Source organism: Hibiscus syriacus, unplaced genomic scaffold (assembly GCF_006381635.1).
Source record: "Hibiscus syriacus cultivar Baekdansim isolate YM2019G1 unplaced genomic scaffold, ASM638163v2 tig00010505_pilon, whole genome shotgun sequence".
Taxonomy (NCBI): Eukaryota; Viridiplantae; Streptophyta; class Magnoliopsida; order Malvales; family Malvaceae; genus Hibiscus; species Hibiscus syriacus.
The window spans coordinates 75,377-144,693 of NW_024062221.1; the positions used below are offsets into that span (position 1 = coordinate 75,377).

The window sequence follows — 69,317 nt, forward strand, 5'->3', positions numbered from 1 at the left end:
ATGGTTAATAAAAATGATCAGATTCGGAATGTTTAATGATGAGCTGAAAATATAATGCCTAACGTGTACAAAATAATCAACAGGACTTTGAATATGTGAATAGAGAAGAGAGAGAGAGAGGAGACATGACAATTTGGTTAGCCATTGGCTACGATTGGTAGCTTCTCTTTTGATGTGAAATGATGACATCTGGGTCAGTTGAGAGTGTGCACATTTGCTTAGATGTGAATTGACATTTGGAAGTTGTTTGATTTTTAACAACTATTAATAATAAAAGTATGTTTTTTTGGACTACTAATCATATTTTGCACAAACATTGTCAGAAGTTGGATTTGAACCCACGCCCTCTTCCGAAGACCAGAACTTGAGTCTGGGGCCTTGGACCACGCGGCCATCCTGACCTCTGTTATAGATTAAAAATCTAAGCATTATAATTATTAGGTTAAATTATGCATTTAGTACAACAATTTTAATCTATTTTAGTACCTAAACTTTCAATTTTTTCAAAATCATAAAAGTTTAATTTTTATTTCATTTTAACATCTCGTTTAAAATTTAACGTTAAGTACTAAAATTGATAATTTAAGTACTTAGTGTACTTTACCCTTATTATTAACTCAAAAACACTGAAAACAAGCAAAAACATTTACCACAGGAATCTTTAGTCAGAATTAGGGATGATAATCAACAAGCATGAGAGAAGATACAGAGAGACAACCAACTGCTTATGGTACATAGGAAGAAAACTTAGTACTAGTTTTTCTCGATCAAACTATGGTCCACGGTGGTGATGTTAGAATTAGGTTATAAAAGAACCATATTGCCTCTCATAAATTACATCCAAAAACCAATACGGACAATGCTTGCCACTTTACAAAATTTTCCAGGTTACTACAGAAATAGTTTGAAGAACAAAAGCTTTCAGCAATCTGTGCATTGTCCGCTGACTTGGTTCATTCTCAAACTTTAGCTATCAGTTTCTAATAACCCTAGAACAGCATCTCTAGGCAAGCTTTTAGAACCAGATATCCCATTGCTTACATTGTATCATCTGACGAGGTATCATCCTCTGAATCAGGCACAATAACTTCAAGGGCAGAGTTGACAACTGGCCTTTGCCTCAACCTATATTTTGTGCCAAAATTTCCACTTCTTACAGCAGGATGGATATCAACTACAGCCAATCTTTTACTCCGCCGTGATCCCATCGACATGTGTTTCTTATGGTTGTCATTGTTCAAATTTTCATTTTCATCTGCAGAACTTTCCAAGTTGCTACTATTGTTGTCATCACCGTCTGTTTCGCTACTATAATCATCATCATCCTCTTTCTCATTACCATTATCACCAGCTTTTTCTAGCTTGTCATCTTCGGTGTTACTACCCATGGAGTTTGCTTTCCCGTCTGAACTGTCCTTTGAGACAGAGCCCTCCACATCTGAACCTCCATTGGAGCCAAAAGTTTGTCTTGGAAGCTTCTGCCCCTGGCTTTGCTCCTCAATTGTCTTCCTTCTCCTGTATCGAGATTGAAGTCGCAACCAATAAATGGTTAAGTCATCCAAGAAAAAGAATTAGACCAAATCGGTTGTTTACTGTAACTGTAACCTCCCTTCTGAAGGATATTCCTAAAGGTCATTTCAGTTCAAGTAGAAACCACTCTTTGGTGTTAACCTCTTGTCTCAGAGCAAATTTTAAAACAAAAGGTTTTCTAGTAAATAATATTCATTGGGGGTTTTTATAGCAATTTCATTGAACCAGGACACAACAATACAAAAACAAGTATATATGAGGCAGCTATCACAAAAGCCAGAAAGGGGCAGCAGACATGCGCAGTAACCATCAGTTTAACAGTTCTCATAACGAAATAAATAAATAATTCAGTTTTATTTAGAGATCCTACTATTACTTAGAAACCCAAACAGAAAGACCTATGCATTTTTTACATGTAATAGAAGAATATATGATTAAATCAGTGAAAATAACTAAGAAGATGAAGATACACAACCAATGTAATTAGATTAAACAAGTCTTACTTTGTTATTTCTATAGCCTCGTCGATAGCACGATCATATTCATCTGCATGATTATAAACCCATCATAAGTTGATCTTTGTGCTTTTGATTAAAACAAATGTTACAGTTTACCTTAGACTAAAGCACAATAAAATAAGTACAATAGTAAGATTCAGCTACACCCAACTGACCAGCCTAAGCTTTACCCTATGTTTGATCAGAAGGAAAATGGAGGGGGAAGCTTGATCAGACAGAACTATTCTTCTTAGCAAAAGTTAGGCTTGCTACTTGGTTCCTAGCTAAGCACAAGGATATTTCTATTCCTAAGGATGCCTTAATTTCTGACCCTTCAATAGGGGATTCTTATTCATCCTACAATTTTCTGAAGTCTTCTATTATCCCTTGGTTACCTCCTCCCATGGGCTTCATAAAACTGAATGTGGATGCTGCCACTAGTGGTGATTGGAAGAGAAGTGGTCTTGGAGGTATTTTAAGGGATCATTCAGGTGCTATACTAGGATCTTTTCAGGACTCTGCGGGTTCAGGACCTCCAACATTGATGGAACTTAAAGCTATTCTAAGGGGTTTTTCTTACTTTGCATCTATCCAAGGGATGGTTAAAGATCGACTGATAGTTGAGAGTGATAGCAGGGTAGCAATAGACTGGATTAACAATGTTGATTCTTGTCCAGTCGTGTATGCTTCTATTGTTAGAGATATATTTGTTAAACTTAGATTTTTTGGGGGGGTTGTTAGATGGGTTGCAAGGACAGCAAATATGGATGCTGATGCTTTAGCTAAGGCTGATATAGGCTGAATTTTATGTTAAAAGCGTGGTTCGATTGGGTTTCTGAGTATTGTTCGGAAGGGGGTTGTTGCTCTTTGTAAGGGACATTTGTCTTATCTTTTGTTGGGGTGTAATTCTTATTTTCTTTAATGAAGTTTCTAAGGCACTCTTTTCCTCCTTCCGCTGATTAAAAAGCTTCCATAAAAGCTCCATTAATCAAGAAGGAGGTTTTTAATGAGGCCTTCAAATCTTATCAAAAAAAATGGAGGGGGAATGGAAAAGGTGGAAAAAAAGGAGAGGATGGAAAGATATATTTTCTTCGTCCTGTTGGGATTGTATGGCTGAAATATAGAAGGAAAAGAAAAGTAAGAAGTTGTAAACAAAATTGTTAAATTAAGTTGGAAAGTGTGTTTTCATCCCACAGTTGGAAGGATTGGATTTGGAGGGAAGGAAAGGTGCAAATCCACTCGGTTTCCTTCCCTCCTATTCCCACCCTACCAAATGAAGGAAAGAACCTTTATTTTTTCTTTTAAAAAGTAGAACGTAAATTATACTTAACTATAGCTAAACCCATTTAAAAAGATGGCCAAAAGGAAAATAACTCATGTAAGTTTCATCATTCCCAATCACCCAAAATATAAGTTTAGTTATTAACTTGACCTTTCTAGTGTGCATATCATAATTCAGTTAAGCTAATGATATAAATATATAGCAATTTACACATGTTTATAGCTAAAAGATTAAATTCATCAATAATATATGACAGATCATTGGATTGGAACAATTGCAGGAAACAAGTTTCCGTCATACCAAAAGTGTAACTGACAGGCCTACGACTGCGACATGTGCGAGTCATACCAGCACAAGAACTTCTAAAGCTACTCAGGAGCATCTCTTGCCTTTTCTTCCGGTTCAGTGCCCTTTCTTTCTTCTATATCACACAATATTGAACAGATTTACTAACAGATACACCAAATAAAACAGAAACACAAGAACAGTGTGATACACCAGATTTACTTGAGGATAAAAAAAGACCTCTCAAACTTACCTTTTCAAATTTCTCCACAACAGGAATGACATCATTATTGATAGTCTTGCCAATAGCAACTTCCGCTGCAATCTTGCTAGCCAATAGAGTACCCTGCCGTTTACAGCAAGAAAGGAAAACATTACATATCATTTTCATGTCGAAAGAACAAACAAATATTGTGAACTTACAACAACTCCACGGAATTCCTTGAAATCCAATGCAAGGGTTTCCCAGTGAGAACAGACAGCTGGCAAGGTTAAACGTGCTTTCCCCTTGGCTTTTGATTGAGGCTCCGTCTTTTTAACTTCCCTGTACAATCTATACCCAAAGATTGTACTTCCATCATACCTACAAACAAAAGAGAACTCATCAACAAGAATCATACAACTGATTTTACAGAATCCATAACACAGTCAAAAGTTACCAGTATGAAACATTCCCGTTCGCCCCTATCTTCTCTTTTCGGAAGCAAGAAGTTTCTTTGTTACTTTTCATAGCATCATTAATGTATGAAACTGCATCGTTTTGCTGTAGAATAATAGGACCCATAAAACAGAAGTTAAAAAAAATGTCATAGAATTACCACATCACATTCATCTCAAATTTTTCGTTTACTGAATTAAAAATTGGACTTGTGGGATGATATAAAGAAACCATTCCAAACATGGCATGGATGAACATAATGATGGATAGAGAGGCGATTACTAGTTCAATAAAAACAACAAGGAATTCAAAAGGATGATAAATTACATCTGCTCGAATTTCACAAAGTGCTTTTAAGAGAAGCAAGCGCCTTGTTGGATCAAGCTCTTTGTATTTAGATATCTCCTCTCTATAAAACAACAAATCAAGACAGCTCATTCAAGGCATGATCATCTACTATTGAGGATTAAGTGTGGAACTGTGGATTTAGCTATTAAAACAAACAGAAGATTATCATTAATACCCATTGCGAGCAGTGAACGGAATCTCTCCTTCAGCAACCTGCAGTAATGGGCAACAAAACGAACGAGCTTAAGAACTTATCAAGTCATGCTCATGCAGACTACTATAAAGTTGGCATATCTAGTAGAAAAGTTTTGCCTCACCCATGGCCACCACATTGTAAGTTTTTTGCAAAGTGCAGTCATCCATCCATCAGAGACCTTCATCAATTTACTCAAAGGGGGCGTCCCCTGCCATGTGCCAACAAACATTTTAATTTAATACATAGTAAAGAAAAAAGGAAACCTCAAACATGAAAACTTTTATATAGGAAAGAATCACAAATCATAGAGCAATAGCTTCACAATCCAACAAAGAGCAAATACATTACATAAGTAAAGGTGGTTTCTAATGCCAATAGTGTAAAATGTTTATTTACAGGGTCAACTCAATGCAACTATAAGCAATATCCATACTACGAAATGGAATTTTGGGAAAACCATAATAAAAGATTCAACAACGGCACTTATTAATAAAAGAAATTCCAAATGCTAAGAGGAATAACAGAACCATCAAAAGTCTGATATGAAGTGCAGCAATTGAAGCATTAGGCTTAATCAGCCCTAACTCGATCTCTTCCGCCGTTAACTTCAAATCACTCCCTATCACAGGCTCAAAAACCTGTCGAAACGGACGATCAATTACAAACACTAATCTCTGTTCTCTCACATCATGATCAACAGTTAAACGCTGTGTTCCGAAACAAAAAGAAAAAAATGGCTCTTACAATAAGGAAGTTGAGAACCGAGGCGAGTTCCCATCTACCACGTAGCTTGGCGACCTCCGACTCGATAGATGAATCGTCCAAAATGAAGACCGAGTCATTTCGGGACCCCTTGCCTTCCACCGGCACCTCTTCTCCGAGAGTGGGCTTTCCTCGACCAACGACCATATCTAGAGAGGGAACAAAGATGAAAGATTCACAGAATAAAACAAGAAAAGGGCCGTTCGAAAGAGCGTGTGAGGTTTGTCGAGGGTATTGAAAGAGAAGGGAGCGGGAGGGGAAAAGTAAGAATTTTTCCCGCCTAAATGAAATATTAATAACCTCTCAACAGTGAATCTGATGGCACGTTAGGAACTTTTAGGGTTAATTTTTATTGGGACTGTCAAATTTCAGGATTTTACCTTTGCATCATCTTTGGTTTGGCTGTCCCTTGTTCCATAGGATGGAGTAAGATAGTAGGCTGTCCCAACATCAGGTTGAGAGTAGTTTTCGTAGAAGACCTCCGAATTATGAAATGCCTTCCGTGACACTCGATCCCACGACTTCAAAGTTAAGAACCTTGTGCTCTACCAACTGAGCTGGATAGTCATTTGAATATATGATAATATTTTATTGAATATCTTGATTATTAAAAGTTATAAAATGATTATCGATTAGAGGAAGTTATTTTGTTAAGTCCTTCGACTATTAAAAGTTATAAAATGGTCACTTGACTATTCATTATGTTTCAAACTCGTCATTTTCCGTTAAAATTTTGACGGCAATATAAGTTATACGTTAATCTGCCGATTGAGATCTGATAAAATTTGATATCATAATTTCAAATGACTATCATATCTCAGTTAACATGTTAACGTCAAACTCAGACAATCGTTTGATTTTTAACGGAAATGATGAGTTTGAAACATAATAAATAGTTGAGTGACCATTTTATAAATTTTAATAATCTATGGGTTCCAAAGCAACTCCCTATAGTCTTATCCAATGAGCTCATAATTGTATTTTTTTTTGTTACAAAGAACAAAACTGCATTAGCAGTGAGAAGGTCTTCTCCCCTGGGAAGTTTGATCAGAAAGCAGGATACGTTGAGCTTCCATTAGTGGGTAATGGTTTAGTCATATGGCGGGTAATGGTTTAGTCATATGGTCGGCAAGTATATTGAACTCGCGGTGTCTGAAGTGTATCGAGATAGCCCACTGCTTGCACAAATAGAATATGATCCTTCTGATAAGCATATTAGACTCGCATTGTCTGAAGTGTATCGAGATAGCCCACTGCTTGCACAAATAAAATATAATCCTTCTGATAAGAATATTGGACTCAGGGTCGTGGCTAGGTGTTGATAAATGGGGCAAAGTAAACGAAAGAACACAAGAATTTTAACTAGGTTCGGCAATGTGCTTACGTCCTCGGTGCCTAGGCGGCGCTAGAAAATTTTATTCAATTCTCATAGGTTTAGGTTACATCTCTATTTATAATGGAAAACTCTGGTACATAATTACAAAATTATGAGTCATACCTTACAAATCTCCACCTTGGCGAATATCCTGCCCCTAGGAAACATTCAATGTGGGTTGGGTTACCTTACTTATTTAACAACTTGAAACATTCAACAAGTCCAAGCAATGCTTGAACTTGTCTGTCGTAACTGGCTTGGTGAACATATCAGTGGCATTCTCATCAGTGTGTACCTTCTGAAACAAAATCTCTCCAGATGCAACCAACTCTCTGATCTTGTGAAAACGTACATCAATGTGCTTAGTTCTAACACAATATACCTGATTATTAGCTAAGTGAATAGCACTTTGATTGTCGTAGAGCAGCTGAACTCCACCTTGCTGAACACCCAACTCCTTCATTAAACTAGTGAGCCATAAAGCTTCTTTTGCAGCTTCAGCCGCTGCCATGTACTCAGCTTCAGTTGTAGATAGTGCCACAACAGATTGAACAGTAGACTTCCAACAAATAGGTCCTCCACCAAGAGTAAAAGCATACCATGTCGTAGATCTTCTATTATCCAAGTCACCTGCATAGTCTGAATCCACATATCCTACAACCAAAGGATTATCTCGTTGACTACCAAAAACAATTCCATGTCCCACAGTACCCTTTAAGTATCGAAAGATCCACTTGACTGCTTCCCAATGTTGCTTACCAGGTTTAGACATGTACTTACAAACTTGACTAACAGCATGAGCTAAATCAGGACGAGTACATACCATTGCATACATCAAGCAGCCAACAGCATTAGAATACGGAACCTTTGCCATATCTTCAACTTCCTTATCTGTCTTAGGGCACTGTTCTGATGAGAGCTTAAAGTGGTTCGCCAATGGAGTGCTAACTGGTTTTGCGCTGCTCATCGCAAACCTTTCTAGCATTTTTTCAACATAACCTCGTTGAGATAGCCACAGTCTCCTTGAGTCTCTGTCCCTGCAAATTTTCATTCCAAGAATTTTCTTTGCAGCACCTAAATCTTTCATATCAAATTCCTGACTCAATAAAGTTTTCAAACCGATAACATCATCCATGTTCTTCGCAGCAATCAACATATCATCAACATACAGTAATAGAAAAATAAAAGAACCATCATCAAGGCTCTTAACATAGACACAACAATCATACTCACATCGGTTGTAGCCAATCTTGATCATATAGGAGTCAAACCGTTTATACCACTGTCTCGGAGACTGTTTCAACCCGTACAAAGATTTATTCAATCTGCAAACTAAATGCTCGTTTCCAGGTTGAGTGAAACCTTCAGGTTGCTGCATGTAGATCTGCTCCTCTAAATCACCATGCAAAAAAGCAGTTTTAACATCCATCTGCTCTAAATGCAAATCCCAACTGGCCACCAATGCAAGTACTGCTCGGATTAAAGTGTGCCTGACCACAGGAGAAAAAATTTCATCATAATCAACTCCTTTCTGTTGTGAAAAACCCTTTGCTACCAAACGAGCCTTGAACTTGAACTTCTCCCCCTCTTTTTCTGTTACTGCTGGTTTCTTCTTATACACCCATTTGCAACTAATCGACTTTTTACCACCAGGAAGGCGAACCAACTCCCATGTACGATTGTGATTCAAAGACTCCATCTCCTCAACCATGGCTGCCATCCACTTGTCGTTTTCCTGACTAGTAACAGTATCATGAAAATTAACCAGATCATCACTGCTAACAATAAGTGCAAAAGAGACCAAGTCTTTAAAACCCAATCTACTTGGAGGCTTTATATTCGTCCGTCTCACCCTATCTCTGGCGAGACTATAATCCTGCAAATCATCCGTAGTGGAACCACCAGAAGTCGGTTGAGAAGTTTCTAGTTTCTCAACTGGAAACTGCTCGAAATCCACCACTGTCGTGTCTTTCTTCTGTTGCAACATGGATTGTTCATCAAAAACAACATCTCTACTGATCATAATTTTCTTCGCAACTGGATCCTAGAACTTGAATCCTTTGACACCTTTCTTGTAACCCAGAAAAATGCACTCATTCGATTTTGCATCAAGTTTAGATCTCTCATCAGCAGGTACATGCACATAAGCAGGACAACCAAAAATCCGTAAGTTATCAAAACTAACATCATGACCAGTCCATACCTCTTCTGCAACTTTCCCAGCCAATGATGCCCTTGGCGATCTGTTGATAAGATAACACGCCATGTTAACAGCCTCGACCCAGAAGTGTTTGGGAAGCCCCACATTCAACCGCAAACATCTGGCTCTTTCATTCAACGACCTGTTCATCCGTTCTGCAACACCATTTTGTTATGGTGTCTTGCGCACTGTAAAATGTCTCTTAATCCCGTGCTCCTTACAGAAGTGTAAGAACTGTGAATTTGTGTACTCCGTACCATTGTCAGACCGTAAACACTTGATTTTTCGTCCTGTTTGGTTTTCTACCTCAGCTTTCCACAGCTTGAACTTCTCAAAAACTTCAGATTTCTGTTTCAAAAAATACACCCAAACTTTCCGTGAAAAATCATCAATAAAAGTAACATAATACCTAGATCCACCCAAAGACGATGTCTTGGAAGGCCCCCATACATCAAAATGCACATAATCAAGAATCCCTTGAGTTGTGTGCCTCGCAGTCTTGAAACGGACTTTAGTCTGTTTACCAAGAACACAATACTTGTAAAAATCGAGCTTACAGCTTTTGACACCATGCAACAGATTTCTTTTGTGTAATTATGTCATACCACGTTCACTAAGACGAGCAAGACGCATATGCCACAGTTTTTTAGTATCATCACAGGACTCAACAGAATGAACTCCACCTGCAACGGTACTCCCTAACAATCTATAAATATTTCCTGCAGTCATCTTTCCTTTCATCACAGTCAAAGCACCTTTAACAATCCGAATGGTTTCCCTATCCTCATCAGCCTTAGGGATAAAACCATTCTTGTGCAAAGTTCCCAAAGAAATCAAATTCTTCTTCAAATATGGGACATGTCGAACACCACTCAACGTCCGAACAGAGTCATTATACATCTTAATTCTGACATCACCAATACCAACAATATTGCAACATTGATCATCACTTGAATTAAAGAACCAAACCAATTTTATTCTTTGGTAGGCGAGGAAGAAAAAAAAACTCATCAGAGAAGAATAGCACTCATGAATATCTACCCTTCAGGGTGGTCTGAAGTCAATGTGGACGGGGCAGTGGGCTGTGACTGGAGGTGCAGTGGTATCGGTGGGCTGCTTAGGGATGCTGAAGGCAAGCAGATGGGGTCCTTCTCGGTTGCGTCTGGAACAGGTCCTCCGGTCCGTGCTAAGCTCAAAGCAATTCAAGCTGGGTTGAAGTTGTTTTTAGATTCGAATTGGAAAGATAAGGGCGTCTCATTTTGGAGAGTGATTCTTTGATTGCTGTGAATTGGATTAAAAATCCTGAAGCAAGCCCTGCTCTATTTGGTAATCTGGTTAAGGAAATAGCAAAGAGCGTGCTGGATTCTAATGTGTTGTTAAGTCATGTTCAGAGAAGTATAAATTGGGAAGCCGATGGTTTAGCTAAGGCGGGTATCGGGTAATGTAGGGTGTGTTTTTTGGTTTTGTTTGGTGTGTAGGTTGTCTTTTGAGGGGAGAGGTGTTGATTTATGGGAATGGTTGTAATCAAGGGTTTTTTTACCCAGGTTGTACTTTCTATTAATAAAATGTGGGCACTCTTTTCCTCCTTCTAATGTCCGTCAAGTTACTGTGTAGCTTGACGGTTATGAAGGGGTTTTTAACGAGACATTTTTCTTATAAAAAAAATCTACCCTGTGTGATCTACTATACCTTGAAACAAATGCGAAAGTAACAAATGAAAACTTGGGATATCCAAAATGATTACCTGTGACTACTGGTTAGCATGTCAATGAGACGGTCGGGGCTCTCCTTGTGTTTGTTAGCATACATATTAATAGCAGCCCTTAACACCTACAAAATACCAAAAATCACAGGATTACTCATACATGAAACAAAACCATTATTTTGGGGTGGGGAGGGTTCTAGTCATATTCATTTCAAAGAATTCCTTATTTTATTTTGTTGAGAAACTACCAAGCATAATGAAAAAGGTCACCATCGAGCTTAATTTGAATAAACTTGCTTCATTTAATGGATTGGATGGCATTTCAGGTTCAGCCAGACAAGTATTAGCTGGACTCAGAAGATGTTACAATGCTTATGACACTTCTACCTTTGAATTAATCAAGAATACAAATAAACAGAGCATGCATCAACCTTTGGCAAGTTTGTGTGATATTTTGAACTGCACAAGTACACAGTCAGTCCTTGTATTCCAAGGGACTGTATAGCAAGAAGATGCAAGTGGAACCCTTTCTGCACAGAAGTTCCAATTTAGAGCAGCAGCACAAGAGTCACAAGAGAAAGAGAGCTTATTGCTCGAGAGTCCAATTGAATGCATTTTGTGCCTTGCATATAACTTAACAAAGTATTATTGTATTCCACTAAAAAGTTCCTTTTGGTAAAGCACCTACCAGAATATAAAGTAAAAAGTGTTGGCCCTCTGGTACCAATATATTGACTATACCACAAAAAAAGAAAGTACGTTACCTGATCCCAATCATCATCATCAATTGTTCCTTTAATATTTCTGAAAAAATGGGTCAACTGGCTGCCCTTTTTTCTTTCAGCAAGCGATGCAGAAACAGCAGCATATATGTCAACAGCTGCATGGCACGGAAAATACTCCAAATGTGAAAAGCAACGCTGCATTAACTTTTTTTTTTTTTGAAAAGTAAATGGAAACTTAAAAAGAAATTGGCAAAAAGGAAACAAAGGTGCGGCCACCTGGAAGACTAAATTCATAAATAACTAGGAATGCCAGATCAAAGTTCCTCTCAACAAGAGTTTCTGCAGAGTTCCTCTCAACAAGAGTTTCTGCAGTCTCACACCTCCTCCTGAAAAGAAGCAAGCAAACAAACCAGTCAACATTGTCATTAATGTGCATTCCACTAACAAAGCCAAGCAAATATTTAAATATAACTAAACTAGCTAAAATTCCTTCAGCTAACAGCTTCAAGTAACATACAATGTTGATTTAAATATAACTAAACTAGCTCTACTTTCTCATTTCCAATAAATAAGAATTAACCGGTATCCTAATTAGATCAGGAGCCAACCATGGTTTCCTAGTTGTTGACAACAATGCCAACCAGTAGGAACATCAAAAAATCATTTTTGCTATTCTGATGCCTAAATATGAGTCAGATGATAATAACCTAAAGATTTCTTGATCATTTGGATTTCCAAAAAAGTGAATGTTTCCACTGTGGTCCATCTGAGTCATTCAACTTCCACCTACAAAGCCAAGCAAATATAAACAAAAGATGAGATTTACCCAATTATTCTAAGAAAATGTTAGCAGTAGTACACGAAAGAATGCTTAAGAAAATCTTTAATTCCACAGAAAAAAATAATGAAACTCTGTGTGGTGTCTACTTGGCCACACACTATTCTTTAATCGTATAAGAATAGATTTATTGACATCTAACCATCTTCAGCATATATAAAATGGTTCTAGTACATCTAGGAGTGGTCACTCCGAATGTATTGGCTTGGTTTAACTCCAGTTTAAGCAATACTTGTTTCTAAAAGTATGATTTCATCGCGGAATATACAACAAGAAAACGGAAGTTTTGTTTAATTAAATAGACAAGAATTTTATAAATGATTTTCTTCTTTACACCCTAACCTTCACCCTCCCCCACCCCCTGTCCCTTCCCCTTTTTCTAATCATGTTTTCTACCCTTTAAATCATCTCAATAGTAAACTAATCACCAATGGAATGACAGAAACAATGTTAAAGATCTATGGTAGCACTTAGCAGAGGAAGCATCCCTTTGATTGGTTAAGTTGGTATTTAACTTCGACCCCTTTTTAAGAAGTAATTGTCGTATGAGAAATTGGAAATTTCAGACTCATTTATCAATAAATGAACATACCGATACACAACCTCCTCGACTCCATAACCAAGGTGAAGAAAACGAATATGAGAAATTGCTACTTCAATATCTCCATCCTTCACATATTCCTTGATAGCTTCCAATGAGCTAACTGAACACTCTTTTGCATTATACATAGCACCACCTTATGTTCCTCATCGAATGAATCCACTCTCACCTTCTCCTCTCTTCGTACCATTATACCATTATAGCTAACTGAGGCAAGTTGATTCGTGCCTATTAAAAAATAATTGAATAATTAAAATAAAATCGTATAAATAATTAAATGTATTATTCTTCTCACCTTTAAAAGATTTAATAAAAAATAAAGATCAAAACGACCGTTGACCGTTATATAAACGTCGCAACCAATTTTGCCCCTTTCCAAATACAGTTCCATTTTTTGTCATCTTTGTGGTACTACGTGAGAACTAGAATTGACGCACAATTTTGAAAAAACCGTTAAAATGGACCCCACATTGCCTAATGTCTATAAATGGAAAAAATAAACGGGCGAAACAAAAATATTCCTTCCTTCCCTCCTGACCACTCTCTGCTTAATATTTCTCCCACCCGCCCACAGTCAAATCATAATCAAATTTCCTGTTATAATTTACGGAAGAAAGGCTTATGAATCTAATCAATTTACATTGATTTGATTTTTTTTTAAGTGGAACTGGAAATTTAGAAATGGAAACGAAGGCGGGATCAGGCGAGGGAGGAACCGAGTCGGAAGTTAGACTCGACAACAATTACAACCGTAGCGGCAGTAAACATAGGTATAGACGGAGCATGAGCTCCGGCGGCGAGGACGATAAGGGGCTTTTGATATATTCGGGGTGGGTGTACCATGTAGGAAACAATTCGATTGGCCATGAGTTTTGCCATCATCGATTTCTGTATATCAAAGGGAAATACGTTGAGATGCATAGAAGAGATCCTGAAGAGAACCCCGGCTCTGTACGTATCGTCATTTTTTTTCTTATTTGTTTTCAGCTTATCGAAGATTGTGATTATGTATATGCATGAAGATTTATTTTTATTCCTTTTTTCGGGATGGTGAAATTTTGATATATTACTTATTGACGGTCAAAATTAGTTTACGTTGTTGCAATTCTTAGAAAGATGGATTCATTGGAGTTTGGAGTTTGTAGGATCCTAGTTGAAGTTGTAAAATAGTATATAAGAGGATGGACCGAATGGATATGTAACTTTTAACAATGATTGATTGCAATTCTGACTGCAGTTTCTTATTGAATTTAACTTGCCGTTACATGGCTATCAAATTTGGCTTCTACAAGGCCTCTTACTCAACTGTGGCTATTAAATTCGCATAGGCCTCCTGTTAGACAAAGTTCAAATTCGATGTTGTTTTCTTTCTAACCTCATTCCAAATAAGATTCCTATTTATTAAACGGTAGTGTAAGAAATGCCTCAAATAAACTATTGTATATGGATGTTTTAAAACGTGTTCTTGCATTTTTACATTGATATCTCTTGCCAATGTGCATGGTTATGAAATATGTTTCCTCGTCCAGAAACCTATGAGGAAGGGTATCATTGGACCTTCACTAACCGTGGAGGAGACAGGGATTCGAAAAGTCGGTAATGAGGTAAACATGTGTTAATTATCATTTTATACATTCATAGTTATTATTCACATTTTCTTCAATACATTGTGACTTCCCCCTCCCCCCCCCCCCAAAAAAAACACACACACACGCACTTTCACTTTGTGGTGTTTGGTTGTCTAAACTGTTCATTTTATGATTAAAAAAACTGTTAGATTTAGTTGAACTGCTTAGTTTGCAGCTCAACCGGATATTCAAATGGTTGTATGATTAATCGATAATGAAGCTCGATCATGTGCTTGACAGTGTTCTTTTTCTGTTAATCATTTGTAGGAACTCTACACTATACAGTTATACAATCGATTGGATGAAACCAAAAAAGGAGAAGTAAGTTTGTTTCGCCAATCCAGTTGATAAGGATTGCTAGATACAGGTTTATTATGCTTGACATGACATTCTGTTGGTATGTATAATTCTTTGAGTTTGTTATACAAATGTTTGGGTCATATCATGCTTGTGTTGGTCCACTTTTTAACTTATCCCAACTGTTAATGTTGAAATATGTCAAGAGATATTAAATGCTATGGTGGACTTCAGTAACTACATGGAGGGTTTATTAGTACTTCCTTTGGGCTCTTTCCTAGTATGTGATATTGAAGGGGGAAGATGTGGCTATGTCAAGATAATACCTTATTTGTAGACGTGACCTAATATTTCTATGGGTATTAATTTAAAATTGTAACTGATTGACTTTATCTTTACCTTTTTGGCTGGATTTATTTTTATCTTTTATTGTTCAACTGAATCACCTAGAAAGCTTTTTGTGACTGATTAAAGCTGACTGTTCTTGTTCAACTTCAAACTATCACCGGGTGTGGAAATTAACCTTGCTTCCATAGGTGTCGTTGTTTCAGTAATCTAACCATAATTTTTTTTTGAATTAAAATCTTTCATGCCTTCAGTGAATCTATGACTCTCCAATGACATATACTCCATAGCATAAAGCAAATGTCAACTTTCCGTTTTTCTCATTAGACGATTAACTCTTTGAGACGCTTATCTTATCGATGGTCATAATGTCTTGTGCGTTAAAGTGGCTAATGGCTAACTTAGATTTTTTCTGCTTCAAGATTGCTTGTACCACGGCTGAAGAATCAAAAAAATGGATTGAGGCATTTGACTATGCCAAGAACCAGGTATAAAGAAGTCAGATAAAATGGTTTGATTAATATAATGTGGTTGTTTCTTTGAAGATTTGAACTTCTTTTACTCTTCATGATTTTTTCTTATTCGCTTGCTACTCATTTTGAAAGGCTGAATATGAGCTTTCAAGAGTAGGTGGTGCCAGAAACAAATTAAGCATGGAGGCTGAGTAAGCAATTCTCCTTGACTATCTTTATGTAGAGTCTTACTTGATTTCGCTAACTGAGTACTGATTTTTGACAAATTTATGTATAACCGGTCAAGGAGGAAGTTCCATTGATAGGTTGAGAAGAGAAATAAAACCAGTACAACCACACGATCCTTTAATGTAACTTGCGTAAAATATTTTGGTTTTGGTATATTGGCTGGCGATTTCATTTTCTTACATATTTTTATTTTGATTTGTAGCTGAACTAGAAGATATAGTAGGCTGGTGATTTCGTTTTCTTACATGTTTTTCTTTTGTTTTTATCGACGTTTCCTTTTTTTCGATTGAAATATATATTTTGCTCGTTTTATTCTGAAGTTTTGAATTGGAAAGCCATCGACTCGTAAGGAAGTATGCATCTGGATTAAAAAAGCTTATAAGAAGGGGCCATGGCCAAGGCCTAGGTGAGTTGCTATTTATCTTCATTATGGTTTTGGGCCTTTGGTGATTTCTTATTTTGAGGTTCTACAGGAGAAGTTTGGTTTATCAGTTCTTTGAAACTCTTAATATTCAAAGAACTCTTTTTCTCCGCTTTGTGGCATAATTACGTAAAGCATTTAAAATGCAGACTGCTTGAACCTTTTAGATATGGAGAATCATAGTAAGCGAATGCTTCATGTGTATTCCTAGTCGACTAGATAGCTCTCATAAAGTCAACTTTGTGACACGTTGAAAATATTGAGCATGCCTTTTGGAGAAGTTTGATAATTTAGAGTAAAAAAACCTGTTATTTTTTTTAGCAAAAAAACGTGTTAGGATATTTGAATTTAAATTTAGGAATGAACTTATATGAAGGGCCTTTTCTTTCCAAAATCATTTTCCTACTTGATTTTCTTTCTATTTATTTAATATAACGACTTTTATGTTTATAATAGTACATATTAATGATTTCTCAGCTTAATGTGATTAATTTATAGTGCATATAAGATTTACAATTTTCTTTTATTTCTGTTGTTCATAGGTGGTCCGGAGACGCTTACGCGGCAAAGCTCAACATTGGGTAATAGTGGATCATTTGGAGACTTTGAAGGGGAGTTTGGAGATGCAGTTGAAGCACACGAATGGAAATGCGTTCGTACGATCAACGGTATACATACAAATAACTTCGTAATGGTAGACTCAAACCTACCATTAAAGCAATTCCATTTTGTCAAAATTTCTGTAGCTTTATCATGCATCGGTTTCTAAGCATGTCGGAATAAGATTTGAAATTTTTCTCTCTTTAAGATATGTAAATCAAAGATTTCATTATTTATGAAGGTATGTTACGAGTCTCTCAATATGAATGGAATGGTCCTAATGGAAAAGGTTATATAACCATTGTTCACTTTGGTTTCAGGTGTTAGAATCCTGGAGGACGTGTCTGATGCAAAGGTATTTATGCCATTATACTTGTTTCTTTACTTCTTACTTTTTAAAATTTAGGGCCGACATCATGATAGAATTTCCCACGTAGTTATTGGAAATTTGGCCTGATCTCTTTCACTTTGTTGAAAAATATATGTACAGGAACACTTCTCATATAAAGGAACTTTAGACTACCCACATAGGAGTTTAAAACTTAGTCCAATTCCAAACATGCAGTTCACAGATAGAGTCCTGTGTCGCTGCAGCTTTCTTTCACCTTAAACTATTGCCATAGACAATTTTCCTCTAAATTACCAAACAATATCAAAGTTTTCAATTTCTCTTCATCATATGAATTACTCAAAGTCTTCCTTAAATGTTCTTTAAATTATCTGTAGAGTGGAAAAGCTTCTCTTGTGAAGGCTGTTGCTCTTGTAGATGCAAGTGTAGATACTGTTCTAGAAGTAATCTTAAACACGGACCGCCAAAAGAGATACCAGTAAGTTGTTCCACCTATGTTCAATGATTTCATATTTCCTATTAATGCAAGTTTGGTTTCTTTACTAACTATCTTCACAGGTGGGATATGCTGACAGGTGACTTGGAGCTGTTAGATTCTTATGATGGAAATTATGATGTTGTCTATGGAACATATGATCCTAAATATCTTACTCGGTAAGTTTTGTCAGAATGGATTACTTATAATCTTTGAGGAACCATTTTCCAACAACGTGTAGTGCCATATATTGTAAAAAATATCACGTGGATTTCATCATGCACTTCCAAAATTTGCACTTCATTTTAGTTTATCCTTGTAATTTATTTTTCTCATTAAAAGAATAATTAGAGGTTGATGCATCCTGATAATTTATTTTTCTCATTAAAAGGATAACTAAAAGTTGAACAATATTAGGTTCCTCAGTTAACCATCAGCTAGTTAAATTAGATTCTGTATTGTCTCTTTGGTCATTGGCTTACATTTACTTTTCATGTTACATGTTTGTAGATGGCATTCCAAGAAAGATTTTGTCTTCTCTAGACAATGGTTTCAAGGGCAGGATGGATCATATAGTAAGAGGATATGCAAATAACAATTTTAATTTATTTGTATGAAATCAAACATTTTTCTTGCCTCCATTTCACTCACATTTGATTTATATTTATTGGCAGCAATTTTGCAGTTTCCTGCTGTACATAAGAAGCGTCCTCCAAGAAATGGATATCAACGTACAACAATTAAACGTAAGAATCTAAATTGTTAGTATGAAAAAGTATTTATCGTCTGAACTCTGAAACATTTATAATCTATATAGCTTAAATGCATTGGGCCTTTAACATAAGAGGGAATGCCACTATCTTTCTTCTGTGGACTCTATGCTTCCTAGGTACTTCAAATTTTGAAGGAAATTGATCCATAAATATTTGTATATTCTCTAGTAGCAGCAAATTCTCTGTTTTTAGAGGACAAGTTTCCATTCTGTGGAAATTGAATTTTGCATAAGGTAGTGATTATGGCAGTACATGATTTCATAGTTTTCATAAAAGACCTTTTGATAAATGTTTTTTGTATCTGTTTATAATGTGTATGTATATTTCCATGGATTGAAGCATCTACTTGGGAGATTAGAAGTTTAGATGGAACCAATGATTCAAACACTGAAAAATGCCTTGTAACACATATGTTGGAGATTCATTCTTCTGGATGGGGTAAATGGAAGAAAAACAACAACTCAAAGTTCGAAAAGACCATTCCGTACGCTTTATTATCCCAAGTGGCAGGTATAATTATCTAACCAAGTCTTTATTATCTGACTTTTGATCCGATACTAACAGTTAATGGATTAGAGATATCTAGCATTATGCTGTCTCATCAAATCAGATCTGGTATCTCTGTTACAGTTGGGCTTTCAGATATTTTGTTTATATTTCAGACTCGATGAACTAAGTGTACTTCACTTATCTGCAAAATGCGCTGCTGTTATATCCCTAGGAATTTCATGATCAAGAAATGGACCTCTTTTATTTATCTTGACACTGGCAGTGATAGATTCTATTCCACAGAATTGAATTTTTTTTCCTCAATCACTTTTCAGGTTTATTCTGGGTATACATTGCTTGAGTTTCTGACAGTGTGACTAGAATAGAGTACTTTCCCTCCCTCAGACTACACACAGACGCATACACTAGCAACATTTAGAACATAAATGACAACTCTTCAGGAAATATTAAAACTGGATCAAAACCTGGAGGGCTTTGTAACAGATATTGTTTTTGCCGGTCACTTCATTGTTGTCATGTCAGTAATGTTTCCTTTATCTGCAGAGACAACCTAATTTCACTGATATCCAACATAAGTATACGCTCTTTCCTATCCCTAGGACTTTCATGCTCAAGGCAGGATAAAGTTCTTTTATTTACCCCAGCAGTGATAGATTCTATCGGACGGGATTCTTTTTTGTCTCGGCCACTTTTAGGTTTATGCATTCATTGTTTGAGTTCCTGACAGTGCCAGTATAAAATACTTCTACAGATTACTCAGACATAGATGCAGCCAAAGATGAGAAAATAAATGACAAGAAATATTAAAAGGCGAATCAAAACCTGCAGGCTTCTCTCACTGATATCATCTCATCTATTCCTCAATCGCTGCAATGTCAGTTATGTTTTCTTGTTAATGTGTTTCAGGTTTAAAAGAATATATCGGAGCAAATCCATCACTCAAATGTGAATCTTCCTCCATGTTTCGGCAATCAAAACATCCTGATGGCGAGTTGCCGGATGAATTCTATGATGCAATTTCCGGTGCCTCATGTTCAACAACAGATGACGAAGACAGCGAGGATGAAACAGAAAAGGAGGTATCTTTTCCTCTTCACCTCATTGAAAAACATGAGTGCCTTCCCCTCCTCCAAAAGAAGACTTAAAATTTATTGCTCGATGTGTGAAGTGATGTAACCTATTTATTAATCATTTTCTTGAAAAAAAATCTAGTATTGATAGTTAGCTCTCAACTTTATCAGGAAAAGCCAATTAAGGATAAGACTGTATCTTCAGCCATCTCAAGCTCAGGTTTGAAACAAGCTTCAGGTTCTTTCTTTTCTTAAATATGTATTTGGACAGATAAATCTGCTTTTATCTTTTATTTGAAAAAGTAAGACTTTATTCATGAAATATATTTTATATTTATGCTTTCTTTTTCCCTTTGTTGTTGTGTCATCGACAAATGATAGTAGTTTATAGCTTAAACAGTCTTCTTACCTTGATCCCTTTGTGAGCTATTAAGTACTAAGTATTAGGTCACTGCAGATGAAACTCAAGATGTAAATAAGGAATTAGATCCTAGCATAACTCCTATCCATGTTGATGCAAGTCAATTCAATGGTTCCCTGCAAAAGGGAAAGGATGATGCCGACACAAATTGTTGGACTTCTCCCGGTGGCACAGGGTTTATGATTAGAGGAAAGACTTACTTAAAAAATAGTGCCAAGGTGAGGTTTTCCTTTCCTTGTTAATCATTTGATGCCTTTGTCATTGTTTATTTGTTCTGAGTGCACTCGTGTCATCATCTAATATCATCAAAGCCTGAAATTAAGATTGTCTGGTTTATCATAATGCAAAAAAGAGATACAAATTGGAATGAATGTTGCTGTCTGCTATTGATACATATGCTTCTGTTGGACAGTTATTAATTCTGTTGTCTTACTATTGTATTCTTTGTTTGGTTTCAAGGTTGAGATGAGACCCTCTTATTTAGTTCAGTAGTTGGAACTTCTTTGTCTGAATCATTGTTATATTTGGCTCATTTATTAAAATTTTGATTTTTTTCAGAAATTCAAAAAACTTATAATATCTTTATTTTTTTATGCTTTTAACTGTATTTGTCTTGCTTAATGAGTTTTCTGCTTGAACAATTACAGCTTCAAATACAAAATATGAGCAAGCATGGTTATTCCAATGATAAAAAAAAAAGTCCTTTTCCGGTGTCTTTTTAGTTTATCTGTACTTCTTTTTCTCCGTATTCCTTGTTCTTGCCAATATTCTGCATAGAATCAGTTGAGTAACCTACAAGCTTTTTTGCAGATAACGGGTGGACTTCCTCTTCTCAAGCTCATAGCTGTTGACTGGTTCAAAGTTGATAAAGCCACAGATAAAATTGCACTGCATCCAAAGTCTCATGTTCAGGTATTGTACTAGGTTTCATACTTTGTTCCCCTTTCCTTGGAAGTGTGGAGTGTGTATGAAAGTCATGTGAAAGTTTCTCCATTCTTAGCAAATTTGCTCTGCTTTGACCAAACAATTTCCATTCCTAGAAAATACTTGAGAGTACGAAGATCTTTGATTTCAAAGTTAGCAGCAAGTTGACCTTTTAGCTTACTGATTTCTTCAGTGTAATCTCTTGTTATGATAATGTCATCAACATAAACAATAAGGATAGTCTTTTTACCTTTTGATGAAACCTTCATGAACAATGTGTGATCTGACTGGCACTGACTGTATCCATAGCTAATTACAGCCTTGGTAAACCTGTCAAACCATGCACGAGGAGACTATTTTAGGCCATACAGTGTCCTGTCTTTTCTAGTAGGCTCACACGACCATCACCGCAGCCTCTTCTCAACTGCAAACATCTTCTATGTATTCTGAGACTTAGCTATCTAAATGCCGACAGATCATTTGAGAATGAACCAACTGTTTTTACATAGGATATTATCCATAAGCAAATAGTCTGGTACTCCTACAAGCTGTTAGGGACTGTATCATTTGCTTCAGCCACACTATCAATTGTGCAGAAAAAAACAGTAAAAATCTGTCACCCCAGAAAAAATGTTCCTCTACGGTTGGGAAAGGCTAATTCAAGAATATTGGAGGCATTGTGCATGGTTTTGTTTGATTGAAAAACAGCTTTATGAGTTATGACCTAACTGATATTTTTCATTTTCAGTCTGAAGCCGGGAAAAAACTTCCATTTGTTCTTGTGATTAATCTTGAGGTACGCATGTGGATACATTTCCACCTACTTTATCAGCCCATGTTCTTGAACAGACCTGCCATAGACTTGAAATTTTGACAATTGCATCAGATGGTTATGAAAATTCTTTTCTATTTTAAAAGCCTAATCTTGAAGAAAACTAACTATTAAAAGCTGGAAGTTGTTTGCTTGGGACATATAGGTTTGAGACCATTATTGGTAATGACTCTTATGCCATATTTCTGAGCACAAGATGATGTGCTCATAGAAAGAAAGGCTAATCCTGAAATACGCATTTATACAGTGGATAATATGAAGTTGCAAATGTTGAACAAATTTTATTGCTGTGGAGTGTGGATGGTCAATGAAGATCATGCTCTGACCTTTACACTTCCACTTTCTACTTTTCTCCTAAGCATACTGACTTTTGAGGTTAACAATGGGAATATTTTTAGGGGAGAATTTTTATGGAATTAATTTTAACGTTGCAACAAATTTACTTCGGTTTTTCAAAGAGGATATATATTTTGGTGTCTTTCTTTCAGATTCCTGCAAAACCAAACTATAGTTTGGTCCTCTACTATGCTGCTGACAGGCCTGTGAATAAAGATTCTTTGCTGGAAAAGTTTTTGGATGGAACGGATGAGTTTCGTGATTCAAGATTTAAACTGATACCAAGCATTGTTGAGGTATGGAATGCTATGTTGTAAACATCTCAACTGGTTTTTATCGATTGTGTTAATGCTAGTGAAAGTCTTACTTGTTGCTAAATTGACACAGGGGTATTGGATGGTCAAGCGTGCAGTTGGAACAAAAGGTTGCCTACTTGGAAAAGCTGTTTCGTGCAAATATTTCAGGCAAGACAATTTTCTGGAGGTAATTCAATCTAAGATTTTTCTATTTTTTTGTCTCGGTAGGCAAGCTAGTATTGCTGAATCTACAATTTATTTTAGGTATGAAATTGATTCACTTTGTTCAGGAACTACAAATATATGAAAACAGAGAATTTCATGGTTTAATTAAGCTTGGCATTAGCCGCATGGGATCAAGTGGAAGCTTGAGTGTATTTTATTGTAATCTTGTAGGCCACACAGTATCACGATATAAAGTCTTTTGATATATTTTATTTTAAGTTTTTAATGCTTATTCTCGTAATTTTTCAAAGTTGACAAGCGATTCTAGACTGGTATGAAGTTTTATTGATTAGTTAGATAAGGTCTTTCTGCTCCTCCTTCACTGCTGCTGAATCTTCTATTATGCAGATTGATGTGGACATTGGGTCATCATCGGTAGCAAGAAGTGTTATTGGCCTTGTCCTTGGATATGTCACAAGCTTAGTAGTAGATCTTGCAATACTAATAGAGGTTTGTGCCTGTTCATCCGAGAAAGTACCGTCTTTTAAAATGCGGTTATGATTTTGCACTAGACAAGCTAGTAAATGGTAGGGACTTTTTAATGGTCGTCAAGTGAACTGTATGCTGAATTAGCTGTGAAACTTTGGGGCATGATTGAGAACTATCTGCTTAATATTCTCTTCTCAGTATTCAAAACTGTGTTCTGGGAACAAAACGGGGAAACAGAAAGCAGTCCTCATTGCACAGAAATGCAATAGAAATCTTAAGCCTAGCCTAGATACCGATGAAATGGAAGTACTATTTAAAGCAATCTTGCTCGGATTCTGCATTTCTCTTAAGAGTACCCATATCCGACAGACAAGCATGAGGATATTGATCTCCAAGGATCCTCCGATAAATGAAAAACCTTAAAGAAGTTCAACCTACCTCTATCGGATATATACCCGTATCTGACATTAATATTTGAGTCAGAATAACATAGACTTAAAGTTCTTCATGAGTTTGAATTGTTCCCTTACCAATACACATCTTAAGCCTGGATGCTGATACTTTCTCCTGCAGGCAAACGAAGAGGCAGAACTGCCGGAGTACATTCTAGGCAGTGTTCGACTGAATCGCGTGAGGCTTGAATCTGCCATACCACTGGATGGGTGATGTTTTCCACTTCTACTCTGCCTTGTCTTTAAGCATCTTGAGCTCCAAGGCTGCCAAAGTTTGGCTCCCAAAAGTTTTAGTGACATTTTATATCCCAAATTTTGTATCTTTTAAGTACGTAGTTAACTTGTTTCGAGAAGACTAGCATCGGGTTCATATTTGATCCGTCATATTTGGTAAAATCAGTGGCTAAAGTAGCCACGTGTATTTACTATGAACAATGTCATTTTCCCTACTTAGAAAGCATGAACAATATTATGTTATTTTGTACAAAAAGTTCCCCACATACATTGAGATTATTTTCAATGCCCTTTGGGTTTATTGCAATCTTTTAATTCAAAATTATTTGTTACAATATTTTGTCCTGAAAGAATTATATTTTCTTGAATTTTGAATATTTAAAACAATCATTTAATTAATTGATAATATAATATTTTAAGTTCTAAAATTAAAAACAAAGTGTAATAATACACTCTGTTATTTTTCTTGTTAAATGTTTACTATAAGTCGTTGATTAAAAATCCTAATCCTAAACCCAAACTTAAACCTTAAACACTAAACCTCAAACTTTAAACCCAATGTTATTTATTTTAAAAAATTCATAGATTACTTTCACCGCATCTTATCGTACCATCAATATTGTTTTTTTTGGGCTTAATGACTATTTTATCCTTGTAGTAGACTCAATTTATTAATGTTTTCCCTATGATATTTTTACATCAATTTAGCTTTCAAAGTTATTTAATTGTATCATCTTACGTCTTAAACCCTAACTTAAAGTCCTAAACTCTAAACCTTAAAATCAAAATTTTAAATCCTAAATCATAATTTTAAACCCTAAACAATAATAAATATTTTTTTAATAGAAACCGCTAGTATTATTAAAAAGTGAAAATATCATAAATTGCCATAAGAGTTTACGACTATCATCGTAAACTAAATGCATAATTTAGATTTTTCTTATAACATTGAAACTAGTAATTTTAGATCATATAACGACTATAAATGGAAAATGTTAAAAACCTAACTAAAAGACTACACAAAAAAATTTGATTACATAGACAAACGAACCACAAAAGGAAATTAAACTATTAAAAGACCACCGAGAACTGCAAATTAAAACCGAGCATCGTGAGAAACTATTCACGAACGAAAAATCAAACATCCAAATTCAATCTGAATGTTCATAGCAGGGAAGATCAACAAGATTTCAAATAAGTGTCATATTGATCAGTCGTGACGACCCTGATAAAACATAAATAAAAGAACGGTCAAACGACCAGAAAAAAAGCGAAAAATGTGTCACAAAGACAAAGATAAACGTACTACAAAGTCAAAAATACACGTGCCACAAATGCAAAAAAAAACGTGTCACAAAAGCATAGATAAATGTGTAACAAAAAATAATTATTCTTATTAAAAAATGAAACCGCCGTCGGTTAAACAAAACCAAAAAAGAAAACGTTAATTCGATCCATGAAAATGACACAACAATAATAAATATTTTAAAAATTGATTTAATAAAACAACTTCAAAGATAAAATTAATGCAAAAAAATATCGTAGGACAAAAATAATAATTAAGTCCACTACATAACAAAAGTAGCCCCAAGCTTTTTTTTTCTCAGTTATTTCTCCTTCATATGGATTTCTGTAAGCATGCTGTCGTCTTCAACGTTTGGGAAATCTAGGATCTCGAAATCAAGTTAGAAAATTAGAATCTGCCGGTCTGAACAAAACGAAAAGTTGGACAGCATAGTTCAAATCTAAAAACAATGATTGAATGTGAACAAAATCTCTAGACATCAAGTCGTTGTAGTATAGTGGTGAGTATTCCCGCCTGTCACGCGGGTGACCCGGGTTCGATCCCCGGCAACGGCGTCTTCCTTTTTCTTTTACCCCGCTGATGGAACACCTAGCAATGGGTAAAAACAAAGGCTCAAACACAATATACATTTTATGGGTGGCTTGTATTCTTTCCTCTTTTAGAAATATGGGCTTGTTCTTTTTGCACATGAAAGAATGGGAGGCAGCCTCGTACATAATGACAAATACAGCAAATAATTGTTCAACAGTCAACACGGATCCTTTCCGTTTCCCAAATCTTTGGGAGCTTCAGAAATTAAATTGTGATTCTTAAAATTAAACATCTTACATGTATATTATATGTAAAAGGAAAAAAATGGTAAATTGCGCGTATAATACTTAAATTATCAATTTGGTCCGTTTTAATATTTAAGCTTTTAATTTTTTCAAGGTCACGCCTAACGTTTAGTTTTTTGTTTCATTTTAGAACGTGCTGTTAAGAATTTAATGGCACTATATTTTTATGGTTAAATTACATCATTTATCATTCAACTATCTTTTCACTCCTATTTTGGCACTAAAGTTTAAAAAATTTTAATTTAAATACTCAACTTTCAAATTGCTAATATTTTAATCACTCTAGTTTATTCTTTTTAATAATTTTTGTGACATGAAATTTTTATTATTATTTTATTAATATATAATAAAAATAAAAAATTGAAAGTTAGAGTAATTAAATTATGAGTTATTTGAAAGTTAAGTAATTAAATTAAAAAAATTAAGCTTTAGTAACCATGAAGAAATTAGTTTAAGTATATGTACTTGAGTTAAAAATAGAAAAGGGAATGAAACATGAAGAATTTAAACTGAAAAGGATGAATTTTCGGATTTAAAATACAATTTCTGGGCAAGGTGCATCGGTACACATTCAATATGTATCGATACACTCTTAAATGAAGCAACATGATGTATCGGTGCACTATAGTGTGTATCGATACACTTCAAAAGGAAAATGAAAATAGATCTTTTCTTTTAGTTAAGAAAAGAAAGATTATAGTATGTTGATTGGAATATTGATATGTATAAATGTATGATTATGTAGACATCGAACGCAAGCAAGTTCCGGAACGACCATCGAGTTAGGATTGATCTAAAGAGATTATAATCATAAAAGTGGATTGGAAATTAAGCAAGGCTAAGGTGAGTACATCTTATTTCATATGATTATATGGAAATTTGACTTGCAATAAGTTTATTTCCGATATTATAGTATATGAAGTTGTGATTACAAGTATGTGATTAATAGGAAATGCATGTATGCTTGATTGTAGGAGTGTATATGTGCTATGTGAATATATGGTTATAGAATAAAGTATGTAATAATACGAGAATATGGTTAATTATGAGCTATTTGATAATAAGTCATAAGATTACATGCATATGTAACATAAGTTATAAGATAAGAAAATATGTGCTTACATGTATATGAGAATATATATATATATATATATATAAATAAGATATGATATATGTTTATGTGAAACTATGCAAAGGGTTGTGAGAAGTGACATGAAATACACGAAAAGTAAACTGCATGATTACATTTATATATGAAATGCTCTATAAGGAAATGAACCATGTATCTCTATGAGTATGGGGAAGTAAATGATCTACTTACATTATTACAAGATAGGAAATAGGACATGAGATATATAAAGAGAAAGTATATGTGATGTATATGTGAACAAGATATGATATAAGTGGTTACATGAACATATGTGGGATAATAAAAACCATGAGACATGATTTATGCGATTTCCTGAATATATGATACATGTTATATGATATGAGATATATGTTTACACATACATGTGGTATGTGACAGAATAGTGAAAACATGTGAATGTGAATCATATGGAAATGCTCTACGTGTAAGTGAACGATGTGCCTATATGAATATGAAAATTGTTATAAATGACAATGCCCATGTTATGTGATATGAGAGCTAGTGATATAGTTGGCATGCCAAGAGTCAAGGGATTACCTATGTTCTTTGGGACATATGGACATTTTACCTATGTTCTTCGGGACATATGGACAGTTTACCTATGTTCTTCGGGACATATGGACAGTTTACATATGTCTTACGGGACATATGGACAAGATTACCTATGTCTTATGGGACATATGGATAGTTTACCTATGTTCTTTGGGATATATGGACAGTTTACCTATGTTATTCGGGACATATGGACAGATTATTATACGAGCTGTGGTGACAACATAAGTGTGCACAACCTCTATGTACTCACATACCTTAAGTTCTCAATAGTATACATGGGCTTTAAAGATAATAAATTACTTGATATGATACTATGTGTGTTCTGTTGTGAAATGATATGGATGCTCGATGGTGAGTATAGAAAGGTTTAGTATATGCTTACATGATAAAAAGAGAATTAGTGATAATAATATAAGTATTGATAAGCATGTTAATGATATATGTATATGTGTGTATTGGTTATATGAAAACATATATGCTTTTGTATGATATTAGAATATGAACTGTTTATAATTATAGAAATTATTTATTACATGTTTTATATGCATCACTAAGTCAACGACTTAGCGTGCTATTGTTTCACACGTAGGTTTTGAAAAGAGGAAGATCGATCAAAGTTATGCAAGACATGTCAGTTTCTCATTTCCAAATATCATATTAGAAAAGAATGGAATAGTTTGTATTTTGGTAATACTGATTGTGGTTGGCATGTAAATAAAGATTTGAATCCGATATGTTCTAATAGGTTTTGTAAAATCATATGATCGAGTTTTATAAGGTTTTAAATGTATATATGTAAATGGTAATTTTATACTGATGAAAGTTTAATTTGTTTATGAATTTTATACGTGTTTTGCTGAAGTTACTGTAACAGTGCATCGATACACAATTTATATTCGATGTTTTTGTGCATCGGTACACTGTAGCAGTGCATCGGTACAATGCAGCACTGTTCATATAGTATAGTACTGTTCATGAAAACGTATTTTTTTTCAAATTTATTATAATGAAATATAATTCAACAATATATGATCATATTTTATTAATACAAGTTCAAATGTTTTGTTATTTTGTAAGAACGTCGTTTTAAAAAGTCAACGTGACATCTCAGCCTCATATTCGGGTCGGGTACGGGCTGGGGTGTTACAACTTATTTTTGTATTAAGCCTTAAATAATCAATAATGTGATGACATAGTTTTTCTTGTTTTTATTTGTGAACTTTAGTTTTAGGGTAAACTACTCATTTAATATATAAATAATCAATTTCGATCCGTTTTAATACTTTTAAATTTTTTATTCTTTTTCAAAATTATACTTAAAATTTAGTTTTTGTTTCATTTTAGTATCTCGCTGTTAAAAACTTAACGCGTTTAGTACTTAACCTATTAATTTTGGTCCGTTTTAATACTTAAACTTGTAATTTTGTTCAAAAGTTAACGTTAAATTTTGATCTGGTACTAAAACTACTAAATGTATTCAAATAGTCATTAAAAATAGAAAAAAAAATCACGTGTGCATTTAAAATTAAGTATTTACCTGAGCACAATAAAAAATATAAATAAAATATTAAAAATAACGATCAAATGTTATTTCTTGATTAAATATTTTTCGATTCCCCACTCAATTCTAGGGTTTTGTTTAATTCGGATCAACTAGCGTAGTTATTAGCGGAACATAAGCAGGGCTAGTGGGGCCATGGTCCCCCAAAATTTTAAAAATTATAGTTTAAACTCCTAAATTTTCAAAAAATTTATTTTGGTTCTCAAAATTTTTAAAAATTCAAATTAAACTTTAAAATTTGTTAATGTTATTAATTAAATCCTCTCCCATAATTTAATTTTTTTATTAAGCCTCTCAAAATTTCAAAAAATTTAGTTAGAACCTAATATTTTTTGAAAAAAATGTTAACTAAAGCCTTAAAATTTTATAATTTTAATTTAAACTTCTAATTTTTTAAAGTTTTAAGTTGGTCCCCCATATTTTATCACCAAGTTCCGTCACTGCGCATTATACACCTCGGTGAGTCTTCTAACATGAATTTTCTACATGCACAAAGACTCTATCCCGAAATCTACTTAGACGATATCAAATTACTTATCACGAGCTAACCCGATTGATTTTATCGATTAATTTTCAATTTCACTTTTATCCTGAATTGTGGAATTTTAAAAATTAAAAATAAATTTAAAGAAAAAAAGGGAAACAAAAAGACAGTAGGTGAGCAAATGAGATTCGACTTTACATTGACTGACCATGATTCCTTACTCCAAATCTAACGGCTCTTCTTTTATAAACCGAAGGAATTTCGTCATCCATTTCCATTGATCAAAGCAATCAACAACCGAAGAATTTTGTTTTCTTTCTCGTATTTTTACCGGCGGTAGAAATTAAGTACTCTTTTACTATCTTCTCACCTCCGAGGCTATAGTTCTCTCACTGATGCCGGACGGCGAGTTGACCACCGACGGGGCCGCTTCCCCCCCTCGCCGATCGTTGAAATCAGCGAAGGAGATGAAACAAAAGAGAAGGACCCGCGAACTATTGCTAGAAAGTTAGTCACTTTTTCACTTCCCTATACAAAAGAGATGAAATATTTAGGTTTATTTCTTTCTTTCTTTTCTCTTTATGCAATGTGGATTTGCTTTGTTTGTGATTGTTTTGCATGAGTTCCTGTTTAATTAAACGAGAGCGGTTTGTTTGGCTTTGAGGGGAATGTGTGTTTGTTTGTGTGTTTCCTTTTGGGGACATGTAAATTATATTTGGTTTTATGCTTTAATTTAAGGTATCAGCTGGAGTTGTGCAAGAAAGCCATGGAAGAGAACATCATTGTATACTTGGAGACTGGCTGTGGGAAGACTCATATTGCTGTTCTGCTTATTTATGAGCTTGGTCATTTGATACGGAAACCTCAGAAGAGGATATGTATTTTTCTTGCTCCTACTGTGGCTCTTGTTCAGCAGGTTAGCACTTTATCTTCAGGAATGATTGGGGTTGTAATATTGTTTTAGCTAAGTTTGGAATTTAGGAACCAGCTTCAATTGTTGATTGTAGATTCTATGAAGCATTGGACCATGCATGGTATTGAATGAATCTGTTATTGTTTTGTAGCAAGCACGTGTTATAGAAGATTCTCTTGATTTCAAGGTTGGGACTTTTTGTGGTAACTGCAGACACTTGAAGAACCATCATGATTGGGAAAAAGAGATCGAACAGTATGAGGTGATAAATTTTAAAATTTATCCACTTGTTACTTGATACCCTGTGATGACTCTTTCAAAAATAGAAAGATAAAGAAGATTAAATAAAAAATTACGTGTCATTCCTCCTTCCGGTTTATACCGCAATCAGATCAAAGAGCATATATAGTAAGCTTGAATAGAAAGAGATATGTCTTACGAAGCCTACCAATTGAAATTTATTACGCTCAACTAAATATGTTATTGGTCTTGATTCTTCTTTCTCCTTTTTTTCACCATGTAGAGGATTTTTACTTAGGATTATGGATCCTTGAGGATTTGCATGCTCCTTTGCTTATGTTACTATTCATGCTGGTCTTTCATTATCTTTTTGTAGGTTCTGGTTATGACACCTCAAATATTACTTCGTAGTTTATATCACTGTTTCATCAGGATGGACTTAATCGCTCTTCTGATATTTGATGAGTGTCATCATGCTCAAAGTAAAAGCAATCATCCATATGCAGAAATAATGAAAGTAAAGTGCTACACCTATTGTATTTGTATTCTCAATGATAAATTTACTTTAGTTTTTTTTTATACCAGTTGATGTATTAGATTAACTTGACAATCATGTAGGTTTTTTATGATAAAGCTACTGCACCAATGCTTCCTCGTATATTTGGCATGACAGCCTCTCCCGTTGTTGGTAAAGGTAATTAAAAAGTTGCATTTCTTTTGTAACAAAAGTCGAGTCATTGCATGTACTGATTATGAGTTTTTCAACTCCTGTTCTGCAAGAAAATTTGTCCCATTGGAAATACAAGAGATTATAGGTGTTATGAAAATTTGTTGCGTGTAAAGGTGGAAGCATTCAAGAAATTGAATTAGAAAAAGTAATGAACATTTGGTATTTTCAAGTAGAAAACACTTTTCTTTTTGTTTATTCTCATCTTTGAACCCATTTTCATTTTTGTTTTCTATTAACTTGTTTAAATTTAGAAATGACACAATGTGTTTAAGTTTATGTGATACAATTATTTTGGACGATATTGCATCTTGCAGTGCTCTTCAGCGATATATTTCCTACTTCACTGGCAGGGTGTTCTAGTTATTAGTTTTTGTCTCCTATTTTGATAATTACTTCTACGGTAACCTATCTTATGCTTTCAGATGCTTCTAGTCAAGTAAATTTACCAAAAAGCATCAACAGTCTTGAAAACTTGCTTGATGCGAAGGTGAGAGTCTTGGAAACTTCCACTTTGCGATATAATCTGGTTTGACGCAGTCTGTTGTTTTCCTTCTAAAAACTAATTATGGTTATAGAGAGGGATCTCAGTTCAATCATGATTCCAACGTGATGAACGAAACACCTAAACAATACTTCATGTCATAGGAAGTTTTTTGATGCCTAAAGGTTTCCTTGTTAAGTTAGAATACATGTAGCTTATGAAGATATTATTCTTAGTTATTTGGATAGGTTTTTGTAATGCTAATTGTAGATGTTGTGGCTACTTAATTTGTGAAGTGATGGTCTTGTTAGCCTAAATTGAAGACTTTGCTTCTTTTAACCTTTTCTAAGCTTTCATAAGCTATGTAAGGGGAGGGGGTTTTTTAAACGCCATTTCTCTTCTGACGCAGATGCTAAGAGTAGTCAATTTTCTAATATTTCTCTTGCTGTAAATTGTAGGTCTATTCAGTTGGAGACAAGGAGGAATTAGAAAGCTTTGTAGCAACTCCTGTCGTTAAAGTATATGATTACGGTCCTGTCATTTTTGGTCCTTCTAGTTCCTACATTATTTATTGTCACAAACTTGAGGACATTAAGCGCCAGGTATATTGCAGTGACACATTGCACTCTCTTGAACTTTTTTTTTTGATAAGAAGAGGAGGCCTCGTTAAAAACCCATTTCATGATTAGAGGAATGCCTATTGGAATTTCTTAATCAGCGGAAGGAGGAAAAGAGTGCCTCAAATATTATTAATAAAAAAGTAATATAAAGAGTAGACTACATCCAAGGTCATCCCCCCTTACAACTGAAAGCCCGAAAATAAAAAGAAAAACATCCCAAACTGAAACTCCCTAACTTAGCTAATACCAGATTTAGCTAAACCATCAGCCTCTATATTAGCTGTCCTAGCTACCCAGCAAATAAGACCTTCCAAAACTCTTAACCTATCAGCAATATCCTTAACAAAAGTAACAAACACATCTGGACATTTATCCACTTCACAGACAACTTGCTATCACTTTCAATAATTAAACGTTTCTTCAAGCACCATCGAAGGAATCAAAGAAGATTAAACCCTGCTTGATTACCTTGAGCTCCATTAATGTAGGAGGACCCGAACCAGCAGCTTCTTGGAAAGAACCTAGCACCGAACCAACTTCATCTCTTAAAATCCCGCCTAGTCCACTTGACTTCCAATCACCACTGACGGCTGCATCCACATTCAACTTTAGAAAGCCTTTGGGAGGAGGGGACCAAGGAATCTGTTTAGCTAACAGACTTTTAGAACTCGAGCAGAAATCCCCTAGAGAAGGATCACTAATGAGAAAGTCTTTGGAAATGGAAACATCTTTAAACTTTGCTAAGAACCAAGAAGCAAGCCTGAACCTAGCAGTGAAAAATAATTCATTCTGATCTAACATCCCCTATAAAAAACGACAGCATTTCTATATTTCCAAATTGTCCAAAGAACAGCACCTGAAATGAAGGACCAAATTGTGGAATGAGTCACCAAATCTTCCCAAGCTAAAAGAAAACTCTTAGGTGGCGTTTGGTTGGATGAAATCCCTTGGAATTGGTGGGAATTGGATTCCAATTCCACCACTTTCCCATGTTTGGTTCAAGTTTTTCAAGGGAATTGAAATCCCTGATGGAATTCAATTCCCTTGTTGGAGAGAATTGAAATTTGACCATACTACCCTCATCAATCTTTTGGTAACTTATTCATATATTGAATAAAAATATTTTTTTATTATTTCGGGTCGGGTTCGGGTTTAGGGTGAAAAAAATCGGACCGACCCGAAAATATATATAATTCAGGTCGGGTCGGATTAAGTCACTGTTTTTATTAAATAAAAATAATTTTTTATTATTTCGGGTCGGGTTGGATTTCTAATTCATATATTCGGGTCGGGTCGGATAGAACTTTATTTTGTTCGGGTAGGGTCGGGTTTTTTAAGTGATATTCGGGTCGGGTCGGGTTTTTTTAAGTGTGATATTCAGGTCGGGTTCGGGTTTAGGGTGAAAAAGCCCGGACCGACTCGAAAATATATATAATTCGGGTCGGGTCGGATTAAGTTACTGTTTTTATTAAATAAAAATAATTTTTTATTATTTCGGGTCGGGTTGGGTCGGATGAAATTTTATTTTGTTCGGGTCGGGTCTTTTAAGTGTGATATTCGGGTCGGGTTTGGGTTTAAGGTGAAAAAAACCGGACCGACCCGAAAATATATATAATTCGGGTAGGGTCGGATTAAGTCACTGTTTTTATTAAATAAAAATAATTTTTTATTATTTTGGGTCGGGTCGGGTCAAATTTCTAATTCATATATTTGGGTCGGATAAAACTTTATTTTGTTCGGATCGGGTCGGGTTTTTTAAGTGTGATATTCGGTTGAGTCGGGTCGGTTTTTTTAAGTGTGATATTCGGGTCGGGTTTATGGTGAAAAAAACCGGATCGACCCTAAAAAAAATATAATTTTACCTTATATATTTAGGAATAATTACAATAATACCCCTCTATATATAATTTTTTCAATTAAGTCAATGTTTTTATTGCATAAATTTTTTTTTTTTATTATTTTGAGTCGTGTCGAGTCGAGTTTCTAATTCATATATTGAATAAAAATAGTTTTTGGTATATTTTTTGGTAACTAATTAACATACTCCGATTGGAATGTATCGAAATATTGCTTTATCTTTTGGTAACTTATTAATATATTTTGATTGCGATGATTTTAACTTATAATGTTTATTATCATGATTTTTATAATTTATTGAAATGAATAATCAATCAATAAAATGAAAATTTAATATTTTTTAATTTTTTATAATATATTACTACATGTAAGTTGTAAAATAAACTAAAATAAAGCAAAAAAACAAGAAGTACAATTCTGTCATTTTACATTACTGAAATCAAATTCATCTGACATGTCTGCGAACCAAACAAAATATGGAATTGGATTCCAATTCCATTTCCTGCAAACCAAACAGAATATGGAATTGGATTCCAATTCCTACAGATTCCAATTCCTTCACAGATTCCAATTCCTTCGCAGATTCCAATTCCCTCATAAACATTCCAGCGAACCAAACGCCACCTTAGCATTTTCGTGAAAAACCGAATATATTTTCCACAGATTGAGGAACCGATTCCATAGATTCGACGCAACTGAACAGTTGAAGAAAATGTGTGAGGAAGATTCCAACTCTTGCTTACATAATGGACAAAAAGCGTCCACTATTCCTTGAAACCTTCTCTTAGTTAATTTTGTCTTTAAAACCAATTTCTGATGAACAACCTGCCACAAAAAAATCTCCACCCTAGGAGGCACCAGCCCTCCAAAGGAGACTCTTCCAGAAGGGATCTGCTTCCGAACTATAGGAACACTGCTTCACACAAGAGCTGACAGTGTAAATACCCTCTCTATTTCCTCTCCAAATCAAACCATCCCTCGAAACTTCCGAAAGACTAGTTCTATTAATGACTGTCAACAAATCTATCCACTGATCCAATTCCCAATCGCTTAAATTTCTTCTCATCTCTATATTCCAAACCCAACCTTCATTTCGAAATTCGCCAAATTCTATTAACTTACCATCTTGATTTGTAGAAAGGATAAAAAGTCTAGGGAAAGCAGTTTTGAGAGAAGAATCTAACGCCCAAATGTCTTGCCAAAATCGAATGAACTCGCCATTTCCAACTTGGACATTAAACAAGCTGCGAAACTTGGACCCAAAGAATCTTCTTTAAAATGATTTTTCACCACCGATTTCCAAAGCCAAGAAGCTTGAGCTGGAATCTTACTGTTGAACAACAGTAAATTGTTGTCAATATTGTACTTGCTGCAAATCATCTTCCTCCAATTGGATTCCTTATCATTTGTGAACCTCCAAGACCATTTTCCAAGAAGAGCTCTATTCATAAAATTGAGGTTCAACACACCCAGACCCCCATTCTCTTTGGCTTTGCATACTGTCAACCAATTTACCCAATGAATCTTATTCTTCTCTATTCCTCCTCCCCATAAGAATCTTGATTATCATGAAAAAAACTTTATTTTAATTTTCTGTTTATTCATGGAAGAGCAGTGCATATTACTTATCCGGAAGAATGGTGATTTTCAATCTGCCAAGAACACAAAAAAGCTGCTCAACAGAATGCATGATAACATAATTTTTTGCTTGGAAAATCTTGGCCTCTGGGGAGCATTACAAGTAAGATCTTGTGAAAACAGCTGAATTTCTTGTTTCTGTTAATTGGCAGTTGAGAACCTTTCCTATGCAATAAAATATTCTGCAGATAATGTTATTTTGGCTCCCTTGTCATGTTCTGCAACTGTTTTCTACTTATCCGAGTAATATTCACAAAGTCTATACTACTGCAAATTCATGTTGGAAATATTCTTGGTTAAAATATATGGGGAAATTCTGATTTAATCTCTCCCTGCATTTTGTAGGCTTGCCGACTTCTTTGTAATAACTCCGAGCGAAATGAATTGATAGAAGATGAAGGAATTTTAAGTGATGACTCTGTATGTGATCGATATCTTGCTCAGGCTGCTGATGTTTTTGCTTTGGATTGTAAGAGAGGTATAATCTGTTCAGGCTTTTCAAACTGTAGCTTCAATTTCATTCTAGCTGTTGTCTAGTTTCTTGGTTGCTGCATACCCATCTATTGTGCTCATCAAAATTCAGTTATGCAGGAGAGATACGGTAATCAGTTTAGGGACTTTTAGTAGTAGCTTCAACTTAGTTCTACCTACTGTTTCTGTTTCTTGATGGTTGCTTATGATTTACTACTTTATTGTATGGTTTAACTTCAAATAATTTATTATTTTTGGTAAATTGAGATCGATAGATTTTGAAATTTTATACTCTGCTGATTTTTTCAGTCAACTGGAGTAAGAATTTCAGCTATTAGTCGTTGTAAATTTGTAATATTGTAGATGGATCTGCACATGATTTATCTGATGTGGAGATTTTGAAGGAGCCATTTTTCTCAAAAAAGCTGTTACGCCTCGTTGGAATCCTTGCCACCTTCAGGTTTGTATTCAAGCATGTCTATTGGTTTTTGGTTATTTTGTTAGATATACTACATGGGGACATTTCAATTGTTATATTATTCAGTAAATACAACTTTTTAGTTGAACATTATTATTTTTTTGATAGGAAAGGTAGGCCTCTTTAAAAACCCCCTTCATGATTAAAGGATCACACGGTGCTCTTTAATCAGCGGAAGGAGGAAAAGAGTGCCTCAATAATTCATTGATAACCACAAGTTACAAAGACTTAAAACAACCATACAATCTATCATACAAATAAGCAACCCAAAACCTAATAGAAACCCAACTAAACAAAACAGAGATCTATCCAATACCAGCCTTAGCTAAACTATCAGCCTCAACATTGGCTGACCTAGCAACCCATCTAATACTACTATTCAGTCCACTAACCTTGCCAACAATAGCTGTCACAATGTCTAAGTAAACATAGGGACAACGGTCGATGTTCTTGACCCAATCCACTGCTAATTTACTGTCTGATTCAACAATTAACCTTTCCTTAAACCGCTGCTGAAACGAGTCAAAGAAAGATAACCCTTTCATAATTGCCTTGAGTTCTAACAAAACAGGAGGACCTGGACCAGCAGCCTCTTGAAAAGAGCCCACCACCGAACCATCATGAACTCTAAGAATGCCCCCAACACCACTCTTCCTCCAATCTGCAGTCAAAGCCGCATCCACATTCAGCTTAATAAATCCTTCTGGAGGATTAGACCAGGACACAGTTTTGATAATAGGAGAGCTTAATAAGGAGCAGCAATCCCCAAGTGAAGGGTCACAAATAAGAGAGTCCTTAGGGATAGATACAACCTTGTAGTAAGCTAAGAACCAAGCAGCCAGTCTACACCTTGCCAAAAAGAATAAATCAATTTGATCTACCTTCCCCCCCTCGAAAACAATTGCATTCCTACCCTTCCACATTGTCCATAAAACCACCCCCGGAATGAAGGACCAAATTTTCGAATTAGGTACCAATTCATCCCAAGCGACCAAAAAGCTGTGAGCATTGTCTTGAAAAACTGAAGAAACTCCCCAGAAAATCAAAAATTTATTCCATAAGGACCACACCACCGAGCAAGAAAAGAATAAATGTGCTGAGGTTTCATCCGCCTCTCCGCAAAAAGGGCAAGCAACATCCACAACAGTTGAAACTCCTTTCCTCTGTAGCTCAACTTTAACTGGCAGTCTTTGGTGCACGACCTGGCACAAGAAGACCTCCACTCTAGGAGGCACCGATCCCCTCCAAACATACTTCTTCCAAAAGGGATCTGTTATACCAACAGGCCTGCATGACTTAACACTCGAATTAACAGTATAGACACCTTCCCCATTGCCATACCAGACCAACCCATCCGATAACTCCTGAGAAAGAGGGATATTGTGGATTAGAGTCATTAAATCAGAGTACTGAACCAATTCCCATTCACTCAAATTCCTTCTCAAATTAACATGCCAAGACCAAACTGAAGATCGAAATTCCCCAAACTCATAAAGCTTCCCATACTTATTTATAGACAGCACATACAACCTCGGAAAAATCACTTTAAGAGGGGAATCATGTGCCCAACTATCCAACCAAAATCTAATGCTCCCTCCATCACCCACTCTGACTTTAAAGTTGCTACGAAACTTTACTCCAAACTGATCATTTTTGAAATGGTTGAGGACCACCGATTTCCAAATCCAAGAAGCATGTGTAGGAAGTTTCTCGTTAAACAGTAGTAAACTGGGATCCAAATTGTATTTACAGCAAATAACCCTCTTCCACACTGAGTCTTTATCATTAGCAAACCTCCAAGACCATCTCCCTAAGAGAGCTCTATTCATAAGACTTATATTCATAGCACCAAGACCTCCAACACTTTTATCGGAGCAAACTTTTGTCCAATTGACCCAATGGATTTTCCTAGCCTCCACTCCTCCCCCCCATAAGAATCTGGCCATGATGGAATTCAGCTTAACACTCACCGAAGAAGGCATCTTGAAGAGGGACATGAAATAGATAGGAAGGGAACCCAAAACTGCCTTCAGTAATACCAACCTCCCTGCCATTGATAGAGTCTTCGCCTTCCATCCGGCTAGCTTTGAATGAAACTTTTGAACTACCGGATCTCACAACATCATAGAGTTTCTCTTAGCACCAAGAGGCAGCCCCAAATATTCCGCAGGAAAATGTCCTACAGGACATCCAATAGCATTAGCCCACTGAAGAAGCTCTTCCTCATTAATATTAATCCCAAATAATCTGCTCTTAGACAGATTCAGTTCCAGACCAGTCATAATTTCGAACACCCGAAGGATCCTCTTAACATTAACAATCTGAGTCTTCGAAGCACTACAGAAAATGATTAGGTCATCTGCAAATTGCAGATGAGATAAGTTGACTGAGGCCTCATCTTTACCAACCACCAGACCACTGAAGAGGCCCGAAGATACTGCTTTACGAAGCAGCAGGTTAAGCAGTTCTCCAACAAGGTTAAACAACAGAGGGGACAGGGAACAACCCTGCCGAAGGCCTCTAGCCATAGGAAATTCATCAGTAGGAACCCCGTTAACTAAAACTGACACCGAAGCAGTTGACACACACATCCGGATCCAACTACACCATTTAGAACCGAACCACATCTTCGCCATAACTTTAAATAAAATGTCCCAATCTACCGAATCATAAGCCTTTTTAAAGTCTACCTTAAATACACAACCCTTCAAGCCTTTCTTCCTCCATAAATCAATTCCTTCATTAGCAATAAAAGAGCAATCCAAAATTTGTCTCCCAGGAATGAAAGCAAATTGAGACTCACTGATAATATCATTGATGCAACATCTCAATCTTCTCGCGAGGCACTTAGATAGGATCTTATACATCCCACCTACAAGGGAAATAGGTCTGAAATCATCTAAACTCCCAACATTAGAACCTTTCGGGATGAGAGTTAAGAAGGAATGGTTAATACCATGCTCCCACTCCTTACCCAAATAGAAGTTGTGGAAGAATTTCAATATATCACCTTTCAAGCTAAGCCAGAAGTTCTTAAAAAAACCCATGTTCAACCCATCTGGCCTAGGGGCTTTATTACTATCACAAGAATTAATGGTCCCCCAAATCTCATCTTCCGTAAACTCCTTCTCTAGCAATAGGTTCTGTTGCAGGGAAATTTTTGTGAAATCTAAGTTAATACCCTCCACTTCCATTGTTGAGCAACAATTAAAAGCTTTAAAGAAATGCTCCCTGACACTAGACTTGATAAGACCTGGATCTTTGGTGATGACACCATCAACATTTAGAGCATACAGAGAGTTCAACCTCCTCCTAATGGAAGCGCAAGTGTGAAAAAACTTTGAATTACGGTCACCACCTTTGACCCACTTCTCTCTAGACTTTTGTACCCAAATTTGCTCTTCGATTCTAAGAAGTCTCCAAAGTTCATTTCTCAAAAGCCTCAACTCTGTCGAAATGACAACATCATTGGAAGGAGGATGATGTTGCATCCCCTTTTCAATCTGATGAATTTTGTCCTCTAACATAGAGATGTCCATTCGAGGAAATTTATTTCTATCTCCAGACCAGCACTTAATGGCAGACTTTGTATTCCTAAGCATACTCAAAATTCCAGCTCTTGAATTTTCTTCTTTGAACAGCTTAATAGACTCAACAACCATCTTCTCAAAACCATCCTCAGACAATAGATAATTGAACAGCCTAAAGGGTCTCTTACCCCAATTATCTACCCCCCTCTCCAGGAAAATTGCATTATGATCGGATATAGATTTAGGCAAAAGAAACTGGTTGATACCGGAAAATTCTGCTGAGAAATTACAGTTCACCAGAAACCTATCTAGTCTTACAACCGTCGGCAAATCCCGATAACTGCTCCATGTGAAATTCCCCCCAACAAGAGGCAAATCAATAAGTCCCGTTTGCTGAATAAAGTGATTAAAAATTTACAGTGAATTTCTGTTATGACCTCTGCCTAACTTCTCCTCTTCATTCAAATAGGCATTGAAATCCCCACCCACACACAAAGGGATACTGAACCCGTTTAAAAACAATTCCAGTTCATCAAAAAAAGTAGCCTTCTCTTCCTCCACAGACAGACCATAAACGTTTATGAAGCCACACCTAAGGTGGTTAGACTTGATCTTTCCAAAAACAGCAATAAACCTCCTATGAATAAACTGATCGTCAATCTCAAAAAAATTATCATCCCAACAACTTAACATACCACCAGATGAACCTATTGCTGGAGACTCAACGAACCCCTGCAACCCATTCAAACCACTTCTCCTTAAAAAAGACATTGGTAATTTTTCAAGTTTTGTTTCTTGAAGAAAAAGAAACGACGGTTTTTTCTCAGAAACAAGTTTTTGCACAACTCTATGTTTCTCTTTTTTACCCAAACCCCTAACGTTCCAAGACAAGATACTTAGCTTAGTCATGATACTCAAATAAAAAGAACCCAGAAAGCCCACATACAAATCTCGAGGTCAGATAGCCCCACTCAACCCTTTCTCCAATTCAACAATCTTTTGTATAAAAGCTTCCTTCCCCTCCTTGAAAGATATCCCCAGCATCTTACTAATTTCCCATGTAGCAATTGCTTCCTCAACCAGCAAAGGAAAAGCTGATTTTTTACCACTTCTTTCTCTGGTTACTTACAAACAAACTTTTACCACTGCGTTTTTTTCATGCTTTTAAACTTCTTACCTTTTGCCTTTTTCATTATTTAACTGACAAGTGTTTTATATAAATATTTCTTTGACAAACTTCTACAATTCCTTTTGCAGCGTACAGCGAAATATGAAATGTATCATTTTTGTTAATAGAATTGTTACTGCAAGATCCTTGTCATACATACTGCAAAGCCTTAAGTTCCTATCATCTTGGAAGTGCCATTTTCTCTTGGGAGTCCACTCTGGACTTAAAAGTATCTCAAGAAAGACAATGAAAAACATTCTTGAGAAGTTCAGAACTGGAGAGGTAACCCTTTTCTTGTAGTGTTACTATTCTTCGCTTACCCTACCCCCTTCCATGTCATGTGAGTTTGCATGTCATTGAATTGTTACTTTTATCTTTGCTTTTAAGCAGTTTTGCTCATTTTATGCTTTGGGTACAATGTAGTGCAGGTATTATCATTCCTGTAAGGGTGTGTTTGGTTCGGGTAGCCTTACAATATCGGATAGTGGTAATGTAAGATTACCAATAGTAAACACTATTTTGGAATATAGAGGGTAATGCCATTATCTCCTAGCTTTAGCAGTTTATATCAACTATAACTCAGAGAAAAAAACTGAACTACATATGTATCTAAAAACTCTTGGAAAGGAACAAAAAGAAGATGAATCTTTAACTTGGATTATACAAGTGCCAATTCATCTTCGAGCTGATGTGGTGCATCAAACAGATGACATCTTGAAGCTGTTTGCACATTAAGTCGCTTTGCAGTAGTAAAAAGGTGTTTGCCTTCTATGTAGGAGAACCTTTCATAAGTATTGCTAGGGGTTCTTAGCGTGTTGAAGTAAGTTGTTTATTCTAATGTCTAAAAAAACAAGCCGCATATCAAACCTGTAATAACTCCAGTTACCGGTCCAACAGGCTGGACCGGTTGAACAAGCTAATGGTATTGAACAAGTAATTTTAATAATAAATTATTATTGTGGTGTAGTGTTTAAATCTTATGTAAGATTATATTATCAATAAAGTTTTTAAGGCACTCTTTTCCTCCTTCCGCTGATTAAGGAGCTTACCACTAAGTTCCTTTAATCAAGAAGGGGGTTTTTAACGAGGCCTTCCATTCCTATCAAAAAAAAAAAGTATTGAACAAGTAATTTTAATAATAAATTATTATTGCATATATTAAATCTAAAAAGATATGTATTTGGCTAAATGATACAATCTTTAACATTGATTCAAGGGATTAAAGGTTTGAATCTCATAATACAATTTTTTTTTTCCAGAGAAGCTTTTAAGAAATGTTTCAAAATCATTTTTACAGTTTTTACTGGTTTAATTGTTTTTTTCCACTTTCAAGTTTGATGATATATACTGGACCAGGTAAATAATTGATTTCCAGTTCATCTGGTATGACCGACAGGAACACTGATTTATTCTTGATTCCTTACTTTGCAGTTGAATCTTCTGGTTGCAACTAAAGTTGGTGAAGAAGGACTTGACATCCAGACATGCTGCCTCGTGATACGTTTTGACCTTCCAGAAACTGTTGCAAGTTTTATCCAATCAAGAGGTCGTGCAAGAATGCCTGTGTCTGAGTATGCATTTCTAGTAAACAGGTTCTGTTCATAATAGTATATGCTATTTGAAGGTCTGTCCATATGGTTCCTTTCTGTTATTTGTAAAATATAAGTTTTCTTTCTCTTAATGCAGTGCGAATGAGAGGGAACTAAATTTGATTAACAATTTTAAGAAAGATGAAGATCGTATGATCATGGAAATTACATTCAGAACATCTACTGATGTTTCTATTGCTCTTGAGGATAAAATGTATAAAGTTGATTCATCTGGTGCTTTCATTAGTTCAGGATATAGTATCTCTCTACTTCATCATTACTGCTCAAAACTGCCCCATGACGAGTATGCCTTCTAACTTTTTTGTTTTTACATCCTTTTAAAATTATAATGTCCACTACATATGTTTGCATGGAAATTATTTTTCTCATTATCCACATGAAAAAATTTCCAGGTACTTTCACCCCAAGCCAAGCTTTTATTATTTTGATGATACTGGAGGAACAATCTGCAATATAATTTTACCTTCCAATGCTCCAATAAATCAAATTTCCAGTACACCTCAATCTTCAGTTAATGCTGCCAAAAAGGATGCTTGTCTAAAAGCCATTGAAGAACTGCATAAATTGGGAGCCTTGACTGATCACCTCTTGCCATTGCAAAACAGTGTTCCTGAGGAGAAAGCAGTGCTGGTGGATTCTGATTCAGGGTGCTCTGAAGGTTGATGCGGAACAACTTTGCTGTCCTTTTCTTTTTCTTTTTGGGATGGGGTGACTAGTGTAGAACTAATCACTTTTTCTTGTCTTTAATCTCCACAAAATTTAATTTTGTTTGTTGGCAGATGAGGATTCACGTAGTGAACTACATGAGATGCTTGTGCCTGCTGTGCTTAAAGAACCATGGACTAACTTGGAAAACTATGTCCTTCATTCGTACTATATAAAATTTATTCCGGATCCTGAGGATAGGTGCTACAAAGAGTTTGCACTTTTTGTCAAGTCTCCTCTTCCTAAAGAAGCTGAGAGAATGGAGCTTGATCTTCACCTAGCTCGCCGTAGGTCGGTGATGACAAAGCTTGTCCCATCACGAGTAGCAGAATTTAAGAGAGAAGAGGTAACACTGTTTTGTTCTTGAAAAGTTTGTTCTAATTAACTTACTTACCAAAATTCACTGTGGATTCCTACATATGCAGATCATGGAAGCACTGCATTTTCAAGAAATGTTCTTGAAGGTCATCCTTGATAGATCAAAACTCCTTTCCGAATTTGTTCCTTTAGGAAACAACGACTTTCTTTCATCAAGCTCCTCAACATTCTACTTGTTACTCCCTGTTATTCTTTCCAATTGTGAGAATAAAGTGACAGTGGACTGGGGGAGTGTGCAAAGATGTTTGTCATCTCCACTTTTTAAGACTCCTGTAGAAGCTGCAAAGAATGAAAATTTCTCTTCAGATGTTTGCTTGCAACTTGTAAATGGTTGTAGGAGTATAAGAGACATTGAGAATAGTTTGGTGTATGCTACACACAAGGTGGCCTTTTACTTTATTACTAATATTGTCAGTGAAAAAAATGGTTACAGCCCATATAGAGATTCCGGCACTGTAAACCATGTGGAGAACTTAAAAATGTTGGTAGCTCAACTCTTGATTCACAACTGTTGTTAGTATTATCTGTAAATAGCTTGATTTCTAATGGGAAAATTTTGATATAATATTCAATTGATAGAATTTTAACACTAATGTTATCAATCAGGTCTGACATTCATCTTAAGTACCCTGAACAACCTCTTCTGCGTGCAAAACCACTTTTTAAATTGCACAATTTGCTACACAACCGAAAGCCAGAGGATTCAGGTAGCTTCTCTTTTGCTTTGGTTTCATTCTTTATGTGGTTCTTTTTCCCCCCAAGTATGCCGTTTTTTTACTTGATTATTTGTGATCAAAATATGATATTTCAGAACTTATGTTTCATGTTTTACTTGATTATTTGCGTTTACAATATGATATTCCAGAACTTGTTCTTCAGGGTATACTGCTAAGTCGGGCATAGGGTAATTTGGGGTGTTTCTGGTTTGTTGTGTAGGTTGAGTTATTTTTGAGGATAGAGGATTTGTTTTGTGGGGAAGGATTGTATTTAAGTTGGTTTTTACCCTGGATGTATTTTCTGGTTAGTAATAAAATTTGGGCACACTTTTCTTCCTTCCAATGTCTGTTGATATACCTATGCAGCTTGACGGTTAAGAAGGGGTTTTTTTAACGAGGCCCTTTTCCTATCAAAAAAAGGTTGCATTACATTTGCCATCATCTTCTTCGAGAAAACACTTGAAAACTAGGAATTACCAGATTTGAAATAGCATAATAATATCCCTGCAGCTTATTTGATGGGAAAGAGATCTTGAACTCTATTCTTTTGGAAATGAGAGATGCTCAAGCTAGGTGAATAGAATGAGAGTATGAAATCTCATATGGTGGTGAAAATAAAGTCATAAATTTTCTTTTCAGGATTACCGGGTAGTAACTAGAATCAGGCTATTGCCACAATAAAACACTTTACAAGCAGCTTTGCTGGCCATTTTATGGTCTGCTTTGGCACTTGGAATGATGGAGTTATTGGTTTTTGTTGGAATCTTCTACGAAGATTAAAATGTTATCTCATTTTCTTTATCAGCAAATAAAATGAATGAGAAAAATGTTTTCTCGTTGATTTTCTCTGGCTTTTCATTTCTTGAGGCTGTTTCTTTGTTGTAAACAGAATCGCATGAACTGGAAGAATACTTCATTGATTTGCCTCCTGAGCTTTGTCAGTTGAAAATAATAGGCTTCTCCAAAGATATTGGGAGTTCACTTTCTTTGTTACCATCAATTATGCATCGCCTAGAGAACTTGCTTGTGGCTATTGAATTGAAGCATGTTTTTTCTGGTTCATTTCCTGAGGGAGCTGAAGTTTCAGCCATAAGGGTAAGACCTAACTGCATATGGTATTGTCAACAGCACTTTAGGTTACACATCCATTAAGTTATTTTCTGTGCTAGTCCAATTGTTTACTCAAGAAACGCAAACATATTCATGAATGTTATCGCTAACAGTTTGAAATGGTGGTAGGTCCTAGAAGCACTCACTACAGAGAAGTGCCAAGAACGTTTCTCTCTTGAGAGGCTTGAATCGCTTGGTGATGCCTTCCTCAAGTTTGCTGTAGGCCGCCATCTTTTTCTTTTACATGATTCACTCGATGAAGGGCAATTGACTAGGAGAAGGTCTAATGCTGTAAACAATTCTAATTTGTTCAAGCTAGCCACAAGACGCAATTTGCAGGTTTGATTGTGTTTTAGACTGCGATATTCATTATGATTTTTGTTTTTACTTTTGTTGTGGTTAGCATATTTATTATATCTTGAGAAAGTTTACAAGTTGGCCATCAAACCGTTTCAAAAACAGAGAGTTTTTATGATTCCAGCCTTGTAGTTCTTCACTACTTACAGATCTGGACTAGTTGCATTAAATGCTAAGGTGCATGTTCATATGTTACTTGTCCAACATGGATTAATTATCTTAGACTTGTAAACATAAAAACTATAGAAAAATGTGGCATTTATAAAAATGATTAAACTAAAAACAATGTCTTTGGTTAGACTTATCGTATTCCTATTTCCCTCCCTGCTGGTATTGGCTAATATGTTTCACCATTATGGAATCGTTAAAAATCCCCTGCTGGTACTGGGTTTTTGTTGTTCGGGGGTAGGTGATGTACAGTTATACTTGGTCTAATGTACTTTTGTTGTATCTGGTTTTTTAGTAATAAAATTTTGGCATTCTTTTCCTCCTTCCAATGTCCGCTGAGCTACCTTTGTAGATTGGCGGTTATGAAGGGTTTTTTTAACGAGGCCATCTTTTCTATAAAAAAAATGTTTCGTGTTGAAGTCATTTGGGATTGGTTAATTTGAACCCGAGAAGATTTAATGTCTAATGTATGTTTGGTGTTTTAAAGTAAATAACTAATATTTACGACATTGTATTTTCACTAATTTCAGGTTTACATACGCGATCAACCTTTCCATCCTTGCCAGTTCTTTGCTCTGGGCCATCCCTGCCCGGTAATTTGTACAAAAGAAACTAAAGAAACTATTCATTCACAAAATAGTTGTCAAGTAGATTGCGCAAATACTGAAGTTAGATGCAGTAGAAATCACCATTGGCTACATAAGAAAACAATTTCTGATGTGGTTGAGGCTCTTGTAGGAGCATTTATAGTTGATAGGGGCTTCCAAGCTGCAAGCGCATTTCTTAGATGGATTGGCATACGAGTGGACTTCCAAGGTTCTCAAGTTAACAGTATTTGCTCTGCAAGCAAGAGATTCATGTCACTTTCCTCCCAAGTGGATACTGAAGCTCTTGAAAATTTGTTGGGTTACCGGTTTCTTCACAAGGGTCTCCTCTTTCAGGCGATTGTGCACCCTTCTTATAATAGGCATGGTGGAGGATGCTTCCAGGTATGCACTATTTCTGCTTTTCTACTCGGAGAAATTAGACATCCTTTATGCATATTTTCACCAACTTTTACTTTCTGATGCTACAATTAGTAATACTATGATATTTTCCCAGAGATTGGAATTTCTTGGAGATGCTGTCTTGGATTATTTAATCACGTCATATCTGTTTTCACTGTATCCAAAGTTGAAGCCTGGTCAGTTGACTGATTTGAGATCAGTGTCAGTTAACAACAAGTCCTTTGCCAATGTTGCGGTGGAGAGATGTTTACACAAATTTCTTATCTCCGACTCTTGTCCCCTCAACGAGGCCATAGAAAAATATGTTGCCTTCTTCACGTCCTCACCAAACAGGGGATTGTTTGAAGGGCCAAAATGTCCTAAGGTATTCTCTTGTATCTTGTGCGTCATGCATGTTTTTTTTTTTTCTTCCCATTTATAACATGCGAGATATAGTGAATTCTAGCTACCCTTTAAAATAATGAATTCTATAAATGCAAAGCACCGTTCCTAATATATGTACAATATTTTATAAAAAAAAATATGTACAATGGATTATTTCTTTTAGTTTGGTTTATGAGAGTTGGGTGGAACTGATGGTATTCTTATAAAAGCGAATATGTACAAAAACACAATGCTAATGCATTATACCTTCAAAAAGGGTTCTTAATATAATAGCTTTAATGTTTTGATACAGGCTCTTGGTGACTTGGTAGAGTCCTGTTTCGGTGCTATTCTCCTTGATACAGGGTTTGACTTGACCCGTGTTTGGAAAATAATGCTATCCCTTTTGGATCCAATCAAGAGCCTTTCTAGTTTGCAGCTCAATCCTGTCAGGGAAGTAACGGAACTTTGCCAGTCTCATAACTGGGAATTGATCTTTCTACCATCAAAAAGTGGCAAATTTTTTTCAGTGGATGCATCTGCCGGAGATGTTTCTGTATCCATTTCTGCAATCTACACTAACCAAAAAGATGCCATCAGAACTGCCGCGCATCAGCTATACGAAAAGTTAAAGGTAAAGGTTGCCCTGATACTTTCCTAGTTCCTCTTTTGGATACCGTTAGAAGATTTTTTTTGGATATTTACTAGTCTTCGGTTCCTTTTACTGCTCATCGACAAAATGATTGTGAATATGCGACTTCGGGGTATTGTTGTCTTTGAACGTACAGGATCTAGGATATGCACCCAAATCAATTTCCTTAGAGGAAGCTTTAAAGGGAAGCATCAAAGCTGAAGCCAAGCTGATTGGATTTGATGAAACACCAATTAATGTCGCCGTTCCTGACATCGCTGCATTTGGAAACATGAAATTGCAAGAATCTCTTGACGATGATTGCAACCCAGAAACTCATTCCATTAATAAGGCAACGTCCTCTCCCGGTTCACCTTTCACCTCACCTAGTAGCAGACCTCTGCATTCTTCTGAAGCAAAAGCAGGACGTTCAGCATCAAGTAGTTGTGGGATTGCCTCGCAGTCCAAAGGTCAATGATTGTTACACTTTTTATCAGTAGTCAGTGTGGAACAATTATCTTATTCATCTCTTAACTTCTCAGGTGAATCACATGCTCATACTGCAAGATCACAGTTATATGAAATCTGTGCCATCAATTGTTGGAAACCCCCTTTGTTCGAATGTTGTAAAGAGGAAGGACCAAGCCATTTGAGATCGTAAGTACGCACATCTAAAAGAAATTATTGTTGTAGCCCAAAAGTCTCATTTAGGATAGAATGAAAGCCCGGAACTTCGAATTACTGCTCTCTTCCTTGAATCTGTACTCGGCCCCTATATTCATTTTCTTTTGCAGGTTCACTTACAGGGTAATTATAGAAATCGAAGAAGCCTCGGACATGATCTTGGAGTGCTTCAGCAGTCCTCGGACCACGAAGAAGGCAGCCGCTGAGCATGCGGCAGAAGGTGCATTGTGGTACCTAAAACATGAAGGGTACTTACAATAAGATCAATTTGACCGACTTAACCTGGGGATAATGGAGTTCCTTTTAACTGGAGGCCAAGATTTGAATTTTGTCGAGATAGAGAATTAAACGTAGACTTTGAACTTGAATATAAATGTGATTTTAACATGAAAACGTTTCTCCTCTTAAATGGAATCTCAAATACAAAAAAATTAAGTGATTTTAACATAAAGGGCAAACTATATTAGATACCATCAAACTTTAGGTATTGTATCATTTATACCACTAAACTGTTCATTAACGATACAATAACGTGGCTGATGACTATTGACATGATCAACGACTATCGATGTAGATACTTTGTCAAAACATCGTTTAAATCCGAATGTTAACGATTCAAAGACCCGAAGCTATAATTGAAACGAAAATCAAAATTTAGTATTATAATTGATCAAATTGAAAATTCAGCAGTTTAAATCCAAATGTTATCGATTTAACAGCCTAGAGCTATAATTAAAATAAAAATTAAAATTTAGTGTTATAACATAATTGACAAAATTAAAAATTCAACATTATAAATCATATATCGCCTAAAGTTCAATGGTATCTAACTAATTTACCCTAAAACAAATCAATTTCAAATTAACTTGGCTCTCTTTCAATTGAAATCCTCTTAAAATTGGCTTAGTTTTATCCTCTAAAATGGGCATTTCAACTTAGTTTTATCAGATTTATTGAAAGAGAGCACTTCAATTGGTTTGAATCAACAATGTTTATTACAACATTGAACTCTGGATTCTTGGAGGCTATAGTTTGCCATAGGCTGCGCTGCTTCTAGCTTGCGTGAACAGTTTTTATTACAACATCCGACAGCCTTTTGTACTACAGAACTAGCTTATTTCCAGGCAGTTTCGTCCAAGGTTTAGGGCATATGGATCAATTTAAACCAAAACTTAAAGAATTGACATCAGTATGAACACAGGCCATCGATCTATCGTAACCTACGTAACCCTCCCCATTACCACCCAACTCTCGGGTTCCATTTCAATCCTTAAACCCAAGTTCACAAACTCCGCTTATCCAAAGCAAATGTAATGCCACAAAAACTGTTTATACACCTTAGTCTCGCTCAACCACCAGTAGTTAGTTTGCATAACGTTGCTACTACGAGACGTGCCCTGCAAAAATTAATCTCCACTTCAAACTATCTAAACAATAAAGTTGCCGAGAAACTACAAACCATTCTCCCTTTCAGAACACTAAAAAGGCATCCCCTTCCAATCCTAAACTAAGGTCAATCCATTATAATGATAGATCTTAGCATATGATATGCTCCCTAGAACTTAATGCACTGAGGCATGCCAATCAAAATTCTGGCTTAAACAAAACCTGTATTACCTAATTTCGAGATCATTAATTCCTGATACAACAATGGTTTAGCTTTAAGTAAACTAAATACAGTCACTTGCAAGCACATAGAGATCATCAAGATGATCAATGGATAGTGATTTACATATATAAAGGTAAAGTAAAGAAACCAGTAACACAAAGTTCAATATCATGCACTCAAATAAATATGAGAGATAATATAAAATCAAACCAAAACAAAGTTGCTAACAATTTCATAAAAAATTCTTTAATAAAAAGGGTCCCTAAGGGTTCACAATATTAAATCACACATAACACGCAAGTCTGGAAATGAACTTTGAAAACGTAAAAGAAAAAGCTTGAAACACAATAAGTCCATCGAACTTAGAACCCTAGCTTGGTACGGCGCCAGTGCCTACGCTTAGCATTATACCTTGAATCAAAAAAAAAATAATAAACACTCTCTAAAAACCTTAAAAGTAAGGAAAAAAACATAAACTTGTAAGCAAGATTCAAGAAGATGAAGAAGATATAGACCTAATGGTGTTGTCGGTGCGCATGCGGATCCAGTAAGGAATGGGCCTGTTCTGCCTCATCTTCTTGGCCAGCTTCTTCTTGATCATGAAGGTCTTGTGCGAAGGCTGTCAAATTAAACCATTCGAAGTTTAGACTCCTAACTTTTCTTTACACACACATATATATATATATATATATATATATATACCCAACCATTTGAAGAAAAGGAAAAGCGACAACACAGATCATAGCAGTTCAAGCTTGAAAATGAATAGCCAAACTATTATCTACGGCAAGGAAGGAGGAGTGCGATTACCATTTTTTGGCACTTCCCCTGTTGAGATGACAGCGGCGCGAAGGCACTCAAGCTGCTGAGAGAGAGCTTCTGCTGAGAGAGAGCTTTGCAAACAGAAACCGTGAAAACCTAATATATTTGTGCTGAATCTGGGCTTTTTAGGGTTTGCATTGTTAGGCCTTTCGTGGACTATGAATTTGACCCCTTTTTCTATGATTGTTGGCCCAAATGATACTGGATTTACAGTCTAGTGGATCACTTTAAATTGACCCAATAGGTTAGTGGGTTAAAAATTTAACCCATTAGGCCATCTTCAAAATTATTTAGGGATTTAGGACGAAATTGACCCAATATTTGTGCTGAATCTGGGATTTAAAATGCATCCTGTATATTTCTAGAGCTACTCATATGGTGGTATACTTTTTGCTCTGGCTAAATGGGTGTTTGGTGTTGTCATTTATGAATAGACAATAATGGTTTGTAGAGGTGTTACATCTAAGTATTGTTTGTTTTAAATCGTCGTTTGAACATAATGTCAATGAAAAGCTCTTGGACCTTCTTATTGTTGTTTGAACATAATTTATCTCAATCGTTTAGTACTTAAACTATTAATTTTGATCTTTTTTAATACCTAAAGTTTTAATTATTTTGAAGTCATATATAAATTTTACTTTTTATTTCATTTTAATAGCCGTTAAAAACTTTATATTTTATTTCATTTTAGTACTTCATTCAAAATTTAACAATAAGTTTCGAAAAGATTGAAAGTTTATGTACTAAAACAGACCAAAACCGATAATTTATGTACTAAATGTGTTAAGTTTTTAACGATGGGTACTAAAATGAAATGAAAACGTTAGGTACGGTTTTGAAAAATTGAAGTTTAGGTACTAAAACGAACTGAAATTGCTAGTTAAGGTACTAAAATTGAAGTTTTCAACACAGCTAATATGCCTGCAAATCAACAAAACCCTTGGCTGCAACTTTAGATGAAAATGGATTCATGGCCAAAATGTGTTGTTTTTTTCATCTCAAAAAATGAAATGCATGGCAATTAACTTACATGTTCTGCAAGGGCTAAGTTCTCCTGTGGGGCATAGTAACATATAGTCCCTCTTGCCACTTATGATTTGCAGAAGCAGAACTCCAAAGCTGGAAACAATATCATACTTCATGTAGTGTGTGTGTGTGTATATATATATATATATGTATGTATGTATGTATGTATATGTATATACCTTTTTCTTACATATACAGGAGGAACATAGCCACTGCATTGAGAAGATGCGTATTTTCGTTAAAAAGCTAAGCATGCATCAAAGGGAACTCTGTTTAACAAGGTTAGCTTACTATGTTCATACAATTCATATCCTCCTCCAGTAATATGTTGCCGGCTTTTATATCCCGACTAATCATGGAACGTCGTTCGAATATTATTGACGATACAAACATTCCTCTAGTAACCCCTTCGACGATATGGACACGCTTTACCCGATCTAAAACGTACCGCCTTATCGGATCGGGTCGGAAGGTTTCGGAAGACAGAAGCAACACAAATGAGGAGACCCCAGTTTTGATCATGTTATTCCAGTATTGAATTATGTGCAATATGTGCTCAAAACTGTAAGTGAAAACTTAAATCAAACTTAACTCAAAAGGGACACTCACTAATCAAACTAAAATAAAATAATGGACCCACAGGTGTATGGACTTGCCAATTCAACCTTTAATTAAGACCACTCTGTTTTTTCCTATAAAAAGTATTAGTTGTTACTTTTTGCAGGTATCGGCAGTGAATTGAATGACATTTGTGGAAAAGACTGGGAGTTTGAAGGTGGTGATTTTTGTGATCCAGGTAATTTATCAGGGTTTGGCTAAGCCGAGATAGATTAATGACCTCATTTTGTCAAGTAACAAAAATATTTTCTGGTACAGATCTAGCACAAGCTATCTCCCACTTGAAAGAGACTGCTACCTTCTCTATTCCGCTTGTCGTGTTTGGTCACATGCGTAAGGAATTAAGACATGGGAATGGTCTTCGTAAAATGATTGTAGTCGGGACTGATGACATTATATTCCTGAATGGGGCCATAGTTCCCAGAGTGAGACCTATAAATGAGACCTTGCTGGCTGCTGCAAGCATCCAATTCCGATGGTACCAAACGAGCCTTCACTTTAGTTGAGATGTCAAATGGACAAGTGGATAAAATTTCTGAAAGTTGGGTGTCCGTTGTGGGGAATGAGACAGCATTAGCAGAAGAGCATACACTATTCGAATCAAACGGACAGTCTTCCCTCTGATTGGACCACTTACAGGCTACAGAATTAATCTGCTAAATAATACTTCTAAGTCTTGCTTACCAATCATCCGTATGTAGCAGCAGGAATATGGCTTTTATCTCAACTGGTAAAGAATTGTTAATCTGAAATGGAGAGTTCTAGTTTATGCTTTATATGTTTGGAGATGGTAACCGCTAGCTCTCAGCTTGTAGTTTTGTTTTGTTGACAACTTGAAGCAGGGTCCAGGGAGGTCGTTCGATCCCGGACTGACCACCGGTATCGGAACAACTCTGTTCATTTTCCGTTAACCACCGCCGGTGGATTGTTCTCGTTTTTCCTGGTATAATCTGTTATGCACACGAAAGTGATGATCCATTACCTAGATTTCTTCAATAACTTATAGCACTATTTAGAAAAGCCATTATAATAATTTAAGGGACTCTTTTCCTTTTGTTAAACACCTTTTTAAACAGGTCACTTTTCATTTTAATACTACTTTTGAGTTGCATATACCAACATATTTTCAGAACAAAACTTTATGCTTTAGGTCTTTAGTCTTATTATAATATACCTTAATGGCCTGCCACTTTCTTTCTTTTTCTATATTTATTTGTGCACCAAACTCATTCTACGGCCTTTTTGACTCATTCTCTTCCTTTCCTTTGGACTGAAGCTAGCTACATCCTGTTTTGTGTTGCCGGCATGACACGACATGTTTGTTAGTTTTGATCATTATTTTCAATGCTGATATGGCGATATCTTATAGTGATATGGCGATATCTTATAGTGATATGTCAGTATCGATGTTAATTTTTTAACGGTAGAAAACATAATGTTAAGTATGATTTTGAAAAAAAATGATAGTTGGATGACTAAAACATAAATTAAGTAATAGGTGAGTGACAAAAATAGGTAGTTTTCCCAAACCTAATAAGATCACTGTATTAATGATCTTTTATTAGCTTTCGGGGTTATCAAAGGTTGGTAATCAAAGGTTGGCATCCATTGAAACCATGCATCTTGTTGCAGACTACGTAGCAATCTAGCGAATTTTATTTATTTACTTATTTTAATAATTAGAGTGTTAATTAGGAGTTAATGAGTATTTAGATTCAGTTATAGTTGTTTGTGGAAATTAATAACAAAGGCACAAATGTCAAGACGATAACCTAGCTTGGATGGACTGAGAGGTGAGTAGAACAGTCGTAACTTGAAATTTTAAAAGTTCAACCCAAACCCGAACACCATCTTTAAAAAATTCAACCCAAACCCAAATTTAAAAAAACAATCCAATTAGATTTGGCCAGGTTCAAATCCCATACCCATCCCTACCACGACTTCAATAATTGATACATCCTATATTTAGCAGAGAATGATTTATCTCGGTGGCACGGATGCAAAGCATATGATATGTAGAGTGAATAATGTCCATCATAGAATCAAAATTTTCTTATACAAATTGTCTATTTTATTATAGTGTTAATTCTGAAATTTTATTTGAACTCACTCGTATGAAAATTTTAATAATTAATGTTTGTGCTCAGCATAAAAAATATTTACAACTTTTAGCATGAAAATCCATTAGTTTATTGAGTAATATGAAGATCCCATCTCTCATTTTTACTATATAACTGTTCAAAGTTTACTGCTAAAAACCCTAATACTTGATAAGTTTAGTACAGTCAAAAAAGGAAAATGGTATGGAGATGAGCGCCGAACAGTGAAAAAAACTGTAGTAAAAACTGGTCAAAGGTGGAAGACATTCGTTACAAAAACATAGGCTCAAGCTGAACTAAACAGATCAAAGAAGGAAAAGAGATGTCGGATTCAGACCACTTTTTTTTGTACCACTGAAATCTTCTCTTCTTTCCAAAAGATCCCACCTGCTTTGACCGAATCTCGGCCTCCAAATTTACAAATTACTTTTTTAGTTAATAACGGGTATCCGATCTATTAATCGATTAATTTAGATCGGATTTTACAGAGACCTATACAATCTCCATATGCAGATACCAAAATTTGAATATTTTGATTAATTCAGATCGAGTCGTGTCGCACACCTAATTTGAGTGTACGAGTCTCCCAGTGAAAATTTTCTATATAATGGACTCGAACTCAAAATCTACTCAAAATATATCAAAATACTTATCGCTTAAACCAAATCGGTAAAAATTCCTCTCTCTTTAATATCTAATCTTTTAACTTTGTTTTATTTATAGGATTAGGCACTAGATTTTAGGAACCAGCCATTGTTTTGGATAAAGGGAACATTCAAATTTGAGAAAGTAAAAGTCAAAAACACCCTTCAATTTTTTAGCATGAATTTGATATTTACAGAATTTTAATCTGTTATATCCTAAACCCTACAATTCAACTTTACTTGAGCATAATTCCGAGGCTAAATGCTAGAATATAGCTACCATTAAAGCTTTAATTCTATTTAAATTAAGATAAAATCTTCTGGTTTAAGTTATATTTAGAACTGATTCTAATTAGGGAAGGGTAAGACGGACAATTTAAAAATACAAAACTAGGTATTGTATATCCGACAATGAAACAAATAGAAGCCAGATCATGAAGACATCCATGGCTTCTAATCTTCTTGAAAGTTGATATTTAAGGGCATCTGCTTCCCATTAAAATCCCCCTAAAAAAACCCAGAAACAAGTCCTTGCCCCGTATGTTGTTCATTGCACGTCTTGTCCAGTTTCATATCTGAAAAAAGAAAGAGAAAAAACCGGGTTTTTTTGGGTTCCGTCTCGTGGACTGGTGGTGTTGTTAATGGGTAACGTGACGTCGGGGGTGGCGGCAAAGTTTGCGTTTTTCCCACCGGATCCGCCGACGTACGGTATCCGGCAGGAAGAAGATGGAAGGGTGGTAATGCCGGGGATCACGGGTGACATGAACATGAACGTTCATTTGCTGGACACCAAAGGCGGCAATAAAATCGTGGCCAACTTTTGGAGACACCCTTTGGCCAGGTTCACCCTCCTGTATTCCCACGGCAACGCCGCCGACTTGGGCCAAATGCATGAACTCTTCATCGAGCTCAGAGCCCACCTCCGCCTCAATATTATGAGGTATCTTCTCTCTTCGTTTCTTTGATCTTTGCTTCTTTTATGATCTCTGGGACATTCTTTTTATTGGATTTTGATTGTGTTCAATGTAATTTTTCCAATGAATTTTTAATTTTTGGTCTAATTTTGGTTTTGGTCACATGGATTTTTTGTTCTCGATTTGTTTGTCTTTGCATATTTGGGTACCATTCTTTTTGTCAAGTTTAATTATGATTAAAAAATCAAGTTCCGGGTCGACTGCGTATCTGATCCGAATTAATTGATCAAAAGATCAGATATCGGTAATTATACCAATAAAAAAACCAAGTTCCGACGTGCTGCCCATCATTCCTTTTGCTTGCTTCAATTTCATGTCGGCCGGCTATTGCTTTTCCCTTTGTCTTCCTCCATAAACTAGTTCAATAGCCGTAGATAATTTATATATATATATTAGTTTTAAGGTTAAACTATGCATTAAGTACATAAACTATCCGTTTTGATCCGTTTTAATACCTAAACTTTTAATTTTTTAAAATCATACTTAATGTTTAGTTTTCAGTTCATTTTAGTACCTCATTAAAAACTTAACGCGTTCAGTACCTAAACTATCAGTTTTGATCTGCTGTAAAACCTAAACTTTCAATCTTTTTATAACTTAATGTTAAATTTTGAACGAGATATTTAAATGAAACAAAAACTAAAGTTTTTAACGGCATAATATTAAAATAAAATAAAAATTAAACTTTAAGTATGGTTTTAAAAATATTAAAAGTTTAAGTGCTAAAACAGATTAAAAATGATTATGTAGATACTAAATACGTAATTTAACCTAATTTTATTTTATGTCGGAGCACAAACCATGTCTTCTCATGTAACGAATCTTGACTAAGAAACTCCCTCTATTTTTTTTTATTTTAATTTTGCAGTTATGATTATTCAGGATACGGAGGATCATCTGGCAAGGTAAATCTCATATATGTTTGTAGTAAATAACAAAAGGATAAATTATAAAGATGATTATTTAACTTTATTCTATCTTCTATTTTAATCGTTTTACTTTAAAGTTTTACAATTTTCTCAATGAACATAATACATTAGATTTTTTTGTCACTCAATCGTTTCCTCATTAACTACCTTATAAATGGACTTTTATATAGATGCAAAATAATATTGTTTTGGTGAAAATTTTGTTATTTTGAAACGACATTATTTTAATGTCGATAATTATTTAGCGGTAGAGTGACAAAAAAATACAATGTATTAAGTTAAGTGAGAAATTAAAAAATGTAAAGCTCTGTGATCAAAACATGAGAGAGAATAAAATTTAGTGATAAAATTTATAATTTACCCATAATAAATTGATTAGAAGTTTGAAAGACAGGGATGGGTATGGATTAGATTTTTTTAATTCGAGTATTATATTATCTGGCCTCATTACTTGATTAGAAAGAAAACTCATCTAATATGATTTTTTGAGATAAAATTTCATATTTTATCTAATTTGAATATATATAATAATTTTTTTTATTCTGTAAAATAGGGATCTAATTGAAAAAATATAGAAATAATATTATAAGGGTCATAACTCGATATAATATTATCTTTCAGAAAAAAATTAACCGATCAACCTAAACCCGAATTAAAAAAAAACACTTGTCGCTGGTCTGATTAATATAGTCAATTAAATAATTTAATTGGCCTAACCTTTATTTATTTTCTTACATGCATGACTAAATTTAATTGAAATAGCCATCCGAGTTCAACACATACTATGACATAGAGGCGGTATACAATTGTCTGAAGAAGGAATATGGGGTTAAGCAAGAAGATCTGATAGTGTACGGCCAATCCGTCGGAAGTGGACCGACCCTACATTTGGCCTCTCATTTACAAAGACCAAGGGCAGTCGTCCTTCATAGTGCCATCCTTTCCGGCATTCGAGTCCTCTATCCCATCAAGATGACACTCTGGTTCGACATCTTCAAAGTAAGTCCCCATCTTCTTTCTCCTACGATCCATGGAATCGCTCGGCTCGGAATCGATAAATCTTTACTTTTCGACTATTTGCAGAACATAGACAAGATCCGACGAGTCAATTGTCCGATCCTAGTTATACATGTAAGTACTACCTAAGTACGCGAATTAGATGTTCGGATACGGACCGAAACGATCGTTGTGGTTCATTGACGTGTATGTTGCAGGGCACGAACGATGAGGTGGTTGATTGGTCTCACGGTAAACGATTATGGGAACTCTCGAAGGAGAAGTACGAGCCTTTATGGGTGAACGGCGGCGGCCATTGCAACCTCGAAACGTACCCCGAGTACATTAAACACCTACGCAAATTCGTAAATGAGATGGAGAAGATCTCGAACGCGAAACCGGAGAAAGAGGTTGATTCTAGACCAAGACTCTCGGATGTATCTACCGAACAGAATGGTTGCTTGAGACTCAAGAAAAGGGCAGCCGGTTCGAAAAAGGAGCTGGGAACAGTGTAGTTAATTTAATTTTTAAAATTTAATCATACTGTCTATATTTTTTTAGATTAATATTAAAATTTTTATTTTATTGACAAAATTCAATCTAAAGTATTTGTTCTATTTAAGTAGTTTTTAAATATTTCGTTCATCTAATAATATTAATAGAAGTTTAATTATGAACTCAGTATTAATTCATATAATTAATTGAATAGATGCCATTAAAAGAAATTTAATATTTAAACTTTTTATTTTTAATAGGTTTAAGGGTCACATTTGTCTCTATAATAGTTTTAATTTATCATTTTCGTCTCTATTATTTTTTCGTATTAATTTATCCCTCAAAGTTGTTTAATTGTATCATTCTATACTCTACCCTAACTTAAAACTCTAAGTTAGGATTTAAGGTTTAGAAGTTATGATTCAAGGTTTATAATTTAAGGTTTTAAGTTAGGGGTAGGGTATATAATAATGTAATTGAACAATTTTAAAAATTAAATTAATACGAAAATACGATTAAAACGAAAATGATAAATCGGATCTATTCTAGACAAAAAGTTATCCTTTTTGCCTTTTTAAAATTATCATTATATTATATATATCGAAAGCTGAACTCTGGAACATACCACTTTTTCCAAAGAGACGTGGATTCAAAATGCAAATGGTGGGTAAGGGACACACCGAACTACGAAGAAAAAAATTATTATTTTCTATACACAAAGCAGGGTAAATTACGTATTTAATATCTAAACTATAAATTTTAGTCTGTTTTAGTATCTAAACTTTCATTTTTTTCAAAACCATACCCAAAGTTTAATTTTTGTTTCATTTTAGTACCTATGTTCAAAACTTAACATTAACTTTTGAAGGAAAAATTGAAAGTTTATGTACTAAAACTGATAGTTTAAGTATTAAACGCGTTATCTTTTTCATGACGGGTACTAAAATGAAACAGAAACTAAACATTAAGTATGATTTTAAAAAAAATTAAAAGTTTAAGTATTGAAATAAATCAAAAATGATAGTTTAAGTATTAAATGCGTAGTTTACCCTATAAATACCATATTTCTCTTTTATAATCGAAAGTACAAAATTTAATCGGAGAACTCTTACACTCATAATATATATGTATATATATGAATGTCATAGGCTATGATTCACATTTTATTTAATCTAATTAAAAAAATTAGTATTTAACTGCACATCTCTTTAAAAAATAAATTTCCACGTGATTTTACACACTCACAAAATTCTATAATTTTTTATTCTTAAAATTTTGAATACAATTTTTTAATTTATATTTATGACATAAAATTATATATATGGCCTGCATGTATACTCACAAAAGTAGTATGTTTCGACTCATTAAATACTCGAGTCGAGTATTTATCAAACTTTGATCGAGTCAAACTCAAGTAGCTCAAGAGTCACGATCTATCTCGTCTCATTTACAACATTAACTATGATTATTTATCGAATTTTGATCGAGTGAACTCAAATACTAACTCAAGAGTCTAAAATTTTTCTCCTCTCATTTACAGCCCTAGCTATGGTACGTTGGAGGAATCTCGAGGGAAAATGTTGCAAGCCATCTGCAGGTAATCCCCATTCCTCTATGTTGTTTACTTTCTGCATTTTGATTCCTATAATGCACTTTAAAGCTTACCATATGATGTTTTTCTTGCAGAAATATAGGCTTTACCTGAAAAGGCTCAGTGGTTTTGCAACTCAACAAGCTAACATGGCTGCTGCATTCGGCAGCAAAGACCCCTCTTACTTGCGCATCGGTTCACTGGACGGCTTTGAGGATTTTCGAACATTGACTGGACCTGAAAGGCTTTCGAGTGCTTCCCTGTCGTCTTATCAACCAGATGGAATGCTTGGGAGACTGAACTCCTCAACTGCTTTAAGCTTACGTGGGATTTCTTCCGGCATGATCCAACCGGGGTATTCTCAAACATTGAACAATTTGATCAATGGTCTCGGGAAGGTCCAGCCGGTTGTGTTACCTGCAAACCAGAATCAAAATGACGATCAGTGACGAACGATAATTGACCGACAACAACACGCGGAGTTGATTTTCTGCACGAATCAATTCGATACGCAAACTATTTAAACTGAAATACTTTAAAGTATAATAAAAAAACCAACAAACAAATGTAATATTTTACGAACGGAATGATCACGTCATTACGATATTTACGATTTAATGGTTTAATATTAAAATAATTAAAAATCTAACATTAAAAAGTGATACGCAACTCAAAATTAAGTAATATTCGAGTATAATTTAGTTCTAAATTTCAGATAGTCTTTTAACCATATGACTGAACGATCACACAGACATTTTTAGTATTTGAATTCGGGAACATTCAGAGGGTTGAGGAAGATGAAGAGGGCAGGTGGGAGTTTCAAAGGGTTTGAGCCGTTATGTGTTAGGGAGCTGTCATTTCCCGGTTTTAAGCCATCTTGTTGTCTAGAAAATAGGAACAAGAATAGCAAATGAGCAACAGACCTAAAAGTAAAAAATAAAAAGGGGTGATTCACGGAAATAAATTCTGACCAGCTATTAATGCGAAAAACTTGTAAGGGAGTTATCAAAAACAAAACCTTGGAACCGGTTAACCTCTCCCTACCTCATCCTTTTCTTGTTCTTTTTATTACATTGCATTCCCTTCGAGAGTTTCTTTCATAGTGCATCAGAAACTTGACAAGGGAATGTTCTTTTTGCACGTATAATCAATCTATTTGTAAGTTCAGGTAAGCTTAACGATGATGTTGATCATGATGATGATGGGTTTTTTGTCATGAAAAATGGGGTTTGATCAAAGTTTGGATTTCTGGGTTTGAGTGGTTAGTTTTAGATCAAAACAATATTAATATTAAAAAAATAGAAACAAAATTTTTAAAAAAAGTGTAGCAGGGTCTGAAGATGATCATTTTATGTTGTTTTTAACGTTGTAATCCTGTTAAAGACTGGGAAACAATGGATTCATCTGATGTTGTGGACAAATTTGCAGGATTTTTGGTGGCAAAATGATCAGGTGTTTGTTTTTGATATCCCTGTTGGTTCAAGTCTCTTTGGCAAAATCTGGCGGTGTTGAACCTGCAAAGCATGCGGCTGCTCCAAGGAAATGGCCAACCTTAAGCGGTAACATTATTAAAGCGATATTTTCTGTTGACAATATGTTTTCGTTAGTCGATTAATCGATGATATCGGGTGGTTTACAGGATACCCTCCCCTTATAATAGCGCGAGGAGGATTCTCGGGGCTATTCCCCGAATCGACGGCACTTGCAAACAACATGGCCTTGCAATTACGGTACACAGATGTGGCTTTGTTATGCAACCTGCAGCTGACGAAAGACAGCGTCGGCATATGCGTGACGGATATCAGGCTCGAAAACTCGACAAACATCGCAGAGCTCTTCCCCAAAGATTCCAAGACCTACAAGATCAATGGACATGATGTTAAGGGTTGGTTTGCTAAGGATTTCTCATCTCAAGTTATACTGAACAATGTTTCAAGTAAGTTTGTTTGTGTTTTGCCTGCCCCCTACATATATCACTCGAACATGAATGGTTACAATCGTCGGCTTTGTCGTTTCGACAGTGATTCAAAGTGTGTTGTCTCGACCGAGTGTGTTCGACAATCAGCTGCCGGTCGGGACCATTTATGAAGTCAGAGAAGCTAAACCAGAATTCTTTTGGTTGAGTGTCCAGGTTTGATATTTTTCTGTTTTGTGTATTGCATTATGATGATGCTTTGTATAGTGGACTAATGCATCTGTTTTATGTGTATTGCAGTATGATGCTTTCTATACTGCAAACAAACTCAGTATGTCGAATTATATCGAAAAGACTATAGGATTTAAGGGCATAAATTACATTTCGTCTCCTGAGATTGGTTTCTTGAGGAACATGAAGAAAAAGGCTCCCAAGGAGATAAGTTTCATCTTCGTGTGCCTTGGACAGGATGTGGTCGAACCGACCGAGAACAAGAAATATAGCGACATATTGAAGGATCTTAATGCCATCAAAGCCTTTGCAACCGGGATTATGGTTCCCAAAGAGTTCATATGGCCTGTTGGTGAAAATAACTACTTGCAAAAACCAACTACCCTTGTGACCGATGCTCACAAGGCTGGCCTTGAAGTGTATGCTTCTGGTTTTTCAAATGATCAAATGATAAGTCACAATTATAGTTACGACCCGACGACCGAGATCTTGAATTACGTTAACTATCCGGATTTTACTGTCGATGGGTTGCTTACGGATTTCTCCCCTATAGCATCAAACGCCATCGGTGAGCTTATAGCACAAATATAATAAGCCTGCATTATACTCTTTGAGGTTGAGATTAACCCTTACAAATGGTCTTTTTGATGCAGCATGCTTTGCAACTAACGAAACCAAAAAGGAAAAGCAATGTAAAAGCTAAGTTGAAATCCTTTGAATGAGTACCAGACCTTTATGTATTTACTAATGTCTCCCTATGATTTTGTGGCTTTACAGTGAAAACTTTGATTATAACTCACAATGGAGCGAGTGGGGTGTATCCTGGTTGCACCGATCTGGCTTATGAGCAGGCAGTAAACGATGGAGCTGACATTATAGATTGCTCGGTCCAATTGTCGAAAGATGGGAGTTGCCTTCTGTTCAGATTCAGCTGATCTGACAGGGGATACTACTGCAATGCCTACCTTCATGTCCAAATCTTCCTTAGTTCCTGAAGTTCAAAAGGATAAGGGAGTTTTCTCGTTCGATCTTACATGGACCGAGATCCAGACCTTGAAACGTAAGCTTATGTAACACCAATTTTATCGTATCTTACAATGTTTTAGTGGTCTCGTTAATGTTATCCGTTGTTCTTCAGCTCAAATGTACAGCCCTTTTGGACAAAGGACCGGCTACTACAGAAACCCTGCGGCCAAAAACAAAGGAAAATTCATGACTCTAAATGACTTTTTGGGGTTTGCTAAGACAAAAGAAGTTGAAGGAGTTCTAATCAACATAGAAGTAAGATATACAATCGTTAACCTATATGAAAAATCTGTCGAATTTCGGTTATTTGATGAACATATGATTGATTCATTGAGTTGCCTGCAGAATGCTGCTTACTTAGCATCAAAGAAGGGTCTTGACATTATAGATACAGTGAACAAAGCATTGAAGAATGCAAGCTTAGACAAAGTAAAAGTCATGATCCAATCGAATAACAGTTCGGTACTAAAGAAATACTCGAGTGATCAGGGTTACAAAAGATTGTTACATTTGAAGGAACCGATCAGCAAGGTCGCTAAATCGGTACCGGAAGAGATCAAGAAATTCGCAGATGCAATTGTTGTACCAAGACCTTCCTTGATAGAAATAAATGAAGGTGGCTTCACCAAGGCTACAACAAACGTTCTCAAGGAGATGCATGCGGTGAACATCTCGGTTTACGTCTCAGTCATGAGGAATGAATTTATCGCAATCCCATTCGATTTCTATGCGGATCCAACCATGGAGCTTGCCACTTACAATGTAGAATTAAACGTTGATGGGTTTGTAACAGAGTTCCCTGCAACTGCCAGCAGATATTTAAGTGAGTACTTACTTCCACCATAAAAAAAAACTTAATCAGCGTCGAGTTCGAATACACGCATTAAAACTTTTTCGGTCTCGGTGGTTGCAGGGAGTTCGTGTGTCGATATGAATGCGGATGTTGCCATCTTACCAGCTGAAGTAGGTGCATTGCTTCAGGAAATCCCTGAAAACACACTGCCAGCAGTTCAACAACCAAGTCACCCACTTGAGGTTAAAGATCTCGCTTCCCCTCCGATACCGCCGGTCAAAGCTCCAACGGCTGGCGGATCTAATTCGCCACCGGGTCCCCCTGGTGCGCCCGCGCCGGCTCCTTCAAGCACGGCCGTCGCCGCCAAGTTTGATGTTTGTGTAGCACCATTTATGGTACTAGTCGGCCTACTACTCTCAATGTAGCACTCAACTTTATAAAACTATAACGGCATGATTGATCTATTTCTCATGGTTTGTACCATTCTGATCCTAACAGATGCATTTATATGGAACATATGTACACGTACACCAAAAGGTTGATCAAAAAATTGAAAATAAATAAAAACTTTTTTATTTATTTACAATTTCGTTGGCACCTTATACAAACTTACTCCTTTGATTTTCACTTTAGCCCCTAAAAATTCTAGTTCAAGGGCTTGAGTTAGATTTTGTGGGGTTTGAGATATTTTCGGTAAAACGAATAATAGATTCGTGTTCAAGAGGTCAAAAAGATTAAATTGTAAATTTTAGGATACGACGGTTGATGGCGACCAATGACGACGGTTGATGAGTGGTGGTCGACGAAAAAATAACTTGATCGAAATTTCGAATTCAACGACCAAATTAATATTTTATCTAAAGTTTAGGGGTTAAAATGATATTTCATCAAAAATTTATGATCAAATTAATATTATATCTATAGTTCAGGGGTCACTAAAAATTAACTCATTTTGACTAACCTACTACATCACCAAACAAGTAGGACTTAATGACCAAAATATACTAGTTGATAAGTAAAATGACCTAAATTTATAATATATCTAAATATGAAAGGAAATTGATCAATTTGATAATTAATCCTCTTAATAAAGATTTTAGGATAAAAAGTATTTTTCAAGCCTAAACAAATTTGTGAGCCCCAATTGTTTTTAAGTTGCAAAATCCAGTTGTTCATTAATAGATGGATAAATTATGTGTTTAGTATTTAAATTATTAATTTTCGTTTGTTTTAATATGATAAATTTTAAAAAGATTAAAAAATTAGATATTAAAATGAATTAGTACTATTAATTTATGTACTAAATACATTAAAATTTTAATGATGAAATATTAAAATAAAATAAAAATTAAATATTAGACCTAATTTTAAATATTAAATGAACAAAATTATTAAACGCATAATTTACCTCAACTAGAAAAGGCGGAAGATTTGTTCAACTGACCCCAATTTAATTTCATATATAGGTTGATTTATTTGGGTTTTTCATCTCAAGACTTCCTTCCTCAGATCGTTGAGAAATCCCAAGACTCGTATGCTGTAATCAGGTACTCCTATCATCCTATGGAACAAAGAGTTCGTGTTTATCAATTCATAAATGTGCTAATTCTTATTTGAAAAGTCATCGTCACTTTTCTTTGCAGTATCGTGGTAATCGTTTAGAATATTAAGTTTTTTTCCCTCGTACGCATTTCTGGGTTTTGTTGGAATCCCAGAAAAAAGTTCATTTCTCTGCTGGATCATAATGATATTAGTTAGATCTTAGATGGTTTGTCTTTGGCTGCATTATTTACCATCTGATTTGCAAAGATTAATTGGCTTTATCTTTCTCTGGATCAGTGATGCGTTGTGTTTCCAAAACTGAGTAATTAGTACCAAGGCCATGAGAACAATAAACAAATGCTCAAGGATCCCCAAATCTTGATTCATAACTTAATAAATCGAATCAGCTAATTTATCACAATTGAATTCTTTAATTGTTCAAAATGGACTTCACAGTGAAGTGCGTGCTTACTTGCCCTTCGTTTAACACACCTGATGGTTGATTCCTTTTTGTCTGCAGTTTTCTAGCAGCCAAACAGAAAATAATATTTTATTTTCCTGTAGAAAATGATTGGAGCTGGGAAGATAAAGCAATACTCAAACATCCTTGAGAAGCCCCTCAGCAAGGGCAAACAAGAGGTTCCCTCACTCTCTCTGCTTCGATTCTGTATACTTCCTATGCTATGTATTAAAATGTGATATAAAGTTTAAACTAGAAACCTTCTTTTTCTTTTTCCTTATTTTAGTTGATTAAACAGTATATTCAAATTCCTAGCCATTAAATTAGGTTGAGAAATTGTGATTCAATGACACAAATTAGTCAGAGAAAAAAATCCGTGAGAAAATTATTTAGAAAATATAAAAGTTCACATAAACCAAAACATGAGTAGCTTTTATTGGGGATTTATTCTATCTCTTTTTGATAGAAAGGAGAGGCCTCATTAAAAAACCCCTTCATAACCATCAAGCTACAATGGTACCTCAATGGACATTGGAAGGAGGAAAAGAGTGCCTCAAATTTTATTACGAAAAAGGGATTTACGCCATTTACAGTACCAGAAATTACAACCAGTTCCACCACAATCCTAATCACATCCCTCTGAACACCAAAAAATTACCCGAACAAAAGATACAAACCAATTATCCTATACCCTTCTTCGCCAACCTATCAGCCTCCCAATTGACACCTCTCTTAACAAACCTAATAATTATATTACGTTCCAAAACACTATTGACAATTTTCCTAACTAATTGGAAAAACAAAACAGGACAATCCCCTGTATTCTTTATCCAATTCACTGCAATTGCCGAATCAGACTCTATAATTAACCGACCCTTTCCTTCCCACTCTGATTCCATAAAGAAGCCTATACCAGTCTGAATGGCCTTCAATTCAGCTAAACCCGGCGGACCTGGACCAGAAGAAATCGAGAAAGAACCCAGCACCTTATTCTTTTCATCCCTAAGGATTCCCCCAATCCCACTGCTTTTCCAGTCTCTGTTCACTGCCCCATTGACATTAACTTTAAAAAAACCAAGGGGCGGAGGACTCCACAAGTCCGATGGGGAGATCGACTTATTATACCCTTTACAAGAATCTGCCAACACCGGATCAACCACTAGACTGTCTAGGCGGACTGGAAATTTGGGACACTTCGCCAAAAACCATGCTGCCACTATATCTTGATATAAAGAACAGATGAGTACGATCAAGACTTCCTTTCTCGAAAACCAAATGATTCTGACACTTCCATATTAACCACGTTACAGCTCCCGGAATAAAGTTCCAGATTAAAGACTTAGAAACTAAGCTGCCCCAAGAAGATAAGAAGGCAGAAGGATTATTCGAAATAACAGAAGACACATTCCAAAACCTTAAGAAACTCATCCATAAGCCCCAAGCAAAACTACATGAAAAAAACAGATGAGATACCTTCTCA

At 35.5% G+C, this 69,317-nt stretch overlaps 8 protein-coding genes, 1 non-coding gene and 1 pseudogene across 10 annotated transcripts; 5 read left to right on the top strand and 5 right to left on the bottom strand.

The window, feature by feature from the left end:
- Positions 1-888: 888 nt before the first annotated feature.
- LOC120203916 (DDT domain-containing protein DDR4-like) lies at positions 889-5,002 on the bottom strand. 2 transcript variants are annotated; one of them, XM_039204060.1, is made up of 10 exons: positions 4,918-5,002; positions 4,776-4,813; positions 4,580-4,661; positions 4,254-4,357; positions 4,018-4,177; positions 3,848-3,940; positions 3,610-3,730; positions 2,034-2,076; positions 1,389-1,515; positions 889-1,028 (listed from the first exon to the last, which is right to left on the bottom strand). In XM_039204060.1, exons 1-10 carry the CDS (start codon positions 4,978-4,980, stop codon positions 990-992), a joined length of 870 nt encoding a protein of 289 aa, XP_039059991.1. In that variant the 5' UTR covers positions 4,981-5,002; the 3' UTR covers positions 889-989. The 2 variants fall into 2 exon arrangements, with proteins under 2 accessions (XP_039059991.1, XP_039059990.1); XM_039204059.1 differs by lacking the exon at positions 889-1,028 and having other exon boundaries at positions 1,035-1,515.
- Positions 5,003-5,266: 264 nt separating this feature from the next.
- On the bottom strand, positions 5,267-5,813 carry LOC120203904. The gene is made up of 2 exons (XM_039204049.1): positions 5,541-5,813; positions 5,267-5,434 (listed from the first exon to the last, which is right to left on the bottom strand). Exons 1-2 carry the CDS (start codon positions 5,703-5,705, stop codon positions 5,267-5,269), a joined length of 333 nt encoding a protein of 110 aa, XP_039059980.1. The 5' UTR covers positions 5,706-5,813.
- A 5,060-nt stretch (positions 5,814-10,873) lies between these two features.
- On the bottom strand, positions 10,874-11,999 carry LOC120203906. Its single transcript, XM_039204050.1, has 3 exons — positions 11,840-11,999; positions 11,603-11,718; positions 10,874-10,963 (listed from the first exon to the last, which is right to left on the bottom strand). The coding sequence occupies exons 1-3, from the start codon at positions 11,997-11,999 to the stop codon at positions 10,874-10,876; spliced, it is 366 nt and encodes a 121-aa protein (XP_039059981.1).
- A 1,539-nt stretch (positions 12,000-13,538) lies between these two features.
- LOC120203917 (protein ENHANCED DISEASE RESISTANCE 2-like) lies at positions 13,539-24,350 on the top strand. Its single transcript, XM_039204061.1, has 22 exons — positions 13,539-13,953; positions 14,532-14,606; positions 14,898-14,951; positions 15,695-15,760; positions 15,878-15,936; positions 16,294-16,379; positions 16,937-17,062; positions 17,315-17,349; positions 17,721-17,821; positions 17,902-17,997; positions 18,329-18,393; positions 18,493-18,564; positions 18,931-19,101; positions 20,008-20,180; positions 20,343-20,409; positions 20,641-20,810; positions 21,403-21,504; positions 22,265-22,312; positions 22,837-22,980; positions 23,072-23,167; positions 23,554-23,655; positions 24,208-24,350. The coding sequence occupies exons 1-22, from the start codon at positions 13,684-13,686 to the stop codon at positions 24,298-24,300; spliced, it is 2,271 nt and encodes a 756-aa protein (XP_039059992.1). The 5' UTR covers positions 13,539-13,683; the 3' UTR covers positions 24,301-24,350.
- Positions 24,351-26,108: 1,758 nt separating this feature from the next.
- TRNAD-GUC lies at positions 26,109-26,180 on the top strand. Its single transcript has one exon. It is a non-coding gene; the product is annotated as a tRNA-Asp (tRNA).
- Positions 26,181-30,582: 4,402 nt separating this feature from the next.
- Positions 30,583-50,434, top strand: LOC120203918 (dicer-like protein 4). The gene is made up of 25 exons (XM_039204063.1): positions 30,583-30,719; positions 30,951-31,128; positions 31,277-31,387; positions 31,742-31,882; positions 31,984-32,059; positions 32,518-32,582; positions 33,035-33,178; positions 36,669-36,794; positions 37,037-37,169; positions 37,526-37,622; positions 42,428-42,620; positions 43,770-43,930; positions 44,025-44,231; positions 44,341-44,606; positions 44,731-44,999; positions 45,079-45,512; positions 45,638-45,738; positions 46,637-46,842; positions 46,987-47,196; positions 47,913-48,371; positions 48,484-48,753; positions 49,066-49,386; positions 49,541-49,853; positions 49,926-50,040; positions 50,178-50,434. The coding sequence occupies exons 2-25, from the start codon at positions 30,979-30,981 to the stop codon at positions 50,326-50,328; spliced, it is 4,719 nt and encodes a 1,572-aa protein (XP_039059994.1). The 5' UTR covers positions 30,583-30,719; positions 30,951-30,978; the 3' UTR covers positions 50,329-50,434.
- Positions 50,435-51,945: 1,511 nt separating this feature from the next.
- LOC120203919 (60S ribosomal protein L39-3-like) lies at positions 51,946-52,581 on the bottom strand. Its single transcript, XM_039204064.1, has 3 exons — positions 52,487-52,581; positions 52,192-52,295; positions 51,946-52,087 (listed from the first exon to the last, which is right to left on the bottom strand). Exons 1-3 carry the CDS (start codon positions 52,487-52,489, stop codon positions 52,039-52,041), a joined length of 156 nt encoding a protein of 51 aa, XP_039059995.1. The 5' UTR covers positions 52,490-52,581; the 3' UTR covers positions 51,946-52,038.
- A 4,823-nt stretch (positions 52,582-57,404) lies between these two features.
- LOC120203907 (alpha/beta hydrolase domain-containing protein 17B-like) lies at positions 57,405-60,299 on the top strand. Its single transcript, XM_039204051.1, has 5 exons — positions 57,405-57,825; positions 58,728-58,764; positions 59,551-59,787; positions 59,872-59,919; positions 60,003-60,299. Exons 1-5 carry the CDS (start codon positions 57,527-57,529, stop codon positions 60,297-60,299), a joined length of 918 nt encoding a protein of 305 aa, XP_039059982.1. The 5' UTR covers positions 57,405-57,526.
- A 2,530-nt stretch (positions 60,300-62,829) lies between these two features.
- Positions 62,830-66,417, top strand: LOC120203898 (annotated as a pseudogene).
- A 2,100-nt stretch (positions 66,418-68,517) lies between these two features.
- Positions 68,518-69,059, bottom strand: LOC120203908 (the record flags this gene model as incomplete). The annotated part of the gene is made up of 1 exon (XM_039204052.1): positions 68,518-69,059. A coding segment is annotated over one exon (542 nt), but the record flags the coding sequence as incomplete, so codon positions are not given.
- Between the last annotated feature and the right edge of the window lie 258 nt (positions 69,060-69,317).

Excerpts from the sequence above, each read along its gene's own strand:
- LOC120203916 (XM_039204059.1), bottom strand. The coding sequence starts at position 4,980 with ATGAAGGTCTCTGATGGATGGATGACTGCACTTTGCAAAAAACTTACA. Across the intron at positions 4,358-4,579 it reads TTTGTGAAATTCGAGCAGAT|CAAAACGATGCAGTTTCATA; the intron begins GTAATTTATCAT and ends ATTATTCTACAG. Across the intron at positions 2,077-3,609 it reads GCCTGTCAGTTACACTTTTG|ATGAATATGATCGTGCTATC; the intron begins GTATGACGGAAA and ends ATAATCATGCAG.
- LOC120203904 (XM_039204049.1), bottom strand. The coding sequence starts at position 5,705 with ATGGTCGTTGGTCGAGGAAAGCCCACTCTCGGAGAAGAGGTGCCGGTG. Across the intron at positions 5,435-5,540 it reads CGGTTCTCAACTTCCTTATT|GTTTTTGAGCCTGTGATAGG; the intron begins GTAAGAGCCATT and ends CCGTTTCGACAG.
- LOC120203906 (XM_039204050.1), bottom strand. The coding sequence starts at position 11,999 with ATGCACATTAATGACAATGTTGACTGGTTTGTTTGCTTGCTTCTTTTC. Across the intron at positions 11,719-11,839 it reads TTATGAATTTAGTCTTCCAG|CTGTTGACATATATGCTGCT; the intron begins GTGGCCGCACCT and ends CGTGCCATGCAG. Across the intron at positions 10,964-11,602 it reads ATGATGATGATTGGGATCAG|GTGTTAAGGGCTGCTATTAA; the intron begins GTAACGTACTTT and ends GGTATTTTGTAG.
- LOC120203917 (XM_039204061.1), top strand. The coding sequence starts at position 13,684 with ATGGAAACGAAGGCGGGATCAGGCGAGGGAGGAACCGAGTCGGAAGTT. Across the intron at positions 14,952-15,694 it reads ATGAAACCAAAAAAGGAGAA|ATTGCTTGTACCACGGCTGA; the intron begins GTAAGTTTGTTT and ends TTCTGCTTCAAG. Across the intron at positions 15,761-15,877 it reads TTGACTATGCCAAGAACCAG|GCTGAATATGAGCTTTCAAG; the intron begins GTATAAAGAAGT and ends TCATTTTGAAAG.
- LOC120203918 (XM_039204063.1), top strand. The coding sequence starts at position 30,979 with ATGGAAGAGAACATCATTGTATACTTGGAGACTGGCTGTGGGAAGACT. Across the intron at positions 31,129-31,276 it reads CTGTGGCTCTTGTTCAGCAG|CAAGCACGTGTTATAGAAGA; the intron begins GTTAGCACTTTA and ends ATTGTTTTGTAG. Across the intron at positions 37,623-42,427 it reads GGAATCCTTGCCACCTTCAG|CGTACAGCGAAATATGAAAT; the intron begins GTTTGTATTCAA and ends TTCCTTTTGCAG.
- LOC120203919 (XM_039204064.1), bottom strand. Across the intron at positions 52,088-52,191 it reads CGCACCGACAACACCATTAG|GTATAATGCTAAGCGTAGGC; the intron begins GTCTATATCTTC and ends TTTTGATTCAAG.
- LOC120203907 (XM_039204051.1), top strand. The coding sequence starts at position 57,527 with ATGGGTAACGTGACGTCGGGGGTGGCGGCAAAGTTTGCGTTTTTCCCA. Across the intron at positions 59,788-59,871 it reads TCTGGTTCGACATCTTCAAA|AACATAGACAAGATCCGACG; the intron begins GTAAGTCCCCAT and ends GACTATTTGCAG. Across the intron at positions 59,920-60,002 it reads GTCCGATCCTAGTTATACAT|GGCACGAACGATGAGGTGGT; the intron begins GTAAGTACTACC and ends TGTATGTTGCAG.